The sequence below is a fragment of the Lycium ferocissimum genome, chromosome 1 (genome assembly GCF_029784015.1).
Source record: "Lycium ferocissimum isolate CSIRO_LF1 chromosome 1, AGI_CSIRO_Lferr_CH_V1, whole genome shotgun sequence".
NCBI classification, from domain to species: Eukaryota; Viridiplantae; Streptophyta; class Magnoliopsida; order Solanales; family Solanaceae; genus Lycium; species Lycium ferocissimum.
In genome coordinates, this window is record NC_081342.1 from 9633359 (window position 1) to 9705447 (window position 72089).

Sequence of the window (72089 nt, forward strand, 5' to 3'; positions counted from 1 at the left end):
GAAACTCCAGAACTGCTTGCACAACATCATTACCCAACACTTCCCAGGTTGTTTTGAAAAAAGCACTTCCGCCCATCGGCACCGGGGCTTTTATTCTTGTCGATGTCTGAAATATTCTTTGTTTTCACATCTTTTTCGGTATATGGTTGCGAAGTTGAATACGGTGCTCATCGGATAATAAGGCTCCGTTCTCGAGGAAACTTCTAAAAGCAGGCACCCTTACCTCGGTATTCCTCCCAAGTAAATCCTTATAGTAATCTACAAACAAACCAACTATCTTCTTAGCATTTGAGTGCCAATTTCTTTGATCATTCTTGAGTTGTGTTATTGCCTGTTTCAGCCTTTTGTGTTTGATGGTGAATAAAAGTATTGAGTGTTATCATCTCCCGATTTGTATCGAAGATGCCTTATTCTCACTGTAAAAACATCTCGCAAGGTATGAAGATTGCCTAAACTTTCGATTTCTCCTTCTCATCTTGCTGAAGTAAGATATTCAAAGGGTCAGCCTGCAAAGCCCTTTGTGCTCTGTACAATACCTCTCTATCATTATTGGATTCTGTAACAATGTTCTTGAAAAATTGAGAGTTTAGTTTTTTGAGATCTTGCTTTAGTGACTTCAACTTCCTCACCACCTTCCACATACTACACCCATGTACATTAAGATCCCATCCCTTCCTCACAGTGTCCATGAAAGAAGGATGTTTCCCCCAGACATTGCAGTACTGAAACACTATTTTCCTTCTTATATTTTGACCATCCAATGTGAACTTAATGGGGGGTAGTGATCACTAATTCCTTCTGGCAAGTTAACAGCACTACATGAAGGCATGTTGGTAAGCCAGGCAGAATTAATGAAAGTCCAGTCTATCTTTGAATATACCCTTGGTGAACTATTATCATTCCAAGAGTATTTTTTGCCCACGATGTGGTACTTCAATAAGGCCACAAGTATCCAAACAATCTTGAAATTCAGCAACCTCAGTCCATGTGACCGAATTTCCACCCAATCTATCTTCAATTTTGAGTACTGAGTTAAAATCCCCCAATACTAACCATGGAGTAACACACCCCATACTTTGATTTACAAGAGACTCCCACATTCTCTTCTACCTTCCCTTGTGTTGTAAGCATATACCACAGAGAGAATATATTTGAGCTGCAGAGGAATATAAACCACTTCACAAGTAATGACCTGTGATGTTGAAGCAATATGTACTACTTTATAAATACTTTATAAAAAACAGGTCTCCACACCAACCACACTCTTCCATTGTAATGAGAGTCCAGGTTTGTAATGTACTCCCATCCTCTAAACATTCTTTTAGCAACTTCTTCAATTTTCTTTCTCTTTATTTTATTTTCTAGCAATCCCATCATGCCTACCTGCTCACTATTGCAAAGGAGTTTAGCCTCCTTTTGCTTATTAGGGACATTTAAGCCTCTCACATTCCAACATATCATGTTAACCATTCCCTTTTTTAGGAATGGTATTTCCTCCCATATTCTCAACTCCTTCTTGCCCTGACTCAAGTTGTTGCAGTACCTGATGGGTGTTCTGGCTAGTTTCTTGTGTTTGTGACTTCCCTGGGGCTCTGCTTGGGTTCAGTGGAGTAACCCAAGCTGTTAAGACCTGCTCCTTGCCTGTCCTTTGGTTCTGACCTTGTTGTATTGTCCTCATGTTTGGATTAGAAGGTGTTTTTGGTGTCAGCTTGCTCTCGGAGAGCCTTTGTAAAGCTGTTGCTACGTATCGCTAATCTTTGGTTTGTTTTGAGCATGTACTTATTTTTGTGGAGCTTAATCGACTGGTGGTTTTTGTGGAAGTTTGTCCCCATCACTTCCTTGTCCTTTACAATTGTTGGTTTCTTTGGCTTTGGGCTATTCTTGCTTTGGGCTATTCTTCCTCCTACATTCCCCTTCTGAATGCCCATATTTTTGACAGAAATTACATAATGTGGGCTTCCAATCATACATGACTTTTTGTTCCACAATTGTATCCCTTTCATTCTTTGAATGGTATGGTGTCGCGATTTTGCTTTTGTCTTTACTTCTATGACCTTGCAAAGTGCAAACCTATTTTCTTCTCGGTGTTTTGATCCACCATAAGTGGTTTGCCCATTGAGACTTCCCCGATTTACTCGATCCACTTTACACTCAGGTATTTCAAGTCCAATCACAGCAATTTTATCCATATTGGGTGTATATAGCTTATCTCTAGTGAATTCCATATCAGAATCCCATGATTTCACTATGAACGGTTTGTTGTCAAACTGATAAATCCGCCCTTGCAATACTGCATTTTTCCCATATGTTGTTTCAAATCTAACTAACATAATGCCATTCTTCAAAATAGACACCTTGTTAATACCATGCTTCGCCCAAATTCTCTGTATGTAGCCATTAAGCACCTCAAATGGAGGATGGGCACCTAGCACATAGCAAACTACTGCTGTTTTCCAGTATATTATCTCCGATTCAATATCATCAAAATCAATTGCAGTTATAAGAGTGTCACCCTGCATTTCAGGAGCAACATAATCCAACTTAAAGCCTACATTAGATACCTTATTAATATCAAAATTATCCCAAATTGAACGTCGGAGTTTCAATTTCCTTTTCCATCTCATCCGCCCATGATTTAACGCCAGTATCAGGTGGAGATTGCTTACCTGAGCTAGTTGAAGCTTTGTTGCCTCCATCCAGATTTTTGGTGCTTCCAATTTCGAGATTTCTTCCCCAATTCGAACAGGTGTAGCTTCAGTTCGTGCCGCCGATGTCAGATTCCCCGTCTCAGTTGCAGGTGAAACTGTTGAATCTGATTTCGCCACTGCCGGAGTAACCTCCTTACGTTGACTTGCCTTCTTTGCCTGATTAGCCTTACTCTGTGTAACTTCATGTGCCATTTGTGCCTTCAAGGTTGGAACGCGAACTCTCTTCTCCATGGTCGGTGCACGTTAGTTAACATGCGCCGAGAGAGAAACGAGCCAACGCGTGAAGAGTTGAACTCTTCCTATTTTTTTTTAGGAACTCTTCCTATTTTTAAGGAACTTATTAATCAAAATAGAAAAAAAAAATCTGATATTTTCACACACCCTTGATTTTAATTAATCTCAATTAGCTTTAATTTAGATTCAATTAAGGTGATTTTGCTCCTCTACATAGAATTAAAGTTATTTAATAGTAATTCCTAAAAAGAAATTCGATGCATTTCTTATGAGAATAAAGTTCAGTGCATGCATTCAATAACATTGCCCAAAGTGCATTGGAGAATTTTCCTCCATTTTCCCCAAAATTGTCATTAATGAAAGGCAGCAATGTGGTGGAATTCATAGGTTGGGCAGAGGTGGCTGACATATTTGTTACCATATGGTAGGCACTATTTGACCTTATTGATTCATAAACATACCTCTTCATGCATAGCCTTTGGCCTCTAATCTAGCAAGCAATTAAATTATATAGCTTCCTCCCACTTTCACTTTCACACATCACCATTTTTTTTATATACTATAATTTCTTTAATGTCGACATTCAATTACCTCTCTTTTTTCAATTTTTCATTTTTTGTCGAGGTGAACTAGGGGTTCAGATAGGGTAAAATTCATAAACAACCACTTTGTAACTCCTATAATTGAAGAGTGGCGATAGTTATAGAGTTTTAAATTCCACAAATGAAAGTCCACAATGGAATTTAAAAGTCCATGACAGTCGCTAATTTTCAATTATAAGATTGAAAAGTGATCAATGAATATTATTTCAACATAAAATAGACATAAAGTGTGTGGTGACAATTGAATTTGTATACGTATACAGAGTAATACTCTATCCCATTATGTTTATTTGTAACTTTAGTAAAAAGAAAAAAAAATTGGTTCAAAATATTTTGTTACTTAATGATCTAAAAAAACATTTTTTTTTCCAGTTTCACCTTTGCAATTCTAGAAAACGTATGATCATTATTACTCATTTAAGAAGGTTATAATTGGTGAAGCCTTAGCCATTAGGAAAGCACTTCCACATGTGGTTCAGTATAGTTGGAAAAAGTTCAGCTCTTCTCAAATGCAAAGAATATGGGTTGATATGCTCACTAGAAGATTTTAGTTATGAGAACATTTGGAAGCTCATAACATATGTGTATAATGTAAATATCTTATTTCTAGATCTTGGAATATAGTTGTGTCCGGTTAACTGGTCCAAAGATATTTACATGACAGTGGCGATTGATAATTGTGACAAATATCAGTGATGGTTAATGATAATGGTGAATGATAAGATGATTGGCGATAATTATTGATGGCTAATGGTGTTGATTGTCGATAGTGCATGAATGGTAAATGTTATGGTAATTATAGTTGGTGGCTATGTAAATGGTGGCTAGTTGTGATGATGACTAATTGTTAATGGTCGGCGAAAGTGGTTGTTGTGAATGAGAATGGTGGTCGTGGATGATGATAGTTGATAATGTTGGGCGACGAAAATAGTTAGTACTAAAAGTGGATGGAATAGTGGTAAATTGTTATTTTTTTAGAATTCATTGGATAGACATCTTACCGATATTAAGACGTTATACATCTTAATCACAAAGATCTATTCAGATTTCTTAAGTGTTGTAAAATAATAAACAAAATAAATGCACTTAACAATTAAGATCAAACCTAAAAATAAACTTAATAACTAAGATTTAAATGATTAAATAAAAAAATTCATTACATGCAAATAAATGAGGCTTAAATCGACCCCACTCCGCCCATTTTGTCTTGCACAATGAAAATAAGCTCATTAATAAATTGTCACTAGAAATCTAGATCATGTCTAGTCGTTACTCGTTAGCGGGCTTTTGAAGTAGTCTCGTGCTCACATTAATTGTAGATACGGTCAAGGCATTTTTTAAGCCACTTAATTAGACAAAATGATTATATGGTTCTTACTTCTTTGCATACCAATTTTAATTCCTTCAAAGTTCTAGATGAATTTTGTGGAATAACTAAGTCAGTGCATTTTCCATACCTCGTTATATTTAATTTAATTTCTTAAATGAAAAATTTAATGAGATGCAAGTCTCTCTACGAAATCTAGATGACTGAGACTCCATTTTAGATTAAAAATATATTCCGCAAGAAGTCTTCATGGTTGTGGTTGAAAATGTTTAAACAGAAAATTCAGGTTTTTCTTCATCTTTTTCATCGATTATTTTGTCTATTTAAACTTCTTGAAGTATATCCAATAAGAAAATCTTAGTTAGTTAGCGATCTGAATTATTTTTACTGGTGAGAGTTCGATTCCACTTTATAATCTCTCCGAATTTTCCCATTAGAAAATATTTTTAAAAAAACATTCAACGCTTTTGACTCCAGGCTAGGTCAATTGCCGTCCGTAGTAAAAAATGTAATTAATATTTAAAAGAAAGAAGTAAAAATAAGGAGACAAATCTTACGTTGTTACACACTATCAAATAAAGATAAAAAAAACAAATAGTCTTTTCAATTGATTTTCTGGGTTATTGTTTTTTGAAATGAATTTTCTTGGTCATTCAATTTGAGTTTTCTCTGTACATACTTTTTAGGTTTAAAAAAGTTCTAACCTTATTGTTCATTTGTATAACAATAAATCTATTGAATTCATTTTTATTGTTATATATGTATTTGTATAGATATATGATGGTTATTATATCTTGTCTCTATTGGATCTTGTGTTCTTGTTATCAGATTCTGAGACCCCGAAACGGAACCTATTTAGGATCTCATTTCTGCTATATTTTTTGCTTGTTAATTGGCATTAACTGAAAGTTAGTGCATTTCGATTGAAAAAAAAAAAAAAATCATAAAAAGAATATATTGCAAAAAGTGAAGAAATGACCTGTTCGAGCCAGCAGCCCTTTTAGGGATGGGTTGGGCCCTTTTTGAGGTCCTTTCAAATGGGGCAATTCGCAGGAATGACCTTACTTTGGGATGGTCTTTAATTTTTGTCCCTCAAATTGGTGGTCTTTAATTTTTGTCCGTGAAAGTTTAGGGTTCTGTGTTCATCAACAAAAAAAAAAAAAAAAAAAAAAAAGATTGACTACTACGAGACTTTAGTCTTGCTGTTCGTTCTATAATATGAATAGTAGTAGATTGACCGCCAATTTGAGAGGCAAGGTAAAGACCGCCCCAAAAGAAGGACAACAAATGACGGATTTTTGGTGGCTCTATGATGCATCAGAAATATTGACTACTATGAGACTTTAGTCTTGCTGTTCGTTCTACAATATGAATAGTATTGTGGACTAGAGAGACAAAAAAAAGTTATTCGACTTGAGAGACCAGCACAAAAGAGGGCCAAAATTTCAAGTGACCCCCGGCTGCTCCTTTTTAGTTTTGGGCCTGTTCGTCAGTTAGAGATCCAAAAAAGAACGATAAGACCAAGTTACAAACACAAGTGAGATGAAGCCCAATTATGCGGGACCTGTTTTGGGTCATTGGCACTTATGTCCTTATTTTGTGCTTGTCTTATTTTTGCCCTTCGTAACTAATAATTATTTCGCGGAGGATAAATTAATATTTTTCGCATCATAATGTCCGACAAGGTATGTCCCGTATGACTTAAAAACTTATGCCCACTGGGCATAAGTTCGATTGCTAAAAGAAAAGATATTAAAGACCAACCCATTTGAAGGACAAGTCGTGCAATTTCCTCACCAGCTTTGGATATCCGTCTGAATTACGGATATATACTTTTTAAGTTTACTACTCCCTTCGTTTCAATATACATGTCCACTAGCTTTTTTATTTTGGTTTAAAATACGTGTCCACTTACATATGCAAGAAGGAATTAACTTTAATTTTTTCGATTTGCCCGTTTCTACTCAAGGTAATAACTAAGCAAGAGTCTTATTAATTAAGGATAGTTAAGTCAAAATACCTACTTTTTTTCTAGTAGTTAACGTTGTCTTGTAGAAGTTAGTGTTTTCTTAAGTGGTACGAAAAGGGCTAAGCGGACAGTTATTTCAAACCAGAGGGAGTATTTAGTTCTAAATTAGTAACTTATACATATTCAATGAAATTTTTAAAAATAAATATAGAATTTGGACTAAAATTATTTGGATAGACCGAATTCAGTGGCAATTTGCCAGGGTCTCTCACTTGCTTTGCAAATTTACATTGCGTAGATAGATAAGAGACACACTATATGTTGACTCCGCTTGTCATTTTGATATTTCTACTTCTTTATATTTTGTCATTCCTTGGTGAAAATTCTAACTTTACCACTGGCCGAATCCATAACTCGTTTTCTAGCTCCATCCTTGATTTCTTATGTAGAAATCTTTACCACTTATCCCTTTTTACTGGGTGAGAATCGGAGTTCTTTCTATTTTGGTACTTTCTGTCCCATATTAGTTGTTACCAATCTTGAGCTAAATTAGATTAGATCAATTCAACATTTTTAAAATATAATTTAGATATTCAAAAACTACACGAAAAGTACTACATTTTTCTCATATCAATATGGTGAAAAAATATATCTCAAAATGTTGGTCAAAATTTATATAGTTTAACTTAGGGGTGTTCATGGTCTGGTTTGACTCGATTTTTGGTTAAAACCAAACCAAACCAATTAAGTCGATTTTTTCTAATATTCAAACCAAACCAAACCATTGTAGTATAAATTCCATCAATTTCAGTTTTGTCGGTTTTGTTCGATTTTTGTGGATTTTAAGAATGTATTAATACAAGAACCTTTGAATCAAATGGTAACTAAATACGGCTTTGACCGTGATCCATTCAAATCTAAGAATCTTCTTAATTAATTCATTAACTTTATTTAGGTATAGCCTATGGCTATGGGTATATAAATTACAAAAAACATAAATCTACTTTTCATGATTTATAGTCTTTTGATATTACGCGACCTTATTTTTGTTATCGTTTGTGTTTATGAACAATATTTAAACATAAATAAAACGGAAAATGATAAACAGAAAGATAAAGTCATCTACCAAATCTTTTTAAATTCCAATGGTCGTTTTCTTCCCTTTAATTTCTTACGCAAAATGCTAGCTTGTTTAATTAAGATAAACGGAATCAAAAAATAAGGGGGAAATTTATTTGCAAATTTCTTTTTATTTTACCTTAAATTTAAATGGGCTAACTTTGTATAATGAGCCCTAATTATTTGAATATATATATATATATATAATAATATTTTAAATATATATCTTGATAACTTGATTTTTTTTTTGGTTTAACATCAAACCAAATCAAATGTTATCGCTTTTTAAAATTTAAAAGCAAATCAAGTCAAACAAGACTAACGGTTTGGACCAAAATTATTGGGATCGGTTTTTCGGTCTCATTTGAACACTCTATGTTGACTTTTAAAAATGGAAAGTGGACAAATAATATGGGACAAAGGGAATATATGTTATGAAGTTTGCGTAGCATAACCTAAGCCATCGGAAATGGTTGGTTGAGGGAAATTAAAGATGGAAGAGTGGATAAGCAACGGTAAGTGGATGAAAATATCCGACATGATCCGTTTGTTTTGGTGAATATGATGCAATAGTACTTTATTCCCATTTTTTCTGGTAAAATGCAAATCCCTAAATACCTTAATTATCCAAAAACCTTTTCTCACCCAAAGTCGGAGAAACCAGTGTGTTTGACTATCTCCACGTGTTCTATTTTTCTTTAATTTATTTCTTTTTGATTTTTATGCATGTACTCTTTGCACGAGCACACTCCACGATAAATTGTTTTAAAAAAAAATACATTTTCAATAAATTAAAAACAAGAATAACGATATTTTCTCCCTCAAGAACAAGTTAATTCAGTAGGTTTTTATATCAAGTTTTTGTATCTAATATTGTAACAATTATGTATAGAAATAGAAAGCCAATAGAACCTTCACCAAGTAGTTGAAGGACCTGTATAGAAAATCAAAAAGATATGAAGTGAAGATGGTTAAAAATATTTGGCCGAGAAGTCTCCAGTTCAAATCGCATGCATTTGAAAACGGTCAAATGCATAAGCGGTCTTTAAACTTGTCCACTTATTCCATTTTAATACCCAAATTAGGATTAAACTTAGCAGATACTTCCAATTTTTAATAAATGTGTACCCATTAACACACTTTAATCTATATATAATATAAATCTAGTCATAAACAATCCTATGTGGCACCTCTCTATGTACTCCATTGGCATTTATCTTTTTTCTTTTTTTTTTTTGACATTTTCCCTTTTTTCTTATTTATCTTCTTTGTAAAAACACCCATTTAACTCTCTTAATTATGTTAAATGTGCTCAAGTTTTTTTCTTTCAAAGTCAATTTTAATGGTGCAACAATTAATGAAAATAATAATGGACAATTGAAAGCCTTCTTGAATTGTTCGTGGCTAATGAAAAGTTCACAAGAATCTACACTAACAATTGTGGAAAATCGTGCATAATTCTCCATTTATTTGATATTAAGATTTTTAAGAGTCCTTATTAATGAAACAACTGCATCTTCCATTATGAAGAACCCAACTCAGACTACCGTTTTCTTCCCAAAGGCTCACCAATTTTTATAGTGAGCTAGAATTCTAAAGTTTTTATGGAAAAGAAATCCAAAAGTCAGCTGTTAAAGAAATGCTCCCTCCTTGAGAAAGTATAAATAATGAAAGAAACGGGGAAAGTGAATGAATTTTCTTTGGACTAGAAAGCTCTTATTTTTTAGTAGAATACTTTTTTTTACATGAATTTCACTTGACGAATATCGGATCTCAAACGAGGTAGGTTGATTTAATTTAATATACTTCATTTTCTTTTCTAATTTCAATTTATACCGTGAAAATATTTGAAGTAGATGTTACAAAAGTACATTTGATGGATGGCAAAGGGCTTCGAAGATTTCGGACTTCAATTAATTTGCTTAAGTCAAACGGGATTCCAATAAGGTATTTTACATTTAAACTACGATCATTTTATTATCCGAGATGGTTCAACTTGAAGTTATAGGTTGTGAATTTAATTTCTCGATATCAAATCATATGGAGATTTTATAGTATAAATTTTGCTAATTAAATACACACCATTTAGAGATATGAAAATTGTTTGTAGTAGATGAACTACCTATAATTTAAGACTTAAAAGTTGCTTCGGTTGAATACTAAGACTCAAAGTTGCTTCTCCAAATGTGTCTTTTTGTTGAAAAAATGGTGATACAACATAGTTGTTCAGCAAAATAATTTTTTGGTGATACAGGATTGTAGTTCTCCTTCGTTAGAGAAAAGTATAAAAATATTTTTGTTATATATTGTGCTCAAAGAACATAATAAGTAACAAATGAGCACTTATAAAAGAATGATAAAGGTTTTATGCCATTAAAATCCAAAAATGATTCTTTTAATATCTAATAAGAACTAATAGCTATAGTGGAAGAGGAAATGCTCACTAGTTATATTTAGATTCTTGGGTTTTTTAAAATAAGGTAGATACAAAAAATATATTGTCCACAAATAATAGAAATATTTATAATTATTAACGGTAAATAATATATCTATATAATAAATAACTATAGTGGAAGACAAAAAGTTAAGTAGGTATATATATTACAGCGGAAAAGGAAAAGTTAAATAGATGCATTTAGCGTAATTATCATAGTGAAAGATGAATCAAGTAGACTTTGGGCTACTTTTGAAGTTATATATATATATATATATATAAGTTAGTTGATGTAAGACCTTTCTTTTGTAAAAATCTATTTATCTTTTTTTCTTCTTCAATTGCTTTTTCCCTACTATTTTTAGTTTTTTTATTGTTCAAGAATAAATGTATCAATTGTTACTCATCCATTTATTCCTATTCTTTATTGTAAAAACTTGAATGTGTCAGAATTTACTACTCCACTTATTCTTATTTTCTATTGTAAATAAACTGAAAAGTCCCAATACTTACTACTCCAACCTTTCATTTCCTCCATGCAGAATTAAAATGGAGTAGCATATCGAAATTCAAGCAAATAGTTTTTGGTACAAACACGCAACTCAAAAAGTTAAACTTGCTTCCTAAAAATATTACACAGATCGTTGGATTATCTTGTCCCTATAATTGCAGCAATTTCTATATGTGAGTTTTACATATTCTTAGATTATTTATCTCTGTGTATGCACACCAATGCTAATTCCATTCAATTTTATGCTCAATTTCATGATTATTTTGTTTATTGTTTACCTAATTTTCATTCACAAATATGTGCTTTCATAAATATGCATATATAATGTCATGCTCTCTTTCTTCTTCTTCGTCCATCTTTTTTTGATTTTGAGTTTGAATTTTACCCTCTAATAATTAGCACAACTGAAAAGAGGAGAGCAAATCACATAACTGCTTTAATTTTAAAAAAATATCTTATGCAATTTTCATTTTTTTTCTTTTTATTATTTGGACAATTATCTTGATCTTGTGGATAACGTGAAGTTGTTCTCTTCTTCGTTCTGCGCCTTTGAAGAGTGCTTTTCTCAAATACAAATAGTTATGGGCTTATGGCAATGTTTATCATACAGAAAATCAACAACATAACACGTTGCAACGAGAAATTTTTGTTCACTAACATCATATAAGAAATTTTCTGTGCAAAACTTTATGAGTATGTTGATTTTAATTAATGGTTTAATTTGTGTTTTAACAATTCATACAGTACTCTCTTCTAATAACGTGTATCAAAGAGAGTTTGGAGCCACGAAAAATCTAAGGATTTTTTTTTTTTTTGCAAATGGCATGACATAGGATTAGCAGTAAAAGATTTACTGTTTTTGCTTTCCATCTTTAAATCATTTTTCACCGTTATGTATGCTAAAAGGTCTGTTTTTCTTCCTCATATATGGTTTACCTTATTTTAAAATATTTTATAATAATAATTAATATCATTAATAACATTTAATAGGAATAGAAGGTTAAAGGTCTTATGTTAGACCAAAGGTCTGTAATTATGAATAAAAACTATACCTCTAAATGCAATTACTAATAATTTATTATTTTTAATAGTTGATATTATTTATCAACACCTTTTAATTAGAAAGGATATACGAGACTTACATTTCCATGCATTTTTTAAAGTTAATTTCTTTTTCCGAATTGAGAGGATGTCTCGAGAACTCTTCATTGTAGACCTCTTTTTTTTTTTTTTTTTTTTTTTTTTTTTTTGCATTATAGAACTTAAAAACTGTAGGTTCTGTTTCTATTTAGATTTGATTTTCTATTGTATTTTTTTCATGTCTTTTTCCTTCTACATTGATTTTAATTTTCTTTTATTTTTGATATTATAAGAAGATTTTTTTTTCTTCACATCAACCAAATCTTTTAAGAAAAAATATATTTAACTGGTAACGCCACTAAATGAATTAATAGAGACAATACCAACTTGTGAAGGGAACACAAGGTCGTGATCTGCCACACACACACTAGCAGAGAGAATAAAAATTTAATGGGTGGGATTTGGGGTTCTAATAGAGCCAATTCAAGGTAACGACCAAAAATGATCAGAGACAAAAACCGCAATTATAATCACAGGAACAAAAGCATGTGCTTGTGTGTTCAACAAAAAAATTGACCACGTACGAGTATAGACAAATAATTCGTAAGGATGCGTTAAAATAAATATCCAACCGAGAATACTGAATGGCCACTAGCAAATAAATATTTCTGATAATACATGTGGTTAGTGCTAAAACAGAGAGCCCAAGAATATCAATCTATAATTTATCTATTATTTAGTTACTCATTTAATCAATCAATTAGATAACCACAAAAATTATGAACCGACACAGAGTTTACAGAATGTTTCTGAAGGGGTATGGACTGGTGCCCACATGATATTTGATTCACGTAATTGAAGATCTTCCAGTAAATCAACCTTCGTTGACTGATCAAAACTCTAGATTTATTTTAAAAATAAATATATAGTTGGAGCAATAATATTCCAAAAGAAAAAGTAGTAGCAGAAGAAAGCGCCTTTCACATTCTTTAATATAAAGTCCTGATTTGCAATTTTAGTTAGGTCCTTTGACTCTAGTCAACTCAAACTTTTTGTTGTCAATTTCACACCTATGATAATTCTCCAATATCATTGATGTTGGATAACTTATTTTTCTTGTTTTCGTGAAATTGTGTTGAATTGAAGAAATGTCACATTTTGAGCTGCTAGACTTAAATAAATAGAATGCTCCGTTAAAATGAGCAAGGACAATGAACCATTTACTTAATTTCTTGAATCTTGGAGCTCTAGTATAGAAAATTTCTGATATTTTGTCGAACTAATCAGAATATCACGAGTTTATATTCAATTATCAGTTGGAGCCCCTTTTAACTTATTAAACTGACGAAATTCCACTCCTCAATGGCTCAAACTTGAATATTTATATAATCAAATTCGAAAATTATTTCTATTTTGATCACTCCTTAAATCTAGTTGACTTGTGTCGAATTCATTTTAAAACTTTCAGCACGAAGAAGAAAAAAACTTCCACAAGTGTAATCACCATATATGTTGAAAGTCTCATGCCCAGAAATGTCAATTCTACCTCACCAAAGAAAGTGAGATAACTAGAATATAACATGCCTTTCTGAAATTCCTTGATTAATCAATTAGTAAAGGTTAAACACGAAAAGAAAAAGGAAGGAGGTTAATTTGAAAAGGAGGTTAATTTGAAGTAGCTACAGTGTTTCGTCAAATCAAACACAGTAGAGGTTTAAGCAATCCATGTGATTGCCAACTAATCACTTATCATCAACTAAATTATAGAGTACTCCACTAATGGAAAATCAAATGTTCGTATGCTGTTTGTCTTCATGGCTGCGGACCCTCATTAATCAATGTTCGTGCACCAATTATAATAACTTTTAACAAAACGCTACTACAATATCTAAACAATCAAAAATAGTTGACATGATGACCACTCCTAATTAATCTTTTATATAACAGGAAATTTGTCTTTCTTCGCTACCATATTATACATATACTATAATGCTTCAGTTTATCGCAATTTATTTTTCTTTTTTCTTTGGAGTACGTGGTTATTACACATTGAAGAACCAGAACTTTTATACATATCAATATTTCTTTGTAGTAAATTGTTTATTTGGAATAAGTTTTCTCCGCGATAAAGTCAAGAGCAAGTCAGTTACGCTAAAATTAGAGGATTCAAATCACATAATCTTGACTTGACTCCGACAAGTTTTAAAACTCTGAACTCATTTATAACAGAATACTTGCTTTGTACCGTATTCCCTTCGTCAATGTTACAAAAAGATAAGCAAAAGTAATCGAGCTACTTATTTGTCATATAACACGAAAAAATGTAGTAGTATCTTAAGGACCTAACATAAGTCAAATACCTAATGCATAAGATTAAAAACGTATATTCTTCAGAGTAGAATTCATTTTAAAATGATGGCCGAATGAAAGTAATTAATTTTCAAAGTAAAGTTGGACATTGAACTCTCAATTATTTTTCTTCAAATATATAGAATATGAACATAGTTAGAAATTAAATCACAATTAGTACTGTATAAATTGCATTTCTATACTTTAATATGGAAAAATTTACTTGACCACTTAAAAGTACAAATACAAATAATAACAGAGGGACAACAGACATTAATAATTCAAAACCTAATTCATGTCATCTGCCGCTGTCCTGTCTTGAAGAAGTCCATTTAAGGGCTTATTTCCAAACATTAATGGAAATGTCTACTCACCGACTGCTATCCGTATCTCCTTACCATTAAAATTTAAAACTAGTCCTCCACTGCCCATTGGCATTAAAACTTCTGTGGGACATTAGTTCTGTGTACAATTTTCAGATGCATTATTATTGCATTAACATAAGTTTAAAAATTTATGTGAAAAATTATCTTGGAAAACAATAATAGGAGTACTTGGATGGTCTTTTATTTTTCGTGTAGTATAAATAAAAGTGACCATACCTTGGATCATGAGGCATGGGATGAAAATGACAGTGAAAGTGTTCAATCCCAACATCTGGAAAGGGATTTCACATGTGCTGATTCATTGGGGCACCCCTCCCAAGAGGTCCAAACCCTAGTTATGTAGGTCCATATACATCCCCTACTGATTTAAAATAGAACGAATTTAACTTATATAATTTTTTTTTATATCACAGTATTTTATTTACGGAAAAGGGCCAAAATTATCCCCCGAAAAATAATTTAACTACTATATGATAATTTTTTTTTATGATCACATAAGGGTATAATTTTATAACGGTTATAATTGGCCCTAAAGTATAACGAAGGGTATGGATGAACTATTTTTTCAAAGTTCGGGGGTAATTTTATTTTATTTTCCGTTTTATTTATTACGATAACAAGTTATTTACTTTATTTTCTTGGTTATTAGGAGCCGTTTGGATATAAAAATCACTATAAAAAATTAAAATATTATTTGGTTATACAATAAACCGATTTTTTGGTTAGTTTTTCAAATTCTTTTTTTTTCCATAAAATTTTAACTTTTTTAAAGTGCAATACATGTCCTAAGATAACTTCAAATATCATTTTCAGCTTCAGACTCTTTTTGTTTTCAAATATTGAGCATATCTATATCCAATTGCCAACTAAGTATTAATACAACTACTTTGTTATAGGTCACTAATTTGACAGTGTAAAAGAATTTGACATTGTCTGTGCAAAAATAAACTCAAATAGAGCCAACAGCCATCCCTTTCCAAGCAACACAACCTAGTGGCCTAACACTTCCAATCTTGACTAGCTAGAAGTACCTTCCAAGGAATTTGCATGTTCATTGACTTTTTTTTCACATGGCTTTTCATAAAATAACTATAGGCATCAGGAAGAAGGTATAAAAAATTAAATGAAGTTACCAAATTATCCTGATCTAAACCCCTAATAATATGTGCATTTTAAAAAGGGTAAAAGTTAGTGATGGAAAAGAAAGATCCACCAATAGGTAAAGAATCTATTCCATAATCTCCCCGCAAGTTTGCCACTTAGCTTTAATGAGGAGTTTCCTTGCTATTTCTTTTCCTCATATGACCTATATTCCTCCAAAAAAATAATTAGAGAATCAAGACAATAACTTGATCATGTTAGTACTTTTATAAGTGGTAAATACAGCAAATCATAAAGGACATAATGCAGCAGTAGTAGTTAACACCTAGGCATATACATTCAATTCTTGCTTCAATAAAACAAGCCAAACTGGTATTCAAACCTGCTGATCATTCATTGAAGTAAGATATAGACATATCAATAGAGAAGTTCAAAAATTACATCATCTTCCAAATACATCCATCTACCTAGCTACTACATCTCTTCATTTGCACCTTTCATGATGCATTGCTAGCTTAGAAGATAGTGAAAAGGATGGGGAAAACAGGTAGGTGGATAAAGAGCTTCTTGACAGGGAAAAAGGATAAAGAGAAAGACAAGTTTGAAGCAGAGAAGAACACAAATAATCATCACCAAAACTCTACTACTAGCAATGAGCAACCAACAACACCAATTTCAGTCCCTTCAACAACTCCTAAAGAGAAGAAGAGGTGGAGTTTCAGGAGGTCATCAGCCACCCCACCAGGTCATAGTGGCCCTGACATCGTCGCCACCACCCCACCACCAGCAAAACACGAATTTCTTGATTTGGAAAATGACCATAAGAAGCATGCCTTGGCTGTGGCTGCTGCAACGGCCGCAGCTGCTGATGCAGCAGCGGCCGCTGCCAAGGCAGCAGTAGCAGCAATCCAAGTCGCTGCTGCTGCTAGAGCCTCTGCACTTGAAGAGGCTTCAGCTCTCAAGATTCAAGCAGTTTTCCGCGGTTATTTGGTAATATGCAATTTTCACTTAATTGTAACAATTTTTTCTGATCTAACATTCAAGATTACATTTTTATGCAACTGTTGCATTGGTAACTTATGCAGGCAAGAAAAGCCTTGAATGCACTAAAAGGACTAGTGAAGTTGCAGGCCTTAGTGAGAGGACATTTAGTAAGAAAACAAGCTGCTGCTACTCTTAGATGTATGCAAGCATTGGTAACTGTTCAAGCTCGAGCTCGAGCCCAAAGAATAAGAATGGCTGAAGATGAAAATCCCAACCATCCAAGGCAATCTGTTCACAGAAAATCTACACAGGACAACAGATTTATGCACTCATATCAAGTATGTCTCACATTTTCATTTTCCTTCCATCAAAATTTTCATGTCATACATTTGATGCACAATTTAATGTTATATGATTAAAACAAGGAACCCTTTTATCTAATGCTCCGTTTGGTCAATGTGAACCATTAGGAATATGAAGAGGACATCAAGATTGTCGAAATGGATCTAGGTGAATCAAAGGGTGGCACAAAGAGTAGAATTAGCTACTCAAACCAAGGCCAAACAGAGAGAACAGAACAAAGATTTTCACCACACAAGGGATACTCAAATCAAGAATATCAACACATTTCTCCAGCACCATCAGCTATAACAGATCAAAGCCCAAGAGCCTGTAGTGGCCACTTTGAAGACTACTCATATGGGACAGCGCAAAGCAGCCCTCAATACTACAGTGCAATGTCAAAACCCGATCCATCAAGAATCCCATTCTTGTATGCTCGTTCAGAGTATGCAGAACAAGAATCCCTTTACAATGAGTATCCTCAATTTTATCCGAGTTACATGGCGAATACTAAGTCATCGATGGCTAAAGCTCGATCCCATAGTGCCCCAAAACAACGTCCTGAATCATTCGAGAGGCAACCAAGTGCCAGGCGAAGGCCATCAATAGAAGGGCGAAATGTGCCAAGGGCTGTGAGAATGCAGAGATCATCTTCACATGTTGGATCCACAGCTCAAAATTATCAGTACCCTTGGTCCATCAAGCTTGATAAATCAAATATTTCAATCAAAGATAGTGAATGTGGATCAAATTACAGTGTCCTTACTACTCAAACTAATTACTGCAGATCACTTGTTGGTTTCGATGTAAGTGCAATCCTGCAACTACAACAGTTTCACTGTCAGTTAAATCCAAAGTAAATAATCACAGCAATGATTTTAACATAAAGATTTATTTTGTCTTTTCTTTTTTTCTTTGCTTTTGATTTCAGGTTCCGGAACATAGGTACTAACTGCATATTACAGAATGGAAGAGCAGAGCAGATACTTAGCAAGAAAAAGAAAAATTGGAGAAAGTAACTAACAAAGGGAGCTCTAAGTGAAAAAACATGTCAAGTAATTTTGACAAATTTTCTATTTCTAGTACTGAAGCTCTTTAAATGTAGAGTTCAATTTGTTTGTTTAATATCTACTTCCTTTTTCTTTCTTTCTTTTGTTGACATTTTTCTGTTGTTTTGCATCTATGTGTTTGATGGTGTTTTTAGCTTGTTTCCCTACTAAAATTTAGATTTCAGCTGAGGAAGAATTGTAAGGTAACTGCAACGATAAGTTGTTCATACTCATTTACTTTTTTTTGTGCGTGTGTGAGGAGATGAATATTCGATTTTTTATCCCTTGATGAAGAGTTATCTTGCAATTCAAATAGTAGTAATAATTTTATTGATTTAATCTGAATACAAAATCTGAAAACTTTTGGATCTTGTTTCATCCAAGTACTTGAAAGCAAATTTAAGATAAACTAGAATTTGCTCTTTTTCAAGAGTGAACTAGTATAGAAAATTATAAAGCGGGTAACGACATTTTAAAGTAAGAATTTTTTTTTGGCTACCATCCGATGTCCGCTACCAGTTTTTGGGCCTCGAGTAATGTGGATTCGCCCGCATACAGCCCGTTAAAGCGGGAGGTACTTCTCTAGACCGTGATCTAAAAAGTCCGTAAGTTATCATAGCAATAAAAAGTGGATCATTTATAAAATAGTTGTCCAAAAAGAGACAACCGTGCAAAAATTCCTCCTAGTACCATATTAATCCAATGACTCATTCATTTACCATCACGATTCAATTATAATGTATTTAGTACCAAGAACATAATTAGAGATCACTTATAAGTTATACTTTATAAAATGGAAAAAAGTTGATCGACGAAGAACAACAGGATTTATGGTTTGTTGACTAAAATCAGAATTTGTCAAATTATATTCAATAACCATGGAATGAGTGGTCTTGAACTTTTGACTTAATCTTGCCTCATGGGCAAACTTTCAAGGTCAAAAGTAAAACTTCGTTAAACTTGAAGTTTTGTAAACCACTCACATCTAACGTCATTTTTGTAAATCACCCATCTCTTCAGGGACAACCATAAAATTGGAACGAGACTAAAATCAGAACGTCTTAGAGAGTGGGCTTAAGAGTACTCTGGCCTTTGTTGAAATAAATAAAAGATGGGCTCATAGTTGTTTGTTTGTGCTTAGTAGAGAGGACAATTTGCATGATTGTCCTTCGCTGGGAGTGGTCTTTAATTTTGTCTCTCAAATCAGTTGTCTTTAATTTTTGTCCTTCGCTAAAAGCTTTTGATTTTGGGTTCAAATTCCCGCTCAGTCAAAAATTTAAAAAAAAATCGCAAGGCATAAGTTGGGTTTCAAACTCTGCCTTAAGGCAAAAAAAAATTGTTGGAATTTTGGAAACCTCTGCCTTAAGACCTAATTTTGGGTAAAAATTTGCCTTAAGGCAAACATATGCCATGCGTTTTTTTTTTTTTTTTGACTGAGCTTGGGTTCGAACCCAGGACCTATGGTGTTAAGCGAAAGTCAAATATTAAAGACCACCGATTTGAGGGACAAAAATTAAAGACCACCCTAAAAGGACAATCCACACAAAAAAATGTAGTAGAGATAAGTCATTTGGGTTTGGGTCATTTACACTTTTGTCTCTATTTTGTACTAGTCTTTAATTTTCATTTTTTTGTGCGGAATGGCCCTCAAATTGGTGGTCTTTAATTTTTGCCCCTCAAATTAGTGGTCTTTAATATTCGCCCTTCAAATTGAACTCAGGACCTCGGGGTATTAGGCGAGGGGCAAAAATCAACGACCACCAATTTGAGGGACAAAAATTAAAGACCAGTGCCTTTGAAGGGAAATCGTGCAAATGACCCTTTAATTTTTTCCTTCAAAATCTAACTTATGCTGAGAGGGGCATAAGTTACGCATCATAATATTCACAAATTATGGCAGCGCCCTTAAAAAACTTATGTCCGCTAGGCATACGTTTGATCTTGAAGGACAAAAATTTAAGACCGGCCCATTTGAAGGCCAGAAATTTAAGACCAGTCCATTTAAAGGGCAAACCGTGTGTAAATTCGGTAAATAATTAAAGGGATAACTACATGACATAACAAACATCTAGTAGGTATTGACATTTAGTAGCTATAGTTTAACTTAATTACTTCTCATAGCAAACATTTGTATATTATTGACATTTAGTAACTATATATATATATATATATATACACACAAAGTAGAATACCCATCACACTATTCACTTCCAACCCAACCCTCCCATCTCTCTCTCCCCTCTTCCCCACTGTTCCGCCGCCGGCCACCACTGCCGGAACTCCGGCGAAATCGATTTGCTCTATTTGAATAGAGCTAAAGAGAATATTGACGCCGCCATGGCTGCAGCCATCGCCGGAGAAGTCGCCGGAGCTTACTTCTCCGGCGAACCACAGCAACAACACCAACCACAACCATTCTTCTCATCTTCACTGCCAACAGTAGCCATCGCTGGAGAAGTCGCCGGAGCTTACTTCTCCGGCAAACCACAGCAACAACACTAACACCAACCACAACCAACTGGAGCTTATTTTCCTTTCAAAGGAAGATTTTTTCAGATCTGAAGGTGACGGTGATGATGAGGGAGAAAAGAATGTGAACGAGAAGAAGGTGTACACAGATCTGATCGGAATTTTTGACCGGAAGTTTTTTTCCAGATCTGTGTATACATATTTTTCGGAAGTTTTTTTTTTTTCAGATCTGTGTATACATACGGTGTATACATACACGGTATATAATATTTTTCGCGTTTTTCGAAAAGGATCTTTTTGTATTCAATATTTTGAGTGTCTTTTTTTTTTTTTTTTGGTGTACATATGTTGTATACAGTGTTTTTAGCCTATTTTTGTTAATATTTTTGGTGTATCTATGTTGTATACGCCTGTATTTGTCGTCTACATACCAAAAAATATGACGTTTGTTAATTTTTTGTGTACATATGTTTTTATGTATTCATTTTTTACTCGCTGTATTTATGAATGCATCAAGCCAATTTATAAATACAGATAGTCATTTTCACGAATACAGTAAAAAAACAGGAATTTTTTTTGTTGTATTCATGAATATAGCAAAAATAAAAAACGAATACAGTGGAAAAAAACGTATACAACCGTTGAGAGCTGGGTTGTTGCTACAAAATGTAAATATTGAAACATTTGCTATGTGGCTTGATTAAAGCTCAAATGTTTGTCATTTATGTAGTTTGCCCATAATTAAATGGATCAGAAAATGTTAACGGGCTATTATTAAATAGTTTTTGGCTAGGATAAAAGCAAAGAATATGTTAAAATGTAGGAAGTACATAAAATTTAATATTGTTTGGGTACTGGAGTAGATCTTATATATGTGAAATTGAGTCATAATAGTTGTACAAGTTGGAACCAGAAAAGAAATTATATATGCTTGTGAATTATAAAGCTAAAACATTTGAAAACTGGTGCATACACATTTTTTCATTTTACCATTATGTCCTCACTTTTGTGACTTAATTGGCTCTAATTATTAGAGGCATAATACATAACTATTATCGAGGAAAGAGCCATCACAAAGTCACAAGAATTGTCTGGGTGGTGTAGTCGGTTATCACGCTAGTCTCACACACTAGAGGTCCCCGGTTCGAACCCGGGCTCAGACATTCATTTTTTGCCGTGTTTTCTTTTCTGAAATTAATGAGAGTGAGATATATGTTTGAGTTACCAAGGCCTAATGTGCCATATAATTCTCCCGAGAGATTATATTTATCGTGAGCAAAGATATTAATGACCTGAAAGTTTTTTTGATTATGTGTTACATTAGTTTCTTTGTTCCTAAAGGAATCCGACTCATAAAACACTCAATTTTATTAATTTTCAACTAAACTACAGTTGGAATAAAGGAAATGATCAAGACATAAATCTCTAAAAATAATAATGTGCCCGATTTAGCGACGGACAACTTTTGTCACTAAATAATAAAGATTCGTCGCCGATCCTATAACAGATTATAAAATAATCATGCAAGCTATGTGCTATTTAACGACAAATATCGTAGCAAGTTTTTTTTTTGGTTAAATTTTTATGGGGCAAGATGTCTCCCTGAATTAGTTTCTGTCTGAAGTCTGCAGCTATCTAACTAAATTGGACATTATATGTAACGTGATTTATCGGGGAAGGAAATTTGGATAAACCCACGGGCCTCTTTAGCGCCCTTGCCCCCCCCCCCCCCCCTTTTTTTTTTTCCACCCCATGTCCGGTACCCGCATGATTCCATGTGGATTGGTGTAGTTAAGTATACACAAACCTATTAATATATATAACTAATTTAACTAGAAGGGAAATACTTAAATCAGCTTGTTGGTGGTTAGTTAATTTAATTCCATATCCCCTTGGTTTATTGTATTTTCAGCGTTATGTAGTTGAGATATTACAGAATCGTCTGAAGGTTCCTCACTTTAAAAAATGTGTAATCAGAATCAAAGCATTTGGATATTATAATGTTAAACTGCATCTGCATCATAATGATCAAATCAGAACCAAGTAAAGAAAAAAGTGTCGGTGAAAATACCACAGATCACAGTTGAAAAATAAATTGAACAAAAACAAATAAATAATTATTCAGGCTGAGACCGGATATCTTGCTCTCGTTAAGAAGGTTCAAGCTCACTGAGGTATAATTTTCACCGGTCCGACAGTAATACTCTTGACTTGTCCCCTCTAGGATACAATAGCCAGATAACGTCATACAACTCAACAAACTCTGGACAAGATGTTCAGTCCAAACCTCTATCAAAAGAACACCTTCTTTCAACTGAATAAAACTCTCTTTTTTTCCTCACTTTTTCAAGAACTCTCCAACATTTTTTCTACCCACTACAAAGTAAGAATACTTCTATTTATAGGTGAAGTAATTCATCCTTAAAATAAATTGGATGAGAGGTGGGAAGGTGGGGGTAATAAATTGGTAATAATATGAAGATTATGGGAGAATAAAGAGTTGGAGGTTATAAGCGTTGCAAGAAATATAATTGCCACATTCTACCACTAACTCATATGGATAATGAGGCATAATTGCCACTTTCTTGATTGACCATTAACGAGAGAAATATTGCAGCAAAATGAATTGTACCATTATGCACTTTAATAGAATATTATTTTATATTAAAATGCTCAAAATAACCAACAAAAAGAAAAGAAAAGAAAAGTTCGCCATTTCAAAAACTTAAGAAAATGACAGAAATGGTCCCTTATGGTTAGGGGCGGGTTCACAATGGTCCCTTAAATATATTCCTGAGCAGTTCTGATTTTCTAAGTTTGCCAAAAATGAACACTTTTGATTTCCGTAAAAAATTTAACAAAGTCTGGCAGTTAGATTTATGTGAAACTGTGAAAAAAAGGATTTAACATGAACTTGCATTTGGAAGTGCAATTCGTTGCAATTTATGGAGTCTAATTTAGCTTTTTGAGATATAGTTTCTTATACTTTTTTATCATTTTTTTAGTGGCTAGTGAAGTTTTTTGGTGTTGCGATATCCAAGATTTGACGGAACTCTCCTGGTGTTGCTGGTTAAATCTTTTGCTTCATAGATCCCATAAAATCTAATAATTAGAGTTTATTAAATATCGGACGGAGATAAAAAACACTTACTTTTAGCAAACGAAGAGGCTAAAAGAACTCAAAAAATATATTTACAGGACCACTTTAACCGTACTCCAAATATAAAAGGACCATTTTTCTCATTTTCTCTAGAAAACTTCTTTGTACAAATTAAAATTCTTCCAACAATCGTTCAATGATGATCGACACGTGTATGCGAAAATTATTAGTCCTTAAGAGATTCTAAGATTTTATGTGGAAACAAAACGTAGGAGAAGTTTGTAATAGTGGAATTAGAGTACGATGATGGACCATAGAGCACTAGAATTTCATACAGGTTTGGAAACTAAGGTGACAAAAAGTCAATGAGTTTTGGGCAAATGTAACAGTCTACAGTATGATCATTGTCAGCTATAGGTGATTGTACTTAGGTCAACTCCAGTGATGTCCTCAAAACATAGAAGCTTTGTCGTCATTCCAATTTTGATATTCCATTCTCTCACTTTTTACTGATTTTACTAATTTCGTCATTTAGGTTAATTAGTTGAACGTTGTATTCTTAGTCAACTGTTGAATTTCATCGCCACACACATATTTCCTCTGTCCTAAAATTAGTGTCGTTTTAGCTCATTTCACGCTTATTAAAAAATTAATAAATACAATATATAGTTTACTAAACTATCCTTTTGACTATTCGAGAATTGAGTACCATTAAAAAATAGTTCTTCAATATAAGGGTGTAGTTGTAACAAAAATACTAATTTTAGCCTTGAATTTTTAAAGCGACAGTTAATTTGAGACATTCTTTTTGTTAAAACGACACTTATTTTAGGACGGAGGGAATAGATTCGTGACATCAATAAGAATTTCATTCACATTTAGACACATGCGTTCAATTTCTACGAACTTTCATTGCCTTGCGTCTGGTTCCAATGTGAGAATTTGAGAAGTTCAGTCTTAATTAAAGCTCACTGCAAGACTCCTTAAATGAGCCTATTGTTAAAGCTTTTTTTTTTTCTTATAATTCTCTTTTCTCATTTCTTGGGGTAGAGCAATGCGCATATAATTGGGAAAAAAACAAATTGGATTTTTTTTTTTTAATTTCTAAACCATCAGAAGACGATAGCAGCTAGTGGTCATGCACAGCTATAGCCTTTAAGTAAAGAGGTAGATATAAATTATACTATTGTTTTCAAGAATTTTTTCATACTTGATTGGTCAAAATGCTTTAAAATACATTCTTTTTAGAAAAAACAAGTTACTTAAAAAGTAACTTTCCTGATGGAAATAGGAAATGCACTTTCCATAAGTGACGTTCCATGTTAATTGTCTCCCACGACTTCACCCTCCAAATATATTATAAATTCACAAGCTACTAATAAGAAAAATATGTTCTGCTTAAATAAGTGAGAAAATCACTTATTTTTCAGAACATTTTGTCAAACACACCCCTAATCTCAGCCAAACGTCCAATATTTTCCGCGTTTGGGCCAAAATTCAATTGAAAAAGAACCAAAACACAAAATGATTCAACAAATCTTGAAACGTCGTCTTTGGACCAACACTGGAAAAAGCAAAAAGCTAAGTTCCAACACTAGAAAAAACATTATGATCGACAACCACCAAACGAAATTGACTACATTAAGTGCATGAACTATACTGATGCACTTCCACATGGTTTATAACCAAACACTATAATCCTGATGCCTTGTCCACAGAAAAGCATGACTTTAATCAAAGAGAATACACTGAATATTCAACAACTCCACAACAAATAAATGATAAAGAATGCTAATTAACTAGATGCAAATAAAATTACCACTGCACTTCTGTGACAGTGGATACCAATTTATATATACTCACTTTGTTCCATTTTAGGTAATATTTTTTTTTTTTAGTCTGTTTCAATAGGAATATACGTTTTTATATTTAAAAGCAGATAACCTTTAAACTTCTTATTTTTCCTTTAGTTACATACTTTTATAGTCGCAGAAATGCCATGATGTGTTTAAGATCACGAGTATCAATTTAGACAGTTCATACCATCCATATATAGTATTTTTGATCTAAGATTTGAATTCTTCCGTATTTCAGCAGTATTATTTTCTTCCGTGAAGTTAATATAGTGCCTTTTTCTAAATGATGTGTTCAATCAAGCTTTTTCACAAAAAATATAATGAAGAAATATATAATACTTATAATACATATACTGTACTTGTTGAATTTAATACAATGAGTGTCTGTACGCGCTCTTGATCCAGAATATCCTTTATGTTGGAGCACCATGTAATAGGGTCCATATTTCGCCCTTTTCCCTACCATTTTAGAATGTTTGGTTTGAAACATTACGTGGTCTTTTTTTTCTACCCAAATTGTTCTTACTTTTTGTATTGAGGGATTCAATTGAATTTTCATAGTTCGAATTGTAAAATATTGATATAAGAAACCCAAGATTAAACATGATAATTGGGATATAAAAATTAATTTCGATTAATAAGGATACTTGATTACTTATTTGAGACATATTGTTAATCAATGACGGACTAGAACTTTCTCTTTACTATCCTTTCATAATATGATGATGTCAATGGGACAATTACCATACACAAAGATATTAAAAAATAACCTTGATAGTGTATTTATATAAGGGTTAGATAGAGGATATAGTTGTAATGAAACACTGATGGCCCCCCTTAATTAGGGCCTTATTAGGTCGAACTTACACTTACCATCACACTAGAGCCACCAAACACATAAAATGCACGAACCAATAATCAACTATCACACTTATAATTAAGTTAATGTTCATGGACTATTATCAAACTCGGAATACTTCAAATATAAATAAAATATCTATAATATAAACACATATTTGTCTTACATGAATATCATGTGTAAATCGGGTGAGATAAATTTATTTGTATATAACATAATACATTATAAAATCCTCTTGATATAAGAAAACCTTCTACTAGTGTCAGGAGTGTTCAAAATTGTTTTAAATTATGTTATGAATTTCAGGGGTTGCACTTTTTTATTATTTTATGTATTCATTGAATTTTGAATCGTTTAACATTAACTCTCGGAGATTTCTTAATTATAATTTAAAAAAAAAAAAAACTGATTCCGCCAGAGCGGACCCTCCAGAATATCCCTTGTGTTGCTGACACCATATTATTCTTCCCTTTTCCCTACCATTTTAGCATGTCTGGTTTAAAACAATACGTGGACATCCCTTCTTCTACTTAAGTCAATCAAAATTAATGTTCTTACTTTAATATCATCACCACATCACTTAAAGAGGATATGGGCATTATGTTGCGAAGCTCAATACCTTTATAAATTATAAACAGATTCCTTTCAGAATCATCTTTTTCTTCCATGATATTCCCACACCCACTACTAAAAGAAATAGTAATTAGCGATGAACAAATTAAAACTAAATAAGAAAATTCACCGCTAATCCTATTTAGCAATAAATTATTTAAACATTCTATTAGCTACGAGTTATTTAACAATAAATTAGCGACAAAATTCGCAATTGATATCTATATATATATATATATATATTTTTTTTTTTTTTTTTTTGCAGTGAGCTAGTACTGAGGAAGGGTGATGAAGTTGCACCGCTAGAACAGTGCTTCACCATTGTTCTTTGGATTAGCATCTTTCACATAGTTGGTCTTCAAAGTGATTATTATGCTCTTGCATCTTATTTTATATTTTTCAATTACTATATCATTGCATATCTCTATTATTGATATAGTGCGTTCCCTACCCATTCGATTTATGCTCTGATGTTTTTCTTTCTTTCTTTAGGAAAATGTTATTTTGTGGGGGGGAGGTAAGAGGGGGTAGTGACAAAATGAGGAAATAAGAATGATATATGTCAAGAAAATAATAAGACACAAGTTCTTATAATCAAAAAAGTCTTGAAATATAACTTTTCATTTGTATTAGTGTTCGCGATGATGGCAAGGAGTCGAGGGCAAGTTTTTTTTTTTGTTTTGTTTTGTTGGTAGAATGAATATTTTTTTATTAATACTAGAACATTACATTAGTAGTAGTAAACACATATCAGTAGTAGTAGACGACGCTGATTAGCTATCATCAATAGCGATTACATATAAGTTTCCTAGACTTGTCAAATTATTACACGTAGATAACGAGACTATTTTAGTAGATAATTCTCCTTCCTTATCTGCTTAGACTATTATCTGTGCCAGGGCCGGAGCCCGGAGGAGACGACATGACATATGACTGGTTACACGCTGACAGCCAAAACATGAAGTTGAGGGCAAGTCTTTAAATAGTGAAAGAGAATAAGTTTTACCAACTCATAAAGGTTTGCAAACTACTCCCTCTTTTCTTTTACTAATTCAGTATGCTTAAAAGTAATTTCTCTTTTACTTGTCCATTATAATAGCAAATTAAGAGAAATTTATTTAACAAAGACCGGAGGTGAAATTTTGTCGACTTTTAGGCCCATTATTGTAAATTACTTATACTCCCGCGGTTCCTTTTACTAATTCAACATTGACTTTCCACTGCCCTTACTAAATTATGCGTTAAAGTGTTTATTTTACTAGTTGATCATATAACTATGTTTTGAAAATCTAAATTAGACTGCTAGTTTTCCAATAAATTTGGAAAGTAGTTACTTTAATAAAGCATGCTGAAAAAAATAAAAAGCAATACTCTCTTTGTCCCAAATAACTGTCCTTTAGCTTAAGAGTATTGTCTCAAAATAATTATTACTTTAGGAATTCAAGAATAAAGTTGGCAATAGCTTCCGACTATATCCTTAGCATTAAAGAAGTAATTTTTTAATAATGCTCAATTATTAAAAAAAAAAACATCTAATAAATAGGAGCAATTTAGTAAATTATATATACCTTGTATTTATTATTTTTGTAAATGAGCGTAATAAAGCTAAAACAACTATTAAATTAAAACGAAGGGAGCAGGAGATTTACCCTTTACAAACGATGAGCTAATTAACGGCTATAGGAGAGATTTACCTTTTCCGAGTGACAAATTAATGGCAATAATCACTAAGCAAATGTCCATTATAAACTAATAATTACGGAGATTAAGCATGCTAAAAGCTGAAAAGCGCTTATTATAATAATGATAAAACTACATCAATAATTTGAAGTTCAATATAATTCAACCAAATCTGAGTCATAATTAGTGCTTGAAAATGGATCAAACAAGCCACGAAAGTTCAAATCAACCTTCTCTTTCATGGCATGTTTCTGTGGATTTCTTTGGATATTTCCTTGTTTAATTTAGCCAAAAAGCAGCCCCCATTACACTTTTAATTTTTCTTTTAACTCCTTCGTCTCATTTTAAATGTCTTTTAAGGCTTGAACACGGTCATTAAAAAAACATTAAGGACAAGGTGTAATTACCAAGTTTTATAATTATTTCTTATTGAGAAGTGCTACTATTTAAAAATTAGCACTATTAATCATCTTTTATCCTTTTATTAGCAAGGGTAAAAATAAAATTCGAGAAAGTAATCAACTCTTTCTTGATTTTTGAAAGTGATAGTTATTTTGAATTTTTTAAAAGATAAAAGACACTTAAGTCAGTGTATTATACTTCTTCCGTCCTAAATTAACAGTCATTTTAGATCAAAAGAATTGTCCCAAAATAATCGTCGCTTTAAGAAATCATGACTAAAATTGGTTTTCAACTATACTCTTAATATTAATAAGAATGCACATAGTAAGTTTCATACTCTTTTTCCAAAAATGATAAATAGAAATGATTAAATCCTATATTCAGAGTGTACAAAACATTTTTTGGGCGATTTTCTGAAGTTATCCCAGATTTTCTTTTTTTGTCCTTTTTCTCCCCCAAAATTAAAGGGTGAGAAAAAAGAGCTAATTATTGCAACTAATATCTAATTTAAAATTCTAGAAGACAACGAGTGCAAGCTAAGGCTTGATCTATATAAGCACTCACATTTATATATAGCAGTAAAGGATGAAGTTTTTGTTTGGAAATATATAGTAAGGACTTATTCTGTAGCTACGATCCCAGACATCCATATTGCTCTACAACCTAATTAAATTATTAGACACTCCACTAACAATATTTATTAAATAAATTTTTATTGAAACTGCTCAAAGTGTAATTTTTAATAGCTTTTTTTGATTCTTGTCTATGCCAAATCCATTTATATGGGGATAACATGACCTTGGTATAGTAACAACCTTAAATATCAGGAGCCAACTTGTTTTATATCAATTAAAAACGTTCTTCAAAGAAATGGTAGAAATCAAATTATTATATCTATGTAGATAAGCTCTTGATCGTTACTCCTTCCATTATCTTTTACTACTCCTAATTTAACCTACTTCCTGATTATTGTGCAATATTTTGCTTGTTAATACTTAGTTGTTACAAAAATTTATCAAATCACAATTTTTTTTATTAATAATAATCAAGTTAAAATAGTTCGTTGTTACAAAAAAAAAAAAAAAAAAAAAGAATGTAAGAGTAATATTATAAATCACAAGGAAAGTTAGTTTTATGAAATCAAACTTGAGGAGAGAATTATGAAATTATCCGGTTAGCTTTCTACTATAAGCCTATAATGACTTTGTAGATAAAATGGTCTAACTTGAGTGACTCTGTTGATATAAAATGAACATAAGTGACTTTAGCAAGCAATTTACTATACTTGAATGACTATACAATCAAACCTCTCTATAACAACAGTATTGGGTCCGAAATTTTTCAGCTGTTATAGAGAATGGTAGTTATACACCTATAACAGCATTGACAATTAAATAATATTTCGCAGTTATATGCAAAAAGGATGCATTATAGGCAAAAAAGATGCATAAAATCTAATTTTCATTTTTAATTGTCAAATTCTAAGCTTAATCACACTTTGTATAACGAAGGAAAATCATTTAATGGTGAAAATATATATAAATTCATATAATATTTTTTTTATTGTAATAGTGTATTAAATGATCAAATATTTTGTCAAAATCTCTACACTTATTATTGGTAATCATAGATATTCTATTTTTTTTTTTTGTAAAGATGGTTAATTATTATATTACCAAAAAAAGAAGATAGCTGTTATATGGGGGGGGGGGGGGTAATTTTACAAAGAAAATCTCGTTATAAAGTTGGTTGTTGTCATTATAGCTATATGAAATGCTGTTATAGAGAAGTAAAATATAACATAAAAAATTGGTTCCGAAAAAAGTTGATTATTATATGCGGGTGCCGTTTAGAGAGGTCTGACTATATATGAAGTTATCCTGTTATACATGGTGACGATGTAAATAACTTTGACATCATCAATTTAACTTATTCAATTAATATAGTATGTATTTTCTAGCTTGTCATATCATACTTGTTATGAATAGTATCCTAGTAAACTCAATTTGATCGTGTGAAAGAATCTATACACTGTCAGTAAAAACAACTTATACTCAGATATTAATCACGCAATCTTTGAAAGCATCAATCATCTCCAAGTAGCTAGGAATTTATCTAAGTGTACTTTTAACCTAATTGATGAAAGAAACCAATTGAAAATGAGTCGAGTGCATGTCTATGTCTTCAACATTTTATTTTAGAGAAATTTGACTATCACCATCTTTAATTTTATTTTATTATAGTATTATTAGCCAGTAAGAAAAGACGCAAAAGAGGCAAGTTGAAAAAGAAAAAAAAAAACTTATTCTTAATCACCTACTTTAATTTCTGATTTTCCAAAAAAGTACTGAAAGCAAAAAATTATTATATGTACTACATCATGATCAACTTGTAGCGCCTACTTGATTGTCACATGAAACACACATTGGTTAGCTAATGCTTTTTCAAGCAGATGAGTTTGCATTCGGGTTTTTCTATACACGCATCAATTATAATTTTATTTTTGTGAAGATTGATATTTGTTAACATAAGGAAGATAATCTTATCAGAAGATCCGCTCTCATTAAATAACTAAAACTCGTTGTTATTTGTGCCATATCAATTCGAAAAAGAAGTAGGATTTGGACAAGATTTGAGGATTGGATATGCAGAAGATATATGTTTGAAAACCCCTGATTAAATAACTAAAAGTGAACTCCATTTGTACAATCAAGTTACCATAGAGATTTAACTTACATACAAATAATTGAATAGCATTCTTATTTATCTGTGCAAATACGAATATACCTTCAATTGATGGATCCATTCAGAAATTCCAAATCTTTGATAAAATAAATTTTAGTAGAGAAACAATAACTATTATTATCATGGATGATCACTCAACGTCCGCACTATCAAAGGTTATTGTGGAGTTATAAGTATTTTTATATCTTTAACCAATTTCGGTTCGAACTCTAGGAACGGAGTTGTCTTTGATAGTGAACAGTTTACCTTCAAAGTAAAAAATTTCAGCGCAAATTTATATCAGTTAGACCTCAAAGCACGCGGCACCGGACATCGTGTGAAAAAAAAAAAAAAACTCAACTTTCACTTTATTGAACCAAAATCACTAATTTATTTTTGTGATGAAAAAGTCCTCAACTTTATTACTTATATGACGAAAAAGCCACTTGAATCACAGAAAATTACTGGAGGAAACAAGAATTGTATTGTTATCCATGAAGATTAAAAACAAATTGAAACATTTTGTTCGAGTATAATCGCAAAGAGAATCCAAACTATAGATTCAACTTGTCCTATTTGTTGATTGGAACCAGAAACTTTAGAACATATGTTTTTCAAATGTTCCAGATCCATTAATGTGTGGAAAAGAAGCCCGATCCAATGGCTTGATTTACACCTTATTTCAGATTTTTAGGCATGGTGGTATAAACTATATTTAGATACTGAAAAATTTCCGAATACTAATACTGTACTGCAATTATTTGTATCTATTTTATGGATGATTTGGAAAGCTAAAAATGATTATGTATTTAATTCCTTGTTATGGAGTGATGCTGAAATTTTATCAAAAGCTTTATCTGACTTTAATGAGTTTACAGATGAGATAAACAGTGCAACAAGATGCGCCAAGAGCGGCAACCTGTGACTAACCCCTCTTCACTAACTATTTCTCAAGAAAACGTTTTGCTTTATGTTGATGCAGGTGTGTTCAAAATACTTGAAAAACGAGTATTGCTATGGTAGCCTTGAAGACTGATGGTAATATGTTTCATGCCTATGGTAGTCCAATTCATTTTGCTGGAAAAGCCAATATAGCTGAAGAGTTGGGAATTCGAAAAGCAATCCATGTTGCGGTGGAGCAAGGATGGAAGAAGATCATAAAATTATAAGATTCACGAGCAGTGATTCAAATGCTTAATAGGAGAATAATTCTCTTTTGGGATGTACTTACTGCATGTTAGAATATTTGGCATCTAAAGCAATATCTAGATGATGTAGTTTATATATATATAAGTAGACACTATAATATTTATAGTCATAAATTAGCCAAGTTAGCTTTATCAGTATTTCATGAGGTCTCTTGGTTTAGGAACTTCCCAGGTTGGGTTGTCCATGAGGTTGCTTACTGCTTTGTACAATTGACTTCTCTATGCTTAATGAATAGCAGTTCTATGAAGGAAAAAAAAAGGACATAATAGAATTTTAATGATACTAACTAGCCAAATTTGAATAACTTTTAATTACATAAAAACTGTGTAATAATTTTTCGTGATGCGGGAAAGTTTGATTGAAAGATTCATATAAGTAACTTTTCGTTGTATATATAATTTAGTAATTTTTGGATAATAAAATAAAAGATGAGTGATCTTCATAAATTATCATGTAATAACTCAACTATGTCACCAAAAATATCAGCATATGTTAGGTGCTAGTTGGTACTTGGTATAAATCATCATTAAACACGCATAATTCACTAGTAAAAAGTTAGACCCATTGACGGTTTCTGCCGGTTAAAGGTTCAAATTATCTTACTAATAAACTAAGTTTAATCAGATACTTGCACAAAAAGAACAAAGATTCGACAAAAAGTTGATATAATTCCTAATTTCTCGTATCTTCCTCCACAGTTATGCCTGAGTTTCCTCCACGTTAGTCCAACATATGCCACGTGCCCTTCTTGGATCTCTATCAACCAATCATACGTGTCGACGTAAGCATTTTGAATGGGAGTTAGGCAACAAAATATTGAGCTCTAAAATCTACTTGATGCATTATGTAAAGAGGCAACGTAAGACCTTACACTTAGCTGGAATACCATTAAAGTTGTGGCTAAGCCGTTGACTGGTTGCCACGTGTCACTCCTCTTCTTGACCTCCTTTGTGCCACATAGTATCAAACGCGAAATCAAAATTTAAATTTTATATAAATATAAAATTTAGCTAAAACTACTAAATTCGGCTGAGAGGGAATTGAAATTAGAAAAATAAGATTTTAAAAAGGTGAAAATTAATATAGCAATCTATAGTGGTTGTAATTTATACAAACTACAGGAATCCCGCCAAAGACACTCGCATTTTGTTCCTTCCTTTCTACGTAGTCAGTGCTGAGTAGTCACTATAATTTTTTTTTGTTTTTGTTTTTTGTTTTCCGCCGGTATTCACATTGGAGCCTGACTAAATTCGAATTCGTGCTGCATAGGGCTCATTTAGGGGAAGCGCTTTCTACCAAGAATTTTTTCATACCCAGAGCTCAAACCCGAAACATCTGATTAAGGGAGAAGCAGCTCCATCGCTGCACCACATCCTTTGATGGTCACTATAATATTATTTGTTTTTTCAATTGAAAGTTAATCTATGATGCACAGTTGAAGGTACAACGTTGTCTGTCATGTGGATCGTCAATTTTCTTAACAAGAAATTGTAGGAGGTAGAATGTCTTCACCTAAAATTCACAATGTACACTAGTTATTTGATCAAAGGTGACATCACTTTCTTTTTCTGTTCACCATCCGAAATTCAGAATCCATTAACTCAACTAATTTGGATTCGTGTCACCCAAAACTCCTTAAAAGGAAATTATTTCATTTTCAAAGCTCTAAATTCGAGATCTTTAATTACTAGATAAAGAAATTTCCTTCATTTCACCATAATCTTTGACGATGAAAAAGCAATCTCACGGAGATATTATATTTCACAATACCGTCCCCCCAACTCCTGGGGGTCGACCCACCAAAAAAAAAAAAAAAAAAAAACAATAAATTAAAAAGTTTTGAAAAGGGGAAAAAGGTACTCCCCACCACCTCTTGACCCTCTATATATAGACATCCTCTAAGTCCAAATGCATAAGAAACCAAAACCATTACTTTCTCATTTACAACATCAATCTTTTTCTCACTTTCTCACTGAATCTCACATTATAAATATCCAAGTTCTTGGTGATTTTAATCATCAGTTAATCTTTCATTAATTAGAACAAAACTTTAGAATTATGGGTAATGCTGATTTTGATCAATATTCTCATAATTATCAAAAGGTAGAAATTCCACCACCAAAGCCACTGTTGAAGACACTCAAGTCTAATGTGAAAGAAACATTATTTCCTGATGACCCCTTTAGGAAATTCAAGAACCAGCCACTTTCCAAGAAAATTTCTTTGGGTTTGCAGTATTTTGTGCCAATACTAGATTGGGCTCCTCGTTATAACTTTCAGTTTCTTAAAGCTGATGTTATTGCTGGAATCACAATTGCTAGTCTTGCTGTTCCTCAAGGAATCAGCTATGCTGGCTTGGCTAACTTGCCTCCAGTTATTGGACTTTGTAAGTTGCTAGTATTTTAATCCTTCCCCCAAACAAAAATATCCTCCATCCATCTTATTTACTACAAAAGTGTAAATATTTTAATTAATTTACTCGATAATTCAGAGGAGGAGTCAGGATTTGAAGCTTATGGGTTCAGGATTCTAATTCGTTTAAGTTACTAGGTTCTAAAATAACAATTTATACATATTCAAATATTTTTTCAAGACAAATACAGGGTTTGAACCAAAATTACTGAATTCGGCCGAACCCGCAATTCCTATGCTAGCTCCGCCCCTACTCGTTATCTTGCTTCTAAGTATATACAAGGCTAGCCTCCTTTAAAGTATAAATTTAACTTCTACATACCAACAGTGTAAAAGATATTTTATGCAATCAGGTTAGTGAAAAGTTAGGCAGACAATCTAATATACAATAGTTGTTAAGACGGATAGTGTCAGTGTATATAAGGAGTTAAATGCTTAAAATATGTGTAACAAAAATAACTTTATAACTACGTTTCTTGATGTCTAAGTTACAAAATGACATGATACATCGAGTCCATACAGCACGTACACGGCACAATTACTAATTACTAAGACGTTTGGTTAATTTTTATCGTCCTTGATTTGGATATAAATTGGATTATTTTGCAGATTCAAGCTTTGTGCCACCAATGATATATGCCATGTTGGGAAGTTCGAAGCATTTGGCAATAGGGAATTCGGCGGTTCCATCACTTCTCATTTCTGCAATGCTTGGGAAAGTAGTTAATCCTCACGAAAATCCCAAGCTTTATCTACAGTTGGTATTCACTGCTACTTTCTTTGCTGGAGTTTTCCAAGCTTCATTAGGCTTGTTAAGGTCAGTGTAAATATATAGTATTTCTCTATATATATTTTAACTTGCTATAACAACTTGTCTTAATTATTTTTTTAAGTTATTAATCCTACATATTATTTTATGGACATGCAATTACCTGTATTTAGTTTTTAAGCAGGGAAGGATATACGTTTTGTAAATATAGATGTTTATGCTAAATTTGCATTCATCGTCACACGTGAATAAATGTTTATGGCATACTTTGTATTTGATAGACGTAATAATCGTGGATCCGACTCTACTTATAATTCAGCAATGATTATATATATATGAACTAAATACTTAAAACAGTAAAGTTTTGAAATTGATTTCACAATAACTACATACAAGATTATAATCATGCATGGTTTAATTAACTAAAGTAATTGTCTCTTGTTTTTTTATGATGATCATATAGGCTAGGATTTATAGTGGACTTTCTGTCGCAAGCAACAATATTAGGGTTCATGGGTGGAGCAGCCACTGTTGTGTGCTTACAGCAACTCAAAGGAATACTTGGACTCGTTCATTTCACCCATCAAACTGATATTGTCAGTGTCATGTGCTCTATCTTCAGCCAAATGCACCAGGTAATTCCTTTACTCTTTCCTTTTTAATCCCATTTTATGTGACGCACTCTGACTGGGATAGGCTAAAACATAAAATTAATCACATAAAATGAGATAACTGGAGTATGTTTTCTTTTACATTCTTAGTTTCTAAAATGTTTTTTATTTTATTTTTTAATTTTCTGCAGTGGAGATGGGAAAGTGGAGTCCTCGGTTGCTGTTTCCTCTTCTTCCTCTTGCTAACCAGATATTTTGTAAGTATATTAATTTAAAATTCATACTCGCTTTCGGTCAGTTAGAATATTTATAGTTTAACTTTAGACGTATGTTACTACAGTATTGCGTTACATGTCCTTAAATCTACTTTCAGATTTATGCCTAAATCATCACACTATTCATTAGGCATGTGATACTTGCATATATTTACGTAGTTTATATTTTTCCAAGTAAAGCTTCACCGATATTATGAATAACTCAGAGAGTTATTGTCTTTGAAGTATTTAATTAATTAATTCTAATGGTTCCTAGCGTTTTTCTGTAATATTTTCATTTCGGGTTCACTATATATTGGTTTACTAATATGAACTTGTCTACCATTGCCAGAGCAAAAAGAAGCCAGCTTTCTTTTGGATAAGTTGTATGGCGCCTCTAACATCAGTGATTTTGGGAAGTCTTCTTGTTTATTTCACCCATGCTGAAAAAAATGGCGTTCAAGTGGTAATAATTCTCCACATTCGAAATTAATTAATTCTTTTTCTGTACTATTTCAGTACTGTTAAAATTCATATTTATCTCTATACATGTGCACATAATTATAAGTGAGTAGTGAAGTTCACATGCATATTGTTCCCTTAGGATGATTAAAATTGTCTTACTGATGTTTTTTGTATTATAAGGCAGTACATGCGGCTAATTAGTCAGTGAATATTTTTTTTGGATTTTTGTTTCCCAGATTGGGCACTTGAAAAAGGGGATAAATCCACCATCGTATTCTGAACTGGCATTTAGCTCACAGTATCTTACAGCTGCCATTAAGACTGGGATCGTCACTGGTGTCATCGCCTTGGCTGTAAGTATTAACTCACATACAATTGTTAATAATTCTTTTAAAGAAAATCTTTTTTAAAACAACATCTTTTCTGTCATACCAATTTAGGTTCAGCTAGGGGTAGGCCCAAAATTTTAAATTTATGGGTTATGAACTAACGACAGGACAATAACTGGGTTCATGATAGACTAGTTACACATATAAGTGATTTCTTAACCTAAAAAATAGAATTTGAGTCAAAGCTATTAGGTTCTGCCGAAATCGTAACTTATCGCGTAAATTATGCATGAAGAAACGAACATAATGACATAGTACTCAAAAAAGATAAACTTTATGAACATTTGTCCAAAACAATATAGAGAAATCTTGTTTCCAGGAAGTACAATTTTATATATTTTAATGGGTTTAACTTATATACTTCGAGTGAAAGAATTTTTTTATACCGTTAGATAACCAAGAAATCTATAGGTAATCCTCCGTCAAAAGTGAAATTTATCAGTGACAAATTTATATAAGGGAATTTTTGTAAAAAAAATAAGGGAATGGCACTTATAGGATATGTTTAAACATGTGATCTAATTAAAGCAATATTTGGACCCCCCTTTGTCACTTGAATAGACTTTTTTTTTTTATATATCAAGGATATTCAACAACTTATATATAATAAAACTTATATATAATTAAAAAAAATCACAATTTAATTTTTTAATTAAGAGAATTCATTTAGATTTCCTCCGCTCCACCTAGCTAGCCATTGAGATTTGCAATTTTAAAAATAAAGTAGATATAGACTAGTAAAGTTGCACCCTTATAACTCCTATCTTTCCGAAAGGTACTTGAAAAACAATAGTACATGAGGTATTAATATTACCCGCAACATTTTGTTCCATTTTATTTGCTAAATACCAATTCACATATTTTGCTTACCTATTTTTACTATTTTAATTAATGAGATTAAATAATATTGCAGGAAGGAATAGCAGTAGGAAGGAGTTTCGCCATACTGGAGAACTATGATGTTGATGGAAACAAAGAAATGATCGCCTTTGGCCTGATGAATATTGCTGGTTCTTGCACCTCTTGCTACTTAACAACAGGTACTCTTTCACCAAAACTATTCTAACATCTCTTGGCCCAATACAACCTATTCAATTCCATTACTATGCCCATAATAAATTTCTCCATTTCCCTAAGATGGGGATCTTTACATTTTTAGCCCGTCGGCTAGAAATAATTTATCCATCTAGTTGTAAAATAATTTATCCATCTAGTTGTAACTGTTTATAGTCGTCACCGGTGAATAATCAATGTATAACAAGTGTATAATGTATATACCCTGAATATATACATAGTAAACACTTCATATTGGCTAAAGTTAGTAAAACCAATAAAGATAAGAAATTAACTTAAATAGTCGGCCATCCAAGAAAATAGCAAGCAAATGTATAATATAAGTATAATTTATATATATTGGTTAGAGGATGCAAACATTTTTTAGTATAGTCCGGCTACTTGCTTAAGCTTTCTCCTTTACTTTTCAGGACCATTCTCACGAACGGCGGTGAATTTCAATGCAGGATGTAAGACAACAGTGTCCAACATAGTAATGGCAACAGCAGTGATGATAACATTGTTATTGCTTACACCATTGTTCTATTACACACCCCTTGTTGTTCTGTCCTCCATTATAATTTCAGCCATGCTAGGCATAATTGACTACAATGCTGCTATCCACCTTTGGAAAGTTGACAAATACGATTTCCTCGTATGCATTAGTTCTTACATTGGAGTTGTCTTTGGTAGTGTTGAAGTTGGCCTAATAGTCGCGGTAAGTAGCTTAACATATTATAGCAGATTATTTATCATCTTTTACATAGAGTCATGCGCAATTACCTTTGTCACCCGATTGTGGGGCAAAAAACTTGAACTTTTTCAGAAAAAATGAGTCTGTACTTATCAATTGAATGTTTCCACTAATGGTGACTATGTTTTTTATGTGTGTTTTAGGTGGCAATGTCCTTACTTAGGATACTTCTCTTTGTAGCAAGGCCTAAAACATTTGTTTTAGGTAAAATACCTAATTCAACGACCTATAGAAGCACTGAACAATATTCAGCAGCAAGCAGTGTTCCTGGAGTTCTCATCATTCACATTGATGCCCCCATCTATTTTGCAAATGCAAGTTATTTGAGGGAAAGGTAACTAAAACACTCACATTTTCAATTCAATTTAGTGATAACTTCAGCATAATAACGATGAAATAGCACCCACAGCCACTTTCTGGTCCAAAATAGCCACGGAGTTTCAAATTTCAATGTTAAGACTTCAAGATATTTTTGTAGCTCCGTCACAGTGACTATTTTTCAATTATAAAGGCTGAAAAAATCGTTATTTGTGAATTTATCCCATACTAACGTGCTAATTATACTAAACTATGGACTTGAATGTGTTTTAGAATATCAAGATGGATAGATGAAGAAGACGAGAAGCAAAGAACATCAACAGAGATTGAGCTGCAATATGTCATATTGGATATGAGTGGTAAGTGTTAATAATTCAAGATAAAGAAATTTGTCATTAAATGCTAGTTTAATTTGTTTCTCTTGTTAATGTCAACGTGCTGATATTAATCCGCCAAATGCAGCTGTTGGAAACATTGATACAAGTGGAATTAGTATGCTTGAGGAAGTGAAGAGAAATGCCGATAGACGATGCCTTAAGGTACATTTCTTTCCTATATATAATATATAGGTGCGGATAAGAAAAGAAAAAAAAAACAAGAAATTTCACAGTATTACTTCTTTTAATAAATTATAGTTGTCTCTACGAGGAAAATTTAGTGGTTAATAAATCACAGCTCGAATTTCAGTCATGAGTTCGAATCAAGTGACATCTTATCAACTGCTGCCTGATTTATAGTTAATTCTTTTTTGCCGTAACTATGATATAAATTTAGTACTAATTATGGTTTACTAATCAAACGTGTTTATTAATATAGGTTTTATTGGCAAATCCGGGAGGGGAGGTGATGAAGAAGCTGGACAAGTCAAATTTCATTGACACAATTGGCAAAGAATGGATCTATTTAACAGTTGGTGAAGCTGTAAATGCATGCAATTATATTCTTCACACTTGCAAGTTCCAATCCAAGAGAATTGATTCTTCAGCAACTCCAGATGATAACGTATAATGATCCCATTAAAATAATATAAGTGTATTAGTATTAATTAATTAATTAATTTCTCTTTACTGTTTCACCAAGTGAAACATCTTACAGCTTGTTTATTTACCCTAATGCAATTTTGTAAAATTCATATATCTGTACTAAGTTATTGGAAGTTGCTTTAATATTCCAGTGTCTCTATATTTTGTACTTCTGTCCAATATGAAATATTAGTCAAATTAGTTCCTAACACAATTCATCTGTTTCAAAAAGAATGAACAGATTCTAAGTACAATGATCAAATGCTCTAATTTCTATTTCAATTGGGATGTCGATCCTTCAACTTTTTCTAAAATAACAGTCTACATATGCAAAAACTATATAAAGTATTATAGGTTACGGTTTTTAGAAGTATTTTACAATTTATAAGACTATAAACAAACCATCTAATAATTTACCTCTTTAAATAGTAATTGTGTCACATAGAAGAAGTATTTTACAATTTATAAGACTATAAACAAACCATGTAATAATTTACCTCTTTAAATAGTAATTGTGTCACATAGAATGAGACAGTAGCAGGATTAAGTATTAACCGTTCAAATTGACACATAATGTTTTATAAAAAAAAATTGTTTTAACAAATTTATTAGTCCAAAAATGCATAGTTTCTAAAAAGCATTTCCATCACGAAATGTTACTATGTGAAATGAGAAGTTGTATGGTCTGAGGTTATGCAGAGACACTAGAGTGAAAAATGGACAGCCCAAATTGACACATGCAAATTTAAGTATCCCGCATTCACATAATCACGTAGGGTCTAAGGTTATGCAGAGACACTAGGAAGAACCGTATCCCGCATTCACATGGATCCGAAAGACCGTCTAACCTACCCTAACACAAGCATCACATGGCTCGAACCCGTGACCTATAGGTCTCAACTTTAACGTTGCCCCAATGCATGCACAAGGAGGCACTAGAGTAAATTAAAGAAATTTTGTCATGTTAAAGAATCCCACCACAAGAGGAAAAGGAAAATGTACAATATGCCAAAATGTGAGATACGAAAATTATACAAAAAAGAGGAAGTTGAGTGGCAGGATAACCGTGATGAACATCGTGAATAACTGATCGAATGTACTTTCGGAGAGACAAAAACCAAGTTCAGGTAACAATGGCATCAGGCAAATTTACAACTGTCCCATTCCGAAAACGATTGAAAAAATGACTTATTAAGTTTTAAGACATCAATCAAAACTGCCAGCATCAAACAGCCAACAACATAGTGAAAGTGAATTGAAAATACACGAACCACGCAACACTAGAAAATTATAATCTACTATAAGAAAACTTCAAAAGATTCTGATATCTTGACAGCTCAGATAACCCTCGCTAATATAAGATAACTCCGGGGCTTGACAGCTTGCCCATATTGCGCCAATCAATGAAACTTTAGACCCCAGAGCAAGGATATTAAATCGGATCAAAGCAAAGATGTAATGTACCATCCTTGCTTTTACTCATACATAATAGGCCCATTTTCTGCCCGACTTGATCCTCCAAAGAGCTGACCCAAGATACGCAACTATACTTGCTTGAATACACGAGGAAGAATTTCATGTGCACTAATATCCAAAGGCACTGGATCCCTGAAAGTTGAAGATGGAGGTCAGGAGTGAAGAACGAACCAATGCCTCAAATTGAATTTGCATACTTGTGAATCACTCCTTGGAAAATTAAACATGTGTATTAAATTATATACAATCAGCTATGTTTGCTTAACAAGCACGATTATGCAAAAAGATCTCATCATCAAAAAGATATCATCTGTCAATTTGTTCATTGAAAGAAGTTGGCATCACTTAAACATATTTTCCAAGGTTTCTCTTAATCCTAGGATACTATATTTAGCAAGTCCCTATTGACAGAGTCAACTATGAAAACCAGTACAGGACCCTTTTACCATATAAAGGACTTAAAGTAGAAGCTTCTTACACAGAAGAATTGCAGCAAAAGATCAAATATCTTCAAAAGCATGAGCTTCTCAACTCATTCATGAAATTAAAATCCTTAGCCACCACACGTTACACTCACAGTATCACTTGTGGCGAAAAAAATATGGAAAAGTTCAGAAGGATGGTTCCCCGAGTTAAAAAGAAATGTACACTGGCTTCACAGGTGAAAGGAAATCCAGAAATGCACATTCAGTTTGAATTACTCGTTTGTTTTGTATAATCTCTCATGCGTCAATTGCTTAGCCCACACTTGATGTGCATGATAACATGACTCATTAAGCTATTATCCTTTTAGAATTTGATAAGTTGGTATGCTTAAGATACGTATTGAAGTCACAAATTCATATGCTATGTATTTTATCCATGAAAACAATAATAGCACTTGTAATGCATTTTATTAAAATAGAATAAGGTGCACATGCGCATGCATGCCTGTGGCGGTGACATCCATTTATTTCTCTTTTTCTGTGTGCTTGTCCTTTGGCTAAGACAAAGGAAACTGACCTGCACAAGGTTTTGCCTTTCTCAGTGAAGCTAGGGATAAACCACAACCTCCGCATTGAAGGAGATTCAAATTGGACAAAAATTCCATCATTTTGCCCATGCTTCCATTTCCTCGATCCTACACCTTTCCAGACCTGTCAGATCATATAAATAAGGCCAAACAATCAGGAAAGAATAGATCAATCGCAATGACTGCACAAAAAGAAAACACTAAATAAATGCAATGTTGTCTTTGGTTCACACCAGACACTACCATGATACTAAACCATCATCGGTCAAGATCACCTTTAGCCAACTCTCCCGAAGATACAAGTCAAGTTCATTTTGATTTCAAATTCCTTTGGCATGTGTTTTTCTGAACCAGAAATAAGATGCTAATAGAACAAAGCACAAATTAAATGCAAACCTACAGAGGTCGATGCTAATAGAACAAAGCACAAATAAAATGCAAACCTACAAAGGTCAGGAATTGCTTCCGGTTAATTGGTAAAATGGAAGTATAGAACCAAAATCCAGTATTCATAGAGCAAACGAGAAGCAGTTGACACAATTACAGTCCCTAACAGATTAATATTTTCACCGGACAAGACTCCTCACAAACTATGATGCTTCTTGTAGACACAAAGAAAGATCAAATATTGGTTAAATTGGAACAAGATTAAGCTAATAACCTCTTGTTTTAATAACAGTGGTGTCCGGACCAACTTGTACACAACTAATAAGCTAAGTACCTCTTTACACCTTTCAGTGAGTGAATCCGTACAATAAGCTGTTTTTTCTTTCTTTTTTTTAATAAGGTAGAGTTTTAGTACTTCACAATTTGTGCAATAATCATCACTGCTCCAATAAGCTGTTTTTAACTCGTATTTTATTGGAAATTGAAGAAAGTGAGAAGAAAAAACGCAAAACCCTCAATCTTATTATGTTTCCTCATTCCTTGTTCACCCTCAGGAGCAAACACACCAGTCATTATTTGGGGGGTAAAAGTAAGCTACATCTTCTAAAAGAGTATTTAATGATTGAATTTACCTGTGGATAAGATATGATACTTTTTGGTGTCACTAAACACGCAGCTTGAGCGAAAGAATCTTCAGCATACTGTCGAAGAAATGCAAAACAATTGTTGTGCGTATGAGGTGACTCAAAAGCCTAGCACATGAATAGAAGTACACAATTAGATAGTATAGATATATCCAACTGCACTTGACAAAAGTAATCTACAACTCACTAATCCAATTAAGACATATAGGAGGAAGGCTGAAATTGTTAGAAAAACACGCATGAGGAGAATTTTTGGAAGTAGTTTTAACACCTTATCTATATTAACAGCTGGAGCATACTTCTCCGTGTCTGTTTTCTCTTTGTTCAGAAGGAAATAAACTCTAGGATCCACTTTTGAAGTTTCATGCCATGACTTAACAGCATTCTCTACTGTTTCAACAAGATAAGAGAAAATGTCTTTCCAGCTATCTTCGGCTCCATATTTTTCAGACTGCAAAAGGAGAATCAAGCTTAGTACATCTCATGCAGAAACTTCCTGGAAAGACATTCCCCAGAAATTTGATTTGGGGCTATATCACACAGCTAGTAATGCAACAAGTATCTTACCTGTATGAGTAGAAATAGGTTATATTTCACAGTTTGCATGAACTAAAAGTAGTATATGACCAAAACCATATTTAAAAAGTGAACCAGCAATCATAGAGAAAGAAGTGCCATGTATATTTCTCGTACTATTGTCTCTAGAAATATATGCAGAAGACACTGACCAGTTCAGATTTAAATGTATCAAAATGTTTTGCCATGTCAACATTGGATCTCATGTTCTCCAGTTCTTCAGTTCGCTTCTTATCTTTAGCCAACTGTGTAACTGTCTTTATCTTCTTGGATACTTCCGAACTTTGTGGATTGTATTTTGATGCTATCTGGAAAGCAGCTAAGGCCTACATCACGATAATAAATATCAAACCCGGAACATGAAAGTTCTCCAATAAATAAGAGGAAATATGTTATACATACATCATCATAGCGTTCCATAGCCTCTAGTATGCATCCTTTCCTGAAATAACCCTACACGTGCAATCGAGTCATTTTATAAGGAGAAATACGTTGCTCAGATAACAAGAAGTTCAAACATTTCTGGAAGCATACCTTTTCCCACTCTGGCTTCAGATTGATCGTCATTTCGGCATCAGCAAGCGCTTTGCTAAGTTTAACCAGATGCAAAAATGCTGCAGCACGATTGCTGTACATAGTTGAAGAAAGAGAAAAGCATATAAGGAACAAGAGTCCGTTTCACAAACTCGATATGATGATAGAATTAGAAAGCTAATTCCTAACACAACAAATATTCAGAGAAAAATGCATAAAAAGCAAGCAATCCATCAAGAAAAGTAGTAGATAGCATTATGATTTTCACTTAATTAAATGTCAATTCTTGCTGATTGAAATGTCTTCACTAAATTAAATGTCAATAGAGGCATAAATGGTGAGAGCAGAAAAGATTATGTTTCTGTAACAATTAGTAAGGCAAGAATACCTAGAGGAAAGAAGGAAAAGTAACTGAAACACAAGAACCTAGCAGAAATTTAAGAGTTGCTGGTGATTAGTCTAGCATTCTCTATATAGATTTCTAGCCTAATTAGGATTTAGTTCTTATATTCCATTAGAACTCCTTTTTGCGACAATATGGTGACAATGCTAAAATAGAAGAGGTAAACCTAATATGTTGCTCAGATTCTTCAAAAATGACGTCGGCGTGTCAGACCCTCCAAAAGTAGCACATTTTTGGAGGATCCGACATGGGTGCGGCAATATTTTTGGAGATTCCGAGCAACATAGCCTAAAATCACCGAGAGAGTGGTTCCTCAATAGAACTACAATGTGTTGGACACAATGAGAACTTAGGTGAAAACTTAGCTAAGCACATAACAAAATAGAAAGAAAGGATCAACATAGGCCATCTAAACAACAACAAACATACCCAGTGTAATCCCACAAGTGGATCAAGGGTGGGTCGAATGTATGCAGACCTTACCCCTACCTTGGGAGGAGAAAGGCTGTTTCCGATAGACCCTCGGCACAAGAGAAAACATAGGTCATATAAACTAGTTGAAATTAAGGCTTAGTTGCTTTACACTTACATCAGATTTGATGTTTTCCATGATTCCTTTTAGACTGGTTAGACTTGTATGTCAGTGTAGGAAAAAGTGTTAGATTTATAGTACCTCTACCTTTTCGATATGTGTTTAGAGGACGTGTACTTCTAGAGAACCCTAAATTATCTTACAAGACAAATAAATTAATATTGGAATGAAATTGACCCAAATAGGACGAAAAAATCATAGAGGATTCAAAAAGCCAACGCAATGATAAGACTGACGCATAGCTGATTGATTGATAGACATTCTATTGGAGTTCCTTTTCCAAATGATTTTCTATTCTTTTTTTTTTTTTTTTTTTTTGATTAAGCACTGGTGTCCGAGTCTCTTTGAGCCCCGACTAATCCGGGGTGCCTGCCCCTCGGCAAGGAGTTTTCCGCAAGTGCACCACGGTTGATTCGTGGTTTCCCCGTCAGACGGCCTCGGTTGTTTGCACCCGGCGGGTTTCGAACTCGAGACCTTGAAAGGGAGCACCCCAAGGCTCAAGTCAATTGCCACCAGGCCAACCCCTGAGGGTTCCAAATGATTTTCTATTCTTTTTTTTTAATAAGGTAACATTTGCATTCCATCCAAAAGTATCAGCATTCAAAATGAAACTTTACATGTAAAGCCACCAAAAACAGTGGCCAGGAGGTAATGATGCTAGTTATAATTTACACATTGCCTAGAAAATCTACCAAATCACCTACTTCCCCCACAATATCTTGTTTACACCAAAAATAAAAGAAACTAAGACACTTCATTTTAACTATCTGGATGGAGTTAGCTTTATCTTCAAATTGTCTTGAGTTTCTCTCCTTCCAAATTGACCACCAAATACAAGCTGGAATGGACTGCCACCAATCTTCCTTCGCCTTCCTTCTTCCAATTCCTTTCCAGTTGCATAGGAGTTCTAGAGTTGATCTTGGTAACACCCACTTCACCCCTAGGATACAAAAGAACATGTGCCACAGATGTGCAGTTATCTGACAATGTAGGAAGAAATGCTCATTTGTTTCTGCATCTTTCCCACAAAGTAGGCATCTTGAGCATATCTGAAGACCTCTTCTTTGTAGAGCCTCTTGTGTTAGACAAGCCCGCTTCAAAACTAACCAAACAAAAGTAGAAACCTTATATGGAATTTTAACTTTCCAAATAAGTTTCCATGGCCAAACTAGAGATGGATTTACAACCTTGTTCTTCTCCCAATAGACTGATTTAACAGTGAAATTCCCTTTGCTGCATAGTTTCCAAACTGGTTTATCTGGAACATTAGTGGTTCCTATGAAGGAATTGAGTACCAAAAGCAAATCTGTGACTCTCCCTATTTCCCAATCATTTAGTGCCCTTCTAAACAAAAGATTCCACCCTTGTGCTGTCCACATTTGGGATATTTTGTCCTTTTTTCGGAAACTGAGAATGTGTAAGTCCTGGAATAAAGTTTTGAGATTACAGTGCCCAATCCAATGATCTTCCCAGAAGGAAGTTTTTGTCCCATCCCCCACCTTTATGCTCAAATTTTTACTGCATTCATTCCACATTCTCCTAATAGTCTTCCAAACACTGCATCTGTAAGTAGTATTTACTTCATTTGTTGTCCACTGATTCAACAAACCATATTTTTGAGCTATGTATTTCCTCCAGAGAGATATGTCTTCCTTGCAAAATCTCCACAACCACTTCTGTAGTAGACTCTGGTTATGAAGTCTGAGATTCTTAATCCCCATGCCACCATGTTGCTTGCTGAGCGTCACAATCTCCCACTCCACTAAGTTATAACCTTTCTTGTCTTTGTTACCATGCCACAAAAATTCCCTTCTTACTTTGTTAATCTTCTTCTCTATGCCCCTGGGAAGAGGAAGCAAAGACATCATTTAAGTAGGTAAGGCATCCAAGACTGAATTTATCAAAGTCAGTCTACCCCCAAGAGATAAATATTGACTCTTCCATCTTGTCAATTTCTTTTCGCACCTTTCTAACACATCATTCCATATCTCTTGTGCCTTGTGGTTAGCACCCAGAGGCATTCCCAAGTACTTTGTGGGCAGTGACTTAGTTTGACAGCCCAAAAATGATTTTCTATTCTCTTTTTTCTATCCTAAGGGAACTCTAATGGAACTACTATCGAGATTCTTTGGACCATGTTTCCTAGTATCAATCCCTATGTTCATTGCTATACCATCATTTTCTCAGTTATACTCAATGGACGAGGTAGCATTAGATCCAGTTATTACTATAAAAGCTATGGGACATCAATGGTATCGGAGTGCACCTCTTCACGAGGATGATTAAAGTGCAATGAAATGCCTTAAAGTTGAATATGGTTCGCGATTATAGAAGAGTATGTTGGGAATTCCTTAGTGGACAATGGGATTAAACGTAACACATATGGTGCATCAAGAGGCAATCCAGGTAAGAGTGGTGTCGATGTGGCGTAATCCTAGTCTTTATGTTATCTAAGAGGAGTTAGATGTCCCTCATTTTGAACTGTCAGGAATCAAGTTGTTAGGACCTTAGTCGCTTTAGTTTTCTGATTCTTTACAAGCAACTATCAAGCGAAGAAGGATCCTACATTGTAGTGAAAGGAGCATTAATGAAAAGTATATTAGAAACTTTAATACTAATCAAAATAATAAATGTAGCATACACAAAGAGTTGTACTATTGCCCCGATGGGAGGTCCCAGAACCTTGTCATCAGAAATGACATACAATCAAATAATACATTTTGTTTCTGAAACAAAATAAACAATAAATGACAATATATATCCCTTCAAGAACGAAGCAATGCACTTCTGAGAAGAGTGCACTCAAACAATGACGCAAGGTGATCCAACAAGAAGCAGTTGGTTCTTTAAATCTCAATTCTGCGGATATGGATTAATAAAAGCATTATTGAATATTGGATACTTTTGAGAAGGATAATTTTTTATTTTTTTGAGAAGGTTATTGAATATTGGATACTAACTAGTTATTTTGATTATTACAGTAGTAAATTCATATATAGTTGATATTTTTATCTTCCATAAATGTCCGCTTCATTTCAAGAAGTTTGCGCTTTTACTTCTCCCTTTTCCCTTCAAGCCAATGGATCTTGTCGCATTTTTGCACTTTTTGCTTTTAAAGACACTGGGGGGAGTAAAGACAGATGCCTAACAATTTAAATACGTTTTCTGAAATCTGAACATCTTAAAAGTAAAAGAAGTGTACTATTATGGTCAACAAGAAGCTACGTCATTTCTGCAGGTTTAGTAGTTTACAATGTTCTCAATTGAAGGAATGCCAACACATAGCTAACGACAAATTCCATTCACTTTTTTACACGTAAAAAGTCCTTTTCTGTCAAATGTACCCGTTACACTAAGTTCCATTTAGTTTTGAAATAACTAGATAATTACTAGGTAGCCCCTCTAACTTATTGGAGCTAGTTAGCTGCATTATGAAAATAGCTTAGAGGTCCATTAGGTGACCCCTGAATTCCCTAGTTGACAATGGATTAAATGTAACACAGATGGTGCCTCAAGAAGGTAATTAGGTAAGAGTGGTGTCGCTGTGGTGTAATCCTAGTCTTTATGTTATCTGTGTTAGAGGAGTTAGATGTCTCTCATGTTGAACATCAAGTTGTTAAGACCTTAGTCGTTTTACTTTTCTGGTTTAAGCAACTAGCAACTGAAGAAGAATCCTCAAATAGCAGTGAGGAGAGCATTAATGAAAAGTATCTTACAAACTTTAATACTAATCAAATAATAAATGCAGCATACACAAATAGTTGTACTATTGCCTCCGATCGAAGGTCCTATCCTAGAATCTTGTCCATCAGAAATGACATACAATCAATTAATAAATTTTGTTTCACAATCAATGGCAATATATATCCCTTCAAGGACGAAGCAATGCACCTCTGAAAAGAGTGCACGTCAAACAGTGACACAAAGCGCTCCCAACAGGAAGCAGCAGTTCTGTAAATCTCAATAACTACATTACTGTATATAAGACACTAATTAGTTATTTTAATTACAATTTGATTATTACAGTAGTAAATTCATATATAGTTGATATTTTTATGTTCCATAAATTGTCCGCTTTTCATTTCAAAAAGTTTGCACGTTTACTTCTCACTTTCCGCTTCAAGCAAATGGATCTTGTCGCTTTGCTGCACTTTTTGCTTTTAAAGACACTAGGGAGAGTGAAGACGGATGCCTCACAATTTAAATGTGTTTTCTGAAATCTGAACAACATCTTAAAAGTAAGAAAAGTATACTGATATGGTTAACTTCGGCAGGTTTAGTGGTTTACTAGGTTCTCAATTGAAGGAAAGCCAACACATAGCTAACCACAAATTCCATTCGTTTTTTTACACGTAAAAAGTCCTTTTTGGTCAAACGTACCCGTTACTTCGACAATAACTCTGTTTAATACTACTAAGTTTCATTTATTTTTGAAATAACTGCATAAACAGTAGGTAGTCCCCTAACTTATTGGAGTTACTTAGCAGCATTATGAACATAACTTAAAGGTCCATTAACAATTCTATTGCAGAAATACAGTGAATCAAGAAAGACATATTAGTAGATTAAGAACAAACACAATCAGAAAGGAGCAAAAGAATGAGTAGCCAACTACAAAATCCACAAGCAAGATGAAAACTCTAATCCATAAATGTATAACCCAACAACCACAGGACAGCATCAGAATTGAAATAAAACGCCACAGAATAAGTAGCCAACACAAAACCCACAAGCAAGACGAAAAACTTTACACTACAACAACAACAACATACCCAGTGTATTCCCACAATGGGGGTATGGGGAGGGTAGAGTGTACGCAGGCCTTACCCCTACCTCATGAAGATAGAGAGGTTTTTTCTGAAAGACCCTCGGCTCAAGTAACACATATGACATAACAAGTCAATTTGAAAAGGACAATACAGAAGTAAACAAGGGATAGCAAATAAGACATATCAAATAATAGAAATAGTGTAACATAGCATTCCGAGCATAAATAGTTCGATAACCAAAGCACAAGAAACAACAGGTAGTAACAAAAATCGAAGGACAAGAAACTACGAGAATAATGCTAATCCCGCAGGGGAGCGAGACAATGCTCACCAAATGTATATTAGCATCGCATTTATAGTAAAGCACCACAAATTTAAGCAGCCAACAAAAAACACACAAAGCAATATGCCAGCTTCTTTACAAAAATGTACACGCCCACAAGCAAAATTACAACTTTTATACATAACTCTACAAAAACCACAAGCAAGATTACAACTTTTCTATAAAACTGTACAAAACCCCACAAGCAAGATTACAACTTTAACACGAAAAAGCATCTGGGTAATGAATAGAAACCTGTAAAGAGTGGCATTTGATGGGTCTTTCTTGATGGCTTGAGTGTACAAAGCTGCAGCTTTGAGATAATTCCCAGCTTTAAAGAACTCATTTCCCTGATCTTTCAGTGTTTTCTCTGCTTTAACCTCTGATTCCCCCATCAAATCTTACACTAATTTGATTCTTGGTTATTATGGAGGTTTACTAGGGTTTTCTGAGATCTTCGGTTGTTCTGTTTCTAATCCGACATGTCTCTTCTAGACTTTGCTCCCTTCATTTTGTTACAATAGCAATTTGGCCCTCGTTCAAGAATTGCCTCATTTTTTGAGTAAATTTTTACAAATGAAGTAAAGTATTTTTTAACCTTGTAAAAGAAAAAAAGAAAAAGAAAGAAGGAAGCCAAAGTTGTTGTTGTTATTTTGATTATTATTATGTTTGTCTCATTTTATGTGATACTAATTGGTTAGATAACGTACATCATATTAGCTTGTATAGTAGTTGAAGTAAGTTAATTTGTTAAAGGCGTAAATATACCCCTTCATTTTGCGGTTAAGAGTAGATATATCTCTCGTTACAAAAGTGGTGTATATATACCTCTGTCGTTACAAAATGATGCAAATATACCCTTACCGTTATAAAATGGTGCAAATATACCCTTTTCGCTGATAGGATTTTTTTAAAATCATTTAGGTTCTTTTTTAATTAAAAAAATATCCCGTGACTTTAAAAAAAATTCTACCCATTTATTTTTAGTAGGCATACTTTTCTAAAGCCACATAGTAATTTTTTTCTAGTGGGTAGGATCAGGTTCGTTTAAAAAATGAGTAGACTTATTTTTTTAAAGTCACGGAGATATTTTTTTAAACGAACTAGACCCGACACACCATAAAAAAAACTACCATGTGGCTTTACAAAAATATGTCTACTCAAAAAAAAAAAAATAGGTAGATTTTTTTTTAAAGTCACGTGGCATTTTTTTAATTAAAAATAACCTAAATGACTTTTAAAAAAATCTCGTCAGCAAAAAGGGTATATTTGCACCATTTTGTAACGGCAGGGTATATTTGCACCATTTTGTAACGACAGGGGCATATATACACCACTTTTGTAATGAAGGGTATATTTGCTCTAAATCGCAAAGTTGAGGCATATATTTGCACCTTATACCCCTCAACTTTGCGATTTAGAGCAGATATACACTGTTTAAAAAGTGGTGTATATATACCCTTACCATTACAAAATGATGCAAATATACCCTTGCCCTTACACAAATAGTGCCAATATACCCTTTTCCCTAACGGGATTTACAAAAAAAAAAAAAAATTAGTGTTGTAAAATTAAGCTAAAAGAGTAATAATAGTAAAGGATGAAAACAATAGAAATAGAGAGACAAGAGAGGAGAGATTTCTTATTCAACCAAATGTGTTCAAGTGTGTATTCATATCACATCACATACCTCTACTTATACTATTACATAGAGGTAGAGTTATAAAAGATGTCTTAAAGATGACATTAACCAATTGACATCATGGGATAGTTATGGGGGAGATCATGGAGGTGTGGGAGTAATAACCACATAATGGTGAGGAAGTAGTGGAGGATTAACTATACATCATGGAGAAGAGTAGTGGGAGTTAATTCTTTAGGAGTTGAACATCCACCGTATTATTCTAATATTTCATAACACTCCCCCTTGGATGTCCATATAGATAATGTGCTCATTAAAACCTTACTAGAAAAACCCAAAGGGGAAAAATCTAGTGAAGGAAAAAGAGTACACATATCTTGTAATACGCATTGCTGTTTGCGCTCGTTAAAAACCTTGCAAGGAAAACCCGAGTGGGACAAAACCTCAGCTAAGGGAAAAAGAGTACAGCGCGTATTATATTCCCCCCGATTAAAATATCACTTAATTCTTGGAGACGACATATCCAAATCTTGTATACCGACTTCTCAAATGTCGAGGTTGGTAATGCTTTAATGAACACATCCGTCAAATTATCAATCGAGTGTATTTGTTGAACATCTATTTCACCGTTCTGTTGAAGATCATGTCTGGAAAAGAACTTTGACAAAATGTGTTGTATTCTGTCTCCTTTGTTATATCCTTCTTTCAATTGAGCTATCCAAGCTTCCCACTATATTGTTGAAATCTTCATTTTCAAATAAACATCATATTATTGCAAAATGTGTTGAATTATTGATCTCAGCCAAACACGCATTCCTGAATTGCTTTTTATAAGTATCAACAAGTGGCTGCCATGTCGAACGTCATAGTTTGGCAGTATCCTCACATGCAAATCAGTACTTACTTGAAGACCAAACTTCATGTAATAATACAAATAATGCCCGGCATTTACATAACCAACAAAACCTTGACAATATTTGTGAGGATAACCAAATCTATATCAATAATTTCTTTCGCAATATATAATCGATCATGATTCAATCTATCCATCATTTTCATGAGGTCTAGACTATATGTATTATTTCTAGCGACATTATCACCATCAGAGTACTCAATGGAATCGCTTTAACCCATTAAAGATTTGCTTAAGCTTCACTTTCGTAAACCTTATATGCTTCAGACCAATTTAAATCCCTACAGATTTTCTTTCATTGTCAATATAACCATGTTGACAACAACTCGTTATATGCATTAAAAAAATTCATGTATTGCCAGACTGATAAGACATCTCATTGCATCCACCACAGGAGAACACATGCATCTCCATACAATAATGTCAGGACTTTTGCGAAAAACTTTTATGCCACAAGGCACAAGCCATACTTTATATTTACGGTTTTATTTCTCATTTTACTCTTTGCACAAGAACCCATTTGTACCCCACTGACATTATACCTTGAAGTCCTTGGGCTATAGGTCCAAACATCACTTTTCCTTATGAAACAAAATATACTTGAATTGTGTATTTTATTTAGTTAATCATTATATCTGTCCAAATTCTTTGACAGATTTAAACTAAAGATCCTCATCACCATTTATAATGTTGAGCGCTACATTGTATCAAAGATACCGTCAACGGTCATTTGATATCGGTTCCAATGCGACATAATTTATCGAGATCTCTTCATTTTTCATCAATTTCAGGTACCTGAACCTTTCCTAATGTTTTATAAAGTATTATGTCGTGGTGCTCTTTTAAATCACTTGCCTCATTATTAAGACCATCTTGATCATTTGCTCCTCTCCTTCTTCAAGGAGTTTCATCTTTAAAACCGATCGGTCTATCCCCATAGACTCTGTCCTTCAAGGACTTTAATTCTAATTGAAAGCTGGAATATAATATTCACTTTTGGGTCAGTAAACACGTCTGACAGTTAACTTGAATTATCTTTTCAATGAGGATCATACCAAAGTGATAATTCATTATATATACGTTATTTTCCAGTAATCTCGCTTATCATCTCTCCCCCTAATGTTAGGAAATCTAACATTTACCACCCAACCTTATTTGGGGACCCATCTTTATGCATTGTGGTGGAGCAATTAAATCATATACTGCACATTCAAATTTTTAAGATGAGAATTATTTGGTTCCTGACCCTTAACCAATTATGATAGGGCAACTTATTATAACTTGTTGGCTTGATGCGTACAAGTCTTTTCTGTATAACATATCTCATCCCAAAATTCGTTTTGGGAGTTTGTTCTCATAACCAATTGTTTAGCTATAATTGGAGGCATACAATTTGCTAAACCAACTTGATATAAACCGCATTATCAACATCATTTCATAATTTGGGATCGTGCTCTTAATTTTGAGCAAACAACCTTGCAAAAACCAAATGCTATGCATCTATTAAAACCACATAATAGTAAATCGGTCCACATGGTAGGTGACTGGGCCCATATATATATCACCTTTTATACGTTCCAAAATCATAGGATACAATCCCAACCTTAGCTGGTAAATTAATCAATTTATCATCATGAGAACAAGCAGCAAAAGAAAATTCTTGAAGAATATTTTATTTCTTCAATAGATAACCACATAAATTCTCAAGTATTTTCGCATCATATTTGAATCGGATGGCCAACCTGTCATGCCAGCTTTCGTAGCATGTGATTCCATCATGCTTGTGTTTATGTAGTACAAATTCGGATGAAAAAGGGGCTATATTATACATACATTTTATTTACCAGCTATAGTTGTAGTAATATGAAGATATCAAACCTTCCCATAATTTATAGTCTCAATATAATTCATATTTTGCTAATGCCTTTGAAACTGAAAAAGTTTCTTTTGAGACTTACTACAACACCAATATTATGAACAATTTCTTTCCTCCGGGTAGTAACAAATTAGCTTTTCCAGAGCTCCCAATTAATTATGTACTACCACATATTTCATAATACCATCCATACGGTGAACATCTTCTTTTAGGGAGTTATTGTCATCATGGTCATGGTCAAAACCTTTATAGGCAAGATTTATTTCTTGCTATTACCCTTTGACTATTCATGATAAGGCATACCACAATATTTATGACATACTAAAAGTACGTGATCAATGATCGTTTATGTCAAAATATAAATTTTCTTATTTCTCTCAAACCTCCCGTAAAGGTGAGTTGTGGTATCTATTCAACCATACATGAACACGTCCTTAGCCACAATTTTACATGATTCACTTTTACAATGGGCGAGCATTCACGCTGTTTATCACAAGTCACATTCTCTTCAAGGAATGGACTATAATCATATATAAGCGATTCATTAATTTTCATTATAAGCCATTGTCTTTATCATATTCATAGACCCACCTCGACATCACTTTGAAATTGTATTCCTTTCTTTTGATGGAGGATTTATAAAATTTTATCAAATTGAGTCGCATGACAACCGCGTGCCCAATGACCTGTCATAATGGCAAAAATTACCTTCTTCTTTAGAAGAACCACATTGAGAACCCATAATGTTCTTCCTCTTATATTACCACAATAATGATTAACATTATTTTGTCATTTGTCATGCCCACTTTCATTCGTTTAACCACTTGTTCTCATTTAGAATTATTATGCACTGCTACCACATTCCCCTCATGGAATGGAGCATATCAAGTGGGACAGGTTCAAGACTTTTCATCAGAAACACTTTATTTTGCTTTAGTCATCATTATATCATCACTATGGTGCACTAGGACTTAAACCCAATGTCTTAAAACCCAATGTCTTATTCATTCAAAGGCGTTTTAGGCCACAATGTGATGGGACATGAACCCAACATCTTATATTGTCATCATAGTGCACTGGGACTCAAACCCGATATCTTACCCTCTTAATGCGATGGAACTTCAATCCACCGTCTTACCCTCAACCAATGACATAATAGGTCAAAATGTAATAGCGCTCGCCCTCGAACCATTGAAATATTACTACTTACGGTGGCCACAACTTTCTTAGTTAATGCAGAATTTAAAGCAAGGCAATGGTTGTACAATAGAAATAGAGAGACAAGAGAGGAGAGATTTCTTATTCATCCAAATGTGTTCAAGTGTGCATTCATATCACATCATTTAGCTTATTTTTTAATTAATAAAATGTCATCTGGCTTTTAAAAGTCGACCCATTTTTTTTAGTAGACATGTTTTTCTAATGCCACATGGTAATAAAATTTCTAGTGGGTCAGGTCCTTTCTTTTAAAAGAATATCTTTGTAGATTTAAAAATAAATAAGTCTACCCATTTTTTTAAACGAACCAGACCCGACCCACTAGAAAAAAAATTATCATGTGGCTTTAGAAAAATATGTCTATTAAAAAAAAATGGGTAGACTTTTTTTTTTTTTTTTTTAAAGTCACGTGGTTTTTTTCGTAATTAAAAAATAAACTAAATGATTTCAAAAATAAAAAAAATCCGTCAGCAAAAAGGATATATTTGCACAATTTTGTAATGGCAAGGGTATATTTACATCACTTTAATAACGGGTGTATATCTGCTCTAAATCGCAAAGTTGGGGGGTATATTTCTACCTTTTTTGAATAGTTAATAAATTTGATTATTCTTAAACTGATGTCCAGTACTTTTTTTTTTTTTTTTGGTTAAACAGATACTACCGATATATTATATATCTACATAATAGTTACATCAGAGTTTATGGCATGAGAGCCAATTAGATGTTCAAAAGAGCCACTTTCATTGGTGGTACAAAAGGGTACAGACCGTTCAAAAACAGTTCCACATTTATCTGCCCAGAAAATTGATGTCCAGTACTTTTGATTTCACAAAGTAGGAGAGTATCATAAATCAGAAGATATCAATTTTTCCTTTTTTAAAATCCTTATTGAAAGTGAATTATTTTCCTAGTGTTAATATAAAAAGAGCTTCAAATTAATTAACCACGATGGCAGAAAGATAAAACTCTATTTCTTTTTCTTTTCTTTAAAAATAAAAAAATAAAAAAAAAATAAAAAAAGGGCACTCAATGCATATCTTAATCTATTTATCCTAGCTTTGAGGGGAAATGATTTTTTCGTACTCCCTCGATCGTGGAAATATCTTGCAGTTTTAAACATCGAATATAAACTATAAAATCTTTTTATCTATTTATTTGCATGAATCCTCAAGGACAATTATGAACTTGGCATAGCAATAAACTTAATAACATACCTATTTTTAATGGATTTATTCAACAGGAAAGTAGAAGTCAAATCCAATAATATCCTCTATAATTTTCATGTTTATTAGATTTTATTTCATTATTGTCCAAAGCCATATAAGGAGACTATTTAAACCCACCAATGTGGAAATCCAACATCCCCCCCCCCCCCCAACCCCCTCTCTCCGCCGCCCAAGACCATCCGAAGCATGGGCAATAGAAGATGGGACCGGCGCAAAAGCCAGGGCTTTCGCAGGAGGATTGTCATAAGTATATAAGGAGGCCACACCACTTAAACCCGGCAACGTGGGACTCCAACATGACTGGCTCTCATTACATATCCACGAAAACACCATTTAATTCATGATTTTGACTTGTTTAAATTTTTATACTATAATTGGTTTTATTAATGTTGGCATTGCATGTAAAAATCTCTTCTCAACTATTATTTTCATATATTCTCCAATAAAAAGCGATAAAAATATAAGTAATTACTCAATATATAATTGCTTATTGGAACTTTAAATACTCCCTTATTTCAGTTTCATGTTCCAATTTAAAGAAGCCTCACAAAAAAAGTAGCAAGAAATCAATGTATAATTGCTTATTGAAACTTTAAATACATTGTTTCAGTTTCATAGTCCAATTTAAAGAAGCCTAACAAAAAATTTAGCACGAACAAAATTTGTCAAACTTCTATGAGTTCTGGCCCGTTGGATAAAAAAATATTACACACAATTGTTGAGGTGTAAAAGCACCAAATACCAAATGGTTGATGGACCAATTTGTATCATTTTTCCAATTTTACATTCATTTTTACATCTGACGTTCAAGCATAACATATTGACACCTATATAAAACTCTTAACCGATATTGACATACTTTTTGCCGAAATATATATTTAGCAATTGAAGCTCATGTATAGCCATATCCAGCGAAAACCAACTAGGTAATAGGGGATTCTAAAGATTCTCCTCCTAAATTCACACTTGAAATATATACCCCCTTTTAAAAATTAATGTTCTCATATCAGAGAAGTCCAAAAACAAAAGTCAAGAGAACAAAAGGAAAAAGCAAATTTCAACCTTCTTTTTCTTCTTCTCCCTTCTCCTCCTCCTGCTCCTCCTCCTCCTCTTCTTCTAATTCTTTTTTGTTGGATTGAAGGGGTGTGAGTGGGCGCGGTTGGAATTGGTTGAAAACACATGGCGACACTATATAAAAAATTTGAGGAAGATTATAAGTGATTCGGACTTTTTAAGTGAAAAAACATACGTAAAGAATCACTACTAGAAAAAAAGGTTTTTCTCACCAACATTCAGTGGGAAATTTGTGCTATAAAACATGATTTTCCCACCTCATTTTCACCGAATAATTTCATTGGGAAAATCCATGGTGGGAAACAGGTTCCCACTGAAACGATGGGAAACTTCATAATTTTTTCATGTGAAAATTCTACTATTTATATTTTTCGCACAGACATTCAGTGAGAAATAATCACTAAAAAATTTTCAATGAGAAAATAGTAATTTTTTAGTACTGAATGTCTCTGTCACATGTGTATATCACATACAGATTTTCATAGATGCCACTACAACATGTGCATATCACATGTAAAGCATGTATATCGGTGTATATCATGCACAGATTTTCATGGATATATATAAATATACATGATATATATGAGATAAATGAATATACAAAATGATATACACAAAATACATGGATGCTACTATGACATGTGCATATTAGATGGAGTCGTCTTTAAACTCGAATTTTCAATTTGAAGTTCAGCTCAAATCCACCACAAATTATCTCCAACACCTCCAAGTTGGGTGTGCTCTCTGCCCCTTCCAACTTGAGGGGTGGGGGTGGGGGTGGGGGGTGGGGGAGGGGGGTACTAGATTTGATGATCCGGAGTCAACGAGAGAGGCTGGTCACCAGAAGGGCCAGCCGACTCTGTCAATATGGAATTTGAAAAGCTTTAGACAAGGCAACAAGTAATTTTGTGTATATTGATTCATATCCTAAAACTAAGAGAAGGGTTGACCAGAGTGAAGTACACTTTGCTTCATCTAAGCCGGCTCGTATGTGTCACAATCCGGTGTGTCAAATGAATAGTGTCAGACAGTGGTTTCACATAATGAGCACCTAGACTCTTCCATTACATGAGCAGAGTGACTTGTATATACGTATAAAGTATGCAATGAAAACGTAACCAGTGAGAAGGTGCCGCGTAAAGTAGACAGAATTTGTTTTATGTATCATTATCGTATAAATATACAATGTACAAAGTAATTGAATACATTTTTTACATTTTGCCTCCAATCGATTCTCTCTCTTTCATACCAAATTCTACATAAACTCTAATTAGTTACTTAGAAGATTCATGCCAACTTTTTGTTAGGTTTGTAGTTGGCTAAACAATCTAACAGACGCTCCTCCAGAAACTATTATTGGAAGTTGGAGTGTTAACATAAAGAAAGATTTATTTGATCCTCAAGGAAATGAAGCCCAAAGCATTCTCTTGTTTATGCATATTGTTGGTTGAACCACCTTCTTCTAAAGCTTCACAACTTGTGCCTTATAGCTGTTGATCGTCAAGCTTATTCTCCGACAAAAAAAGAATAAGAAATATTTTTAATAGAGTACTACTTATTGTGACATTACTTTTCTTTTTTCCACGAAATAGCTAGAGATCACAACTTGATCAATACTTAATAGAACAAAGACCATCATGTCATGTAAAATTTCTTCAGTGTGATCTTCTTCTAGAAGAGACATTAGTTCTGAAAAGCAGCAAATCGACCATATGTTTGAATATAACCTTTCAAATTTCAAGAAAATAAGATCTTCAACAACTCTTCAATTTCTTTTTATTGATGTACTCCCTCTATTCCATAATAAGTGGTTTTTTTAGGTTCATGCACACCCCTTAAGAAATTGCTCACTTCTAGAAAATTAGGAGTTTTTTTACTAACTTAGCCCTAATCAAGTTTTACTACTTTCTAGAAAGAAAAAAAGATAGTTAATGAATCTTGACTATTTAAATAATGGTAATCTTGGAAGAATCTTCTCAAAGTTTTCTTAAAATCCTAAAGCACCATTTATTTTGAAAAAAAAATGAAAAGCCTAAAAAACCACGTATTATGGAACGGAGGGAGTATTATACAACTATATATTATATTACTAAATAAAAGTCAAAGTTAAATATTCCTAGCAGCGATTAGACATTATGTGCCAAGCCAAAAGTGACAGTGAAAAGGATCTTATGTATATGGATAGTGGTATATGTCAAACATTGATGACGTTTTAATTAGACACTAAATTAAATCAAGTTCTCACAGCCATTTACCCCTTCTTCAACCACTCTTAAACGTAATCGACTTATACACCTAACTAATTAATCATTTGATCCGGTCTCAATTTTGGCCTATCCTTATTTTAACTTTATTTTTCTGAAGAGAAAACGGGCATGTAAATTGGAGAAAGGAGAAGGAAGAAGATGAGAAAATCCTGGGAACTGAGTCTATAGCCCTTCACCTAAGTGAGTTCAGCTTTATTATCTCCAAATAGTATGGTGGGTAGTCAGAATTCCCCACTTAATTGCATATCTCGAGTTTGAGTTCAAGCAACGAAAAACTTCTTGATAAAACTTTTTATTTTTAATGAACCTACTCGACATGAATTCGAATTAGTCGAGCTAGGTTACAAATACGTATCGAACGATTAAAAAAAAAATGAGTTGAAACTTTGTTAATTTCAAAATAGTCTTTTCGTCCATACATACCCGCCTAATTAGAGTAAAATATAAACGTATTGGGATAAGATAGTTCGTCCTACATATTTTTCAGGGTATAGAATTGGGGATGATACATACGGGTTGCTCAAACTTGTCTTCTTTTAATTACTACACATTTTAACTTGTTCTATTACGCCTAAAATTGTTTGAATTGGTATTATGGACAATTAGTTACCACTGATACTCACCAAATTGTAGAAACTGAGAGCAAAACAATTGTCTTCTTTTCCACCATATTGGTCTTTAAGATTTGGTAGTTGAATTCAAAAGTCTTCAACTTTAAGAACTGGTCCTAGTGATTCTCTAGAAAAAGTGAACATTTTGAAAATTATTAGATCTTTATTTTTTTCATTTCATAATCAGCTTACGTTCTAATTCATATAATGACAAGTGAAGATGATGTATTTTCACTAACATCATGTTTTTTTTTTTTTTTTTTTTTTTTTTTTTTTTTTTTTTTTTTAAATCCCATTAATATATGATTAGGGTTAGTTTCTACCAATGACTTTTTCCCTCAAGTCTAAAAGGTTCATTTTCAAGAAAAGCCAGATTACTGTAATTAAACTTGACTCTTTCATCAGTAATTAGATCATGAAGCATACACTTTCAGGCAAATTGTTTCCCTCTTGCTAAATTCCAACCGAAGTATTGTTGACTTTAGAATACCGATAAAACATCAATTTTAATTTTCACATGCAAGAGACTAAAAATTACACACATTTCACATCAAAGTGCAATTTTAAATTCACAAAAGAAAAAAGAATTTCAGTGGAAGCATGGTTGAATGGTTCATTGTGGTTAACTCTCCTTCCTGCCAGCTAGGTTTCACCTGCTTATGATGACCAAAAACTCAAACCAACCAAAAGCAAAATTAAAATAATGAAAAATTAGAGGATCAGGGGAAAAAAAAATTTTTTAAAAAAAAAAGATTATTAGGACTAATTATATTCGCTTCACCGAATCCCCGTGTGAGGAAAAAGAATAACACTACTCGCTTTACAATAAAGTAAATGTGAAAGAGGGGGAAAAAATTAGAATTCACATTGACCTGCTTTTAAGTTTTAACTACTGACTACTGACTATCATTTGGTTACCGGGTCTCGATATAAGACTCAGTGTTAATTTATACTTGCGTCGTTTGTTTGTATTTTTATCTACATTTATGCGTGAGATAACAATCTAAGGATTAGCTACATTTAAGTATAATAATACAATTGACCTTCTGAGAAAGCCCCTTTTCCAAGGATTATTAAGAAGTCAAAATTAAAATTGAAAACAAATATTTATCAAATTTTATCCAATTTAAGATCAAATCATTAGTACTACTAAATAACTCAGAAATTATTTATTCCTGCATTATAATTCCGACATAATTTTATCAGCAAACAAAGTTACCCTTGATTGTGTGTGTCCTTATAGAAAAATTGTTTAAGTTTGGCCTAAAAGGATAATATCAGGCCATGTTAAAAGCGTCTTTAGCCTAATACATGCATCTTATGTTCAATAATTAGTAGAACCAAATTGCATAAAAATAAGTAGTAGCTAGGGCAACCAAGACTTAATTAAAGCTTGATAAATTATCCCTAAAATGTTCAAGCAACTAGCTAGTTTTGCCACTTCAACAAGAAATGTAGTAGTTAAGTTCCTTGCTACCAAAATTTCAAAGACCTCTGTACCAAGTAAACCAAAGTAAGTTTTTCTTTAGCTTTTAGTAAAAATAAAAGCAGCTAGCCAGATCATCTGGTCCTACAACAATTATCCCCATAAATTAAAATATATGAAAAAAGAAGAGCACTTAAATTATACTCCATACCTATATCCCTCAAATTAATGAACTTCCCCATCATAAGTTACTGAGTCAATGCATGAAAGGCATGCAATACCAAATTAAACATATGTATGATGTTGTTAGATCACAATGTACTAACTAATGGAAGTACCATTATTGTTGTGTGTTCATTGTTTCCAAATTTCTAACTAACACTGCTTCCAAATTTCTAACTAACACTTTATATTTTATTTCTTAGTTCTTAAGGTTTGGCTTTCCAATAAATTAACTTCCCTCTATAATAATCAGTATAACTAAGTGGGACACTGCCAGTCCCTCCAAGTAGTTTCTTTAAAAATCATAATTCGTACTGATAAAAGTTTTTATTTTAGAAAATAAACCTACAATTTCTTCCTCTCAATTTTCTAAACAATGATGTAGCCTCCCCACTCCCCCCGCAATAAAATCCAACCTTTACCTTTCCATGACTCTGGCTTTGTCTTAAATCACTAAAAGTACATAGGAAGTTGAATAAAAAACATGATATGTGCACAAAATAATCCAATTTTTTAACTAATATAATACCAAGCCCCCAAATTAAATGACAAAAGACCGTGTTTTCGGTGAAATCAGTAGCTACTGTCCATCAAACTTTAGGAGCAATTTGTACAACATCATCAGTTTTGTCTATAATGTACTGCAATTTCCAGATCATATTTTGTTTAAAGGATAGACATAAGGCATCCAAATTATAAGGGCCTATTAGGAAAGCCACCCAGGTAATTGAAATTGGATGTAATTGGGTGTAATTAGGCTTGTTTGTTTGACCAGGTAATTACACAGTTAGGTGGGAATTGGGTGTAATTGAGAGGGTGTAATTACACTCTCCAATTCTCAAGAGGGGGCTGAGAAATGGGTGTACTTATACCCTGTAATTATAAAGTTACTTTTGAGTTTATTTCTTTTTTATTTTATTTTAATTTCTATTATTTAATTTATTTTTTATTTTATTTTATTTTAATTTCTTTGCTTTTCTAATTTATTTTTTATTTCTATTAATTGATTAATTTTTTATTCATTTAGCATAATCGTATTATTATTCTAATTTTTGAAACTACACCGCTTAATATTAAAAAGAATGAGTCATTAACAAACTTGGCATATAATGAGTAACGTTATTAAAGTAGAATTTCGTTGTGAATGTGGTTATAGACTTATATTTTCCCTTTCTTTTGAATTATAGGAGTATTTACTTATGTTACGTTGGAACTTACTTATATAATGTTGGAATTTGACATAAGAGTATTATGTTAAATTTTTTTCTTTTGGATTTTGAATTTAGGTTATATTTCCGACTTTAATAATGTTGTGGCATTATATTTATAAATATTCTTTTTTTTGTCAAACATCCAATCCCATGATGTTCTCACAAAAAAAGTATGCTTTTAAGTTTTATAATCAATTAAACTTAAAATATTATTAATTTGAAATTATATATCAACTATTTTTTACAATATTAGTTACAAACATATGATTATTAATTAACATATTTTCAAGAAACAATGTGTTATTAAATAGCTAATTTAATATCATTTATAAAGGCACATATTTTTTAAATATTAATTTTAAATTTTTTATAATTAGGTTTTATTTTAAAATTAAACTAACTGTGTAATTACACTTGTCCAACCAAACAGCATGCTTGTAATTACACTGTAATTACATTATGACAAACAAACAAGTCGTTGTAATTACAATACTGTGTAATTACTAGGCTGTTGAATTACTAGGGTAGTAATTACACCAATTCCAATTACCAGGTGGCTTTCCAAACAGACCCTAAGAGAACTCTCAGTAGTACCTCCCTAAAGCAAGTCATATTTATGAAAATAAATCTTAGGAATATATTTTAGTATATGTATATCACCAACTAGCACATTATTATCAAAAAAAGAAGATCAGCATTAAGTAAGATATGTTCAATTTTGAATATCCTAATTGTAGTTGTCTGATTCCTAATCCCTATATTTAATTTAATTAATTAAATGAAAATACTCTCTCTACCAGCCCCTTAGCCTCCACCAACAGCCATTTAAATATCAACCCTTTGTGCATCTATCTAAACATATTCCAACATAATACGAACAACTTGTGCAAGAACAACATCAAGTGTTGTCTTAAACCCTAAAGTACTCCTAAAACTCATCCCACAATCATGAAGTTCATCAACTTAGCCCTTTGTTGCTTCTTCTTCATCATTTTTTTCTTCTCAAAACCCTCTCTTCAAGCTTATCCTCCTGCACCTTCAATAAACCCTAGACTTTTCAATGCTTACATTGCTCTTCAAGCTTGGAAACATGTCATTACTTCCGACCCAAGAAACTTCACGAGGAATTGGTATGGATACAAAGTTTGCAACTACACCGGAGTTTACTGTGCTCCGGCTCCAGATAACCCTAAAATCACCACTGTCGCTGGAATTGACCTCAACCATGCAAATATCTCTGGCTACTTGCCTGAAGATCTTGGTTTGTTGACTGATTTAGCTGTTTTTCATATAAACTCCAACAGATTTGTTGGCACTATCCCAAAATCTTTTTCGAAGCTTCGAGTTCTTTATGAACTTGACGTGAGTAACAATCTTTTGTATGGTAAATTTCCTTCGGTTGTTCTCTCTCTTCCTTCTTTGAAGTTTCTTGATATTAGGTATAACCAATTCAAAGGAAATGTCCCTTCAAAACTTTGGGATCGAAAACTCGATGCCCTTTTCATAAACAACAACGATTTTCAGTTTGCATGGCCCAAAAACTTCGGAAAATCAACCGTTTCTGCCTTGGTCATGGCAAATATTAAAGTCAGGGGATGTATACCACCAAGTATAGCAAATATGTCGCAAACGCTAAATGAGATTATTCTCACGAATGCTGGCTTAAATGGATGTTTGCCAGAAGAATTAGGGTTGTTGAAAAATGTGACGGTTTTTGATGTGAGTTTTAACAATCTTGTTGGAAAGTTGCCAGAGACAATTGGAGGTATGAAGAAATTGGAACATCTCAACGTGGCACATAACAAGCTCTCGGGAGAGATTCCGGCTAGTATTTGCTCGTTGCCAAGGTTGGAGAATTTCACCTACTCAGATAATTATTTCTGTGTTGAACCGAAGATTTGTCTCAAGTTGAAGGACATAGATGATAAGAAGAATTGTATACCCTATCGGCCATCACAACGTTCAGTCAATGAATGTAAGACATTTTATTCACAGGGTCCAGTGGATTGCAGTTCATTTGGTTGTAGCTCAAGATCTCCTCCACCACCACCACCGTCACCTCCACCACCACCACCTCCACCACCACCTCCTACAAAATCACATTTTTACCATTATCCTTGATTGACGATCAGTTGTGTTTCTTTGACTTTGGTTTGCTTTTACGTGATTGGATAGGTATTGAACTAAAAGGAAAAAAGAAAATTAAAAAAATCAGGCTGTATCATTGAATAAATTATATACATGTAAGAAAGGTAGACTTTCTCTTTTTAAATGTTTTTTTTTTTTTTTTTTTTGGTTTACTTTTGTTATATGCATTTGACTTTGATTATGTCGTACTGTTAAGGGATTAGATTTTGTATTTTATTTCCCCGTTTTATTCTTTTTTTGTGCAAATAATTAATACGTACCATGTGATGTTCCCCTTTAATAAAAGTCTTTATGTCCATTATATTAGGTTCAGATTTCTTCAGCCTTAAGCACCAAATTCAAGTAGCAAAAGGTGCAGAATGCATAGTCTCCCAAATATTATTAGATATGGTCACAAATTCATTTTCTGACAAATTAAGTCTGGCTACTCAAGTAGCAAAAGGTGCAGAATGCATAGTCTCCCAAATATTATTAGATATGGTCACAAATTCATTTTCTGACAAATTAAGTCTGGCTACTTTCATTAACTAATTTAGATAGTACTCAATAGTCTGGTATGAGAAGTTAATATTGCAAAGAGTATATTACAACTTTTCTAATTCTTCATGGAAGTCTATGTATGGGAGATCCCATATATAGGAGATCTCATTTCCTCGTATAATATATATGTAACTACTAGTATATAAGTAGCTAAAAAATAGCATTTGAACTTTTTTAGTCATCATCATGACATTAACACTACTACGACTATATATGATGCTTGATTTCACATGTTTATACCACTTTAATGTTGGAAATTGAGCACATTAACTTTAATATCTCTTCAGATTATGACAAAGGTGAAAGGACCCATATGTAGAAATAAATATCAATAAAATATATTACTTATAAAGGGAAGTTTTAGAGAAGACCAAGTCAGAGGGCACTTTTCAAACTACTAGTTTACCCATACTATGGAGCCGTTTGGACATAATTTGAAATCAAGTTATGAAATCAATCATAACGATTTGAAATTGAAATTGAAGTTTTGTTTGAACATGCAATTTGGATTTCTTAAGTTGTATTTTTTCTCATAGACATAAAAAAACCACAAGTTGTAAAAACCATCAAAATTTTCTGAATTCTTATAGAATCTTACCAAATGAGCAAATCATAGTTCATAACAAAATTAATACGCAGTACAAAAAATGGGTAATTTGTGGAGGTTGAAAGTTGCAATTCGCGCAGGTTTTAACCTCCGCTAGTTACCCATTTTTTGTAGTGACGCTACTAGAAGGTCTTTTTAAAAAATACAACATCAATTGATAGAACTTTAGTTCAATAAAAAGGAAAATTGAACATGAGTTGTAGTGTAACAACTCTTTGATATAATCCCCCACATGGTATGGACAATGATAAATGGTCAGTAAGAGTAAATTTGTAATAATTATACTACTAACTTGCAGATCTTTTAATATTTGATATAAATGGTTGGTAAACATGGTTGGTAAGTATATCTACCAACTTATGGATTTTTTTTACAAAATATAATATAAATTTATGGGTCAAGTTTTGCATTTTGAAAAAAAATGAAATCATGATTTGGAATCCCAAATCATACCTTTTTGGAGAATTTGGGATTTGAAATCATGATATGAAGTTAAAGTTGAAATTTGTGCAAATTGCATGAACAAATGCTAATTTGAAATCAAAATATGAAATCATGATTTTATATATCATGGCCAAACCCCTACTATATATCATGGACAACGCTTTTGTAAATTTAATTCATTTTTTTATTTTTGAATTGCCCCCAGAAAAAGAGGGGGGAAGAATGCCCTCGAACCAATTGACAGGTCCCAGACCGATAGGGGGTGAAAAATGCCCACAGTCCATGAATGTGCACGCTCTAGATCGGACAGTAGACCCCGGACTAAAAGAATATCCGAATCTGGGCCAAAGGGGGTGAAGAGAATATACCACATCGGTGACTTCGAGAACCACGTCTTTATAAGGCCAGGGCAATCCTCCTCCTTTGAGCCTGGTATTTTTGGGTCGAATTGGGCCAAGCCTAATTTGACAAGTATAATAAACTCTGCCATGATTAAATATAAAGAGATAATGATTTTAAAAAACACGCCTCAACTATCACTTTTTTGTGAATTTCCTACCTGAACTATCAAGTGTTTGCGTTTTCTACCTGAAATATAACCAATTATTTATCAAAACACACACGAACTATCGGTGTTTTATTACTTCCGAACTATATTATTTATTTATCAAAACACACTTCGACTAAAGAGTATACTTATGCATGGTCTTAGGAACTTGTGAGAAAGTGATACTTCATATACGTTTTTGACCATTATCTCTTTTTTTTTTAAAAGAAATTCCAATTAATTACTTTAATTATCCGCGTGGAGTACGATTTTGCACCATTTAAAAAGAGAGAGAGAGAGAGAATGTACACCACGCACCATCATATACTAGTCGAGGTGTATTTTAATAAATAATTGGTGATAGTTTAGGTAAGAAACCCAAACACCTAATAATTCTGGTAGAAAACTTACAAAAAAAGGAATGCTTGAGGTGTGCTTTTGACCATTATCTCTTAGATAAATGAAAAGAAATATTCATGCTAATACATCATCTATGCAAAACTTCATCAATATAGATACATGTAGTCCAGCAAGTTGCTGATTGTTTGGCAAATTGGGCAGCATTCAACAGCTAATAACGCCGATCGTATGTATCACTCATAATAGTATCCCCCTACTGACCTCAAAATGGTTCTTTCGTTCTTTTTTTTTTTTTTTTTTTTTTTTTTTTTTGTTGGCATTTTTTGAGCGAATGAGTTTAATTTGCTACTGATTTCGGCTCTTGTCTCTGTTCCTTGTTTGATGTCGTAATTTCTATGGTGTTAATTTTATGTTAGAGTTAAGTTTTATATAATGATAGTGTAGAAAATTGTTTAAAATAAGTTTCAATTAAATATATAGAAAAAGTGAATAACTTACTTATAAAAAAAATTATGAATATGTAGAAGAAAAATCCAATCTTCGCTCAGATAATGAAATAACTTACTAATTAAAATTCTATGAACATGTAAGAAGAGAAATTCTATCATCGGGCTGATTTAGATGAAATAACTTACTATAGTTAAAATTTTGTGGACATGTAGAAAAAAAATTCTATGCCCGCTAGCTTTGACTAAAATGAAATTTAGTTATTCAAATAACAATCAATGTGAGACAGGGCTAGAAACAATGTATCTCTTCATGAGACACATATTTATTTTACAAATTCATTATTACAAGTGGTATACATGTAATCATTTCGATTATACTGATAGTATAAATATTATTTACTTAAATATAACTTAAATTACAGTTGATAAATACGCTCTATTAAAAGGCCTTATTAATATGCTTTTACGGGCGAAGTGCACATATACCTACTTTTGGAAATGCCATTTAATTTATACCCAAAATTAAAAATTTATTGCAAGTTCAACCACTTCACGAACAACTTCAGACATACACAACTACAATTGTGAAATTGGTGTCTGACTTTGGACAATTTTAATTGAAGTGTGGCCTTGTAAAAGCCAACATCAAGCATTTTGGGCTGAAGCTTGGTATGGCTTATCAAGGCCAACTAATTCAGACATTTTTTACTGAAAATATAGACCTGACAAGGCTAAATTTCGGACATTTTTTTACTGAAGTTTGGCCTGACTGCCAATGCTAACTTCATAATTTGTTTGCTGAAGTTATGATCTTGACAAAACCAAAAATCAAATATTTTTAACTGAAGTTGTGGGACTACAAATGAAAGGATAAATAACTTAATAACAAATAACACAACTGTTAGGATATACTATTAACCATGTGGTTTGATTATAGTATTTTTTTAATTTCTTTTGGAACAATTGTTTATTTATTTATTCAATTCAATAAAGTCTTAATTTAAATAGATCATTTGTTCATGTGTGCCTTTACTTATATAGTAGACGATTTAGTGTATGGAGTTTTAGCTCATGCGGAAGATTAAATCGTCGGTTCTTATAAGTTATAAAGTTAATGTTCACAATCAAAGATGAAACTGGGCAAAGTATCTTGATGATTGTAGCATAAGATTAAAATATAATCTATCTTGATTATGGGAATGGTTATGTTCCAACTTCTTATGCTAGTACATTTTTGTGTGTATTGGACGGACCAAGTAGAGATAAGTGTTTTGTCTTGAATATATAAAACTACCTCTCTAGCTCATTAAATGTTCTTATACTCTTAATCTTGATATGATTATTATGATCAATGTGCTTAGTTCATTGTTTTGATTTATTAAAAGGTGCGACTGTTCAATCATGTTAATGTATTATTCTTTGGTAAATTGGATAATG

General features: G+C 33.0%; 4 protein-coding genes and 1 non-coding gene across 5 annotated transcripts; 4 read left to right on the forward strand and 1 right to left on the reverse strand.

Annotated features, from left to right (window-relative positions):
• The first annotated feature begins 16035 nt into the window (after positions 1-16035).
• On the forward strand, positions 16036-18435 carry LOC132068450 (protein IQ-DOMAIN 19-like). Its single transcript, XM_059462049.1, has 4 exons — positions 16036-16810; positions 16906-17142; positions 17275-17952; positions 18078-18435. Exons 1-4 carry the CDS (start codon positions 16355-16357, stop codon positions 18096-18098), a joined length of 1392 nt encoding a protein of 463 aa, XP_059318032.1. The 5' UTR covers positions 16036-16354; the 3' UTR covers positions 18099-18435.
• A 3318-nt stretch (positions 18436-21753) lies between these two features.
• TRNAV-CAC (transfer RNA valine (anticodon CAC)) lies at positions 21754-21827 on the forward strand. Its single transcript has one exon. It is a non-coding gene; the product is annotated as a tRNA-Val (tRNA).
• A 13246-nt stretch (positions 21828-35073) lies between these two features.
• Positions 35074-41304, forward strand: LOC132068459 (sulfate transporter 3.1-like). The gene is made up of 12 exons (XM_059462061.1): positions 35074-35492; positions 36128-36335; positions 36751-36922; positions 37090-37155; positions 37505-37618; positions 37854-37970; positions 38920-39046; positions 39491-39777; positions 39957-40147; positions 40405-40490; positions 40594-40670; positions 40948-41304. Exons 1-12 carry the CDS (start codon positions 35165-35167, stop codon positions 41137-41139), a joined length of 1965 nt encoding a protein of 654 aa, XP_059318044.1. The 5' UTR covers positions 35074-35164; the 3' UTR covers positions 41140-41304.
• Positions 41305-42206: 902 nt separating this feature from the next.
• Positions 42207-52378, reverse strand: LOC132046886 (uncharacterized). The gene is made up of 8 exons (XM_059437704.1): positions 52124-52378; positions 45783-45876; positions 45651-45701; positions 45401-45574; positions 44944-45123; positions 44661-44780; positions 43632-43765; positions 42207-42761 (listed from the first exon to the last, which is right to left on the reverse strand). The coding sequence occupies exons 1-8, from the start codon at positions 52261-52263 to the stop codon at positions 42698-42700; spliced, it is 957 nt and encodes a 318-aa protein (XP_059293687.1). The 5' UTR covers positions 52264-52378; the 3' UTR covers positions 42207-42697.
• Positions 52379-66411: 14033 nt separating this feature from the next.
• On the forward strand, positions 66412-67849 carry LOC132068469 (leucine-rich repeat extensin-like protein 6). The gene has a single exon (XM_059462070.1). It carries the CDS (start codon positions 66506-66508, stop codon positions 67676-67678), a length of 1173 nt encoding a protein of 390 aa, XP_059318053.1. The 5' UTR covers positions 66412-66505; the 3' UTR covers positions 67679-67849.
• The last annotated feature ends 4240 nt before the right edge of the window (positions 67850-72089 follow it).

Excerpts from the sequence above, each read along its gene's own strand:
- LOC132068450 (XM_059462049.1), top strand. The coding sequence starts at position 16,355 with ATGGGGAAAACAGGTAGGTGGATAAAGAGCTTCTTGACAGGGAAAAAG. Across the intron at positions 16,811-16,905 it reads CAGTTTTCCGCGGTTATTTG|GCAAGAAAAGCCTTGAATGC; the intron begins GTAATATGCAAT and ends TAACTTATGCAG. Across the intron at positions 17,953-18,077 it reads GATCACTTGTTGGTTTCGAT|GTTCCGGAACATAGGTACTA; the intron begins GTAAGTGCAATC and ends TTTTGATTTCAG.
- LOC132068459 (XM_059462061.1), top strand. The coding sequence starts at position 35,165 with ATGGGTAATGCTGATTTTGATCAATATTCTCATAATTATCAAAAGGTA. Across the intron at positions 36,923-37,089 it reads TCTTCAGCCAAATGCACCAG|TGGAGATGGGAAAGTGGAGT; the intron begins GTAATTCCTTTA and ends AATTTTCTGCAG. Across the intron at positions 37,156-37,504 it reads TCTTGCTAACCAGATATTTT|AGCAAAAAGAAGCCAGCTTT; the intron begins GTAAGTATATTA and ends TACCATTGCCAG.
- LOC132046886 (XM_059437704.1), bottom strand. The coding sequence starts at position 52,263 with ATGGGGGAATCAGAGGTTAAAGCAGAGAAAACACTGAAAGATCAGGGA. Across the intron at positions 45,702-45,782 it reads TGAAGCCAGAGTGGGAAAAG|GGTTATTTCAGGAAAGGATG; the intron begins GTATGCTTCCAG and ends TTGCACGTGTAG. Across the intron at positions 43,766-44,660 it reads GTATCATATCTTATCCACAG|GTCTGGAAAGGTGTAGGATC; the intron begins GTAAATTCAATC and ends ATGATCTGACAG.
- LOC132068469 (XM_059462070.1), top strand. The coding sequence starts at position 66,506 with ATGAAGTTCATCAACTTAGCCCTTTGTTGCTTCTTCTTCATCATTTTT.